The sequence below is a fragment of the Oncorhynchus masou genome, chromosome 12, assembly GCF_036934945.1.
Source record: "Oncorhynchus masou masou isolate Uvic2021 chromosome 12, UVic_Omas_1.1, whole genome shotgun sequence".
Classification (NCBI taxonomy): Eukaryota; Metazoa; Chordata; class Actinopteri; order Salmoniformes; family Salmonidae; genus Oncorhynchus; species Oncorhynchus masou.
The window spans coordinates 92,183,791-92,255,879 of NC_088223.1; the positions used below are offsets into that span (position 1 = coordinate 92,183,791).

The 72,089-nt window shown below is 44.4% G+C and overlaps 1 protein-coding gene across 2 annotated transcripts; it reads left to right on the top strand.

Moving 5' to 3' along the window:
* Positions 1-27,754: 27,754 nt before the first annotated feature.
* Positions 27,755-41,980, top strand: LOC135551069 (uncharacterized). 2 transcript variants are annotated; one of them, XM_064982458.1, is made up of 4 exons: positions 27,755-27,965; positions 36,070-36,166; positions 36,340-36,444; positions 38,103-41,980. In XM_064982458.1, exons 3-4 carry the CDS (start codon positions 36,351-36,353, stop codon positions 41,822-41,824), a joined length of 3,816 nt encoding a protein of 1,271 aa, XP_064838530.1. In that variant the 5' UTR covers positions 27,755-27,965; positions 36,070-36,166; positions 36,340-36,350; the 3' UTR covers positions 41,825-41,980. The 2 variants fall into 2 exon arrangements, 1 of the variants encoding a protein (XP_064838530.1); XR_010457179.1 differs by lacking the exons at positions 36,070-36,166; positions 36,340-36,444; positions 38,103-41,980 and adding an exon at positions 30,886-31,625.
* The last annotated feature ends 30,109 nt before the right edge of the window (positions 41,981-72,089 follow it).

The following is a 72,089-nucleotide window of genomic DNA, read 5'->3' on the forward strand; positions in this document are numbered from 1 at the left end:
CCCAACTACCTCATCCTCATATTGTTACTTATCCTCTTGCTCTTTTGCACCCCAGTATCTCTACTTGCACATCTATCATTCCAGTGTTAATGCTAAATTGTAATTATTTTGCCTCTATGGCCTATTTATTGCCTTACCTCCCTGCTCTTCTATATTTACACACACTGTACATTGCTTTTTCTATTGTGTTATTGACTGTACGTTTGTTTATTCCATGTATAACTCTGTGTTGTTGCTTTTGTCACACTGCTTTGCTTTATCTTGGCCAGGTCGCAGTTGTAAATGAGAGTGTTCCCAACTGGCCTACCTGGTTAAATGTGAAATGTGAAATAAAATAAAAAATAACTGCCCATTATTAAATTGAAATAATTATTTTCATTAATTTAGCTACTTACTTTTTCTATTGTTGCATTGCAGAGAGGTGAAGTAAGCATTTCATTGCACTGTGCTCCATGTTTATGACAAATAAACAAACTTGAATTTAGACCAGGGGGAGGGAAGCCAGATAGAGGGGAAAAGATGGCCAGCCTTGTGGTTATATTGTACACTGAACAAAACTATGAAAATACATAGGCCTTTGAATTGTGTCCTCAAATGTTTTGTAATCTAAAAATCTCACATTAGCTGATAGAACTGACGAGGTCTTACAACTCATTCCGTTCTATAAGTACATTTGGCTTATATTCATAAAGCCTAGGGGACTATGCAGCTTATCTGTCGTGTTTGGAGTTGTGTTGCACTTGTGAACACTTGCATTTTTCTTTAGTTCAGTTAACCTGGTTGTGTCAGTATAGTAGGATAGGGCTGTAACGGTACAGGTATACCTACCAAACCGTTCGACATGGGGAACACTATTCGGTCCGCACTGTGAACCTGAATGAATACTAAAAACATTATAAAAAATAATAAAAACGCCATGCCTACGCTGCGTTGAATGCCACTGCCTCGTGAGTTAAGCTGAAAAAAACATTGTAGGTTATTCTGTTAAAACAACTACAATTTATGCGCACATTGTAATCAAAATGTGAATGTTAACTGACGGATTTAAAACGCTCCTTTTGTGAGCAGCCGGGAACTCTGTAGATGGTGAGTGGTGGGATTGATCAACCAGAATTGGAGGATCCTCCATCGTATAAATCTCCCGTTTGGGAACATTTTGGTTTCACTCTCGATTACAACAGCGATGGACAGAGTTGTGGATAATATGTTAATATGTTCTCTACTGCTCAACAAGAATCGCCCAGAGTGGCGCGTGTAGCTTGTCGGCCAATCACAAGTCATCAAAGTGCCACTACAGTCATAGAGCCTCCGTGTGGTACTAAATAATCATATCGGATGATAAATCTTCCAGCTATGACAAGCTACAAATTTGTATTCTTGCGCAAATCGGCTTGTTATGGTTGGTTTCTATTTCTCCCTGCCTCCATCTTCTGCGCGTTTTATGGCAGACAACACCCCAAAAGGTGTACTGCCGCCACCAACTGGACAGTTTGTAAACCAAAACATTTAAATAAAATAATGACGTAAATAAATCCATATGTAAAAGTGAAACTAACTTAATCCATCCTAATAAAAATAGTACATTGCCAAAACAAACAAAACTCCCACTTCCTTCCTTCCTTCCTTCTTTTAATTCTCCAGATCTCCCTTCTCAGGCTCTAGAACCTGAGAGGATGGTACGTCTTGTGACAATATTGCATGTAACTCCTTCGCTGAGAAATCTTTCAGCCCTGGGAACCGCTCCTCGTCAATCACTATGATTTCTATCTTCCTGGACCTCTTCTCCACCCTTGGCAGTGCCATTAATTACCACAGCTATAAAGGCCACAAAGTCCACCTCCTTAACCTTTAAAATGTCCGGATCCTGCTGGTGAAAGGCAACCCCTGCAGCCTGCAGTGCAGGCCAATCCACCACCATGGACTCTTCTGATGCACCATTCAAACCCTCAACCAGCTGCTGCTTATGAAATGTTCTGTACAAACCTGGCTTTGGCCACCTCATTCTCTGTCACCCTTGTAAAGTATTCAGAAGATGTGGCTTCATGGTTCCCATCGCAATTGCAACACGTCACATATTCATCATTTTTATAACATGTAATAGGATCTTTTCCACAACTAGGACATCTCGGTTTCTCCCTTCTGAAAACACTTGCTACATGACCAAAAGCTTTGCAACGATCCCACTGCATTGGTCTTTGGATAAAAGCTCTGACTCTGTAGTTAATACATTAACTGCACTTGAGTAGGGAGAGACTCCCTATCTAAAACCGGGCATCCGACGGGCATCAATCACTGTCTTCAACATCTACTTCCCACGATACCCCAGATATTACCCCCTTGATAGGTGCCCTGCTCATAAGAGACACAAACAGACAACGCACGGTATCTCTGTGCATTCAAATTGCCATTGATAAAATGCAATTGTGTTGGTTGTCCGTAGCTTATGCCTGCCCATACCATAAACCCACCACCATGGGGTGCTGTGTTTACGATGTTGACATCAGCAAACCGCTCGCCCACGTGACGCCGTACTTGCTGTTTTCCATCTGCCCGGTACAATTGAAACTGAGATTAATCTGTGAAGTGCATACCTCTGTAGCGTGCCAGTGGCCATTGAAGGTGAACATTTTCCCATTGATAATGTCTCGATAAATAAATAAGTACCATCAAATATAAGAATTACACAAAGTATGGATCTTTATTTTCAGAGGGGAAGGATGTGATTCTGTTCAATGAGAGATGAAGGAACATAATGTTGCTTTATATAATGTTAATGAACAAAGAATGAGAATGTTTAGGGTTAATATTATAGATTCCAATAGCACGAGATGATAAACTAATAAGAAATTAATAAATTCGTGTATAAAACAACAATATAGCACCAACTGACCTTTGAACTCTCACTCCGTCATATACACTGAGTACTGACAGTTATGAACCCCTGCTCTTTCCATGACCTTTGCAATAAGATGATGTCCATTTCCTTGGAACTATCTTTAAAAATGAGGTTGCATGAACACAAAAAAAAAACGAAATTCATTTGATTTTGAGAGGAAATGTCTGTGTCTTCGGTCCTCTGAAAGTCAGTCTTCACTACCAGCCCTACCACCCCTGGGCCTGGTGCTGGGGGATGTTGTCATAGGCAAGACACACTTCTCCGCCATGCAGCACCAGCCCTACCACCCCTGGGCCTGGTGCTGGGGGATGTTGTCATAGGCAAGACACACTTCTCCGCCATGCAGCACCAGCCCTACCACCCCTGGGCCTGGTGCTGGGGGATGTTGTCATAGGCAAGACACACTTCTCCGCCATGCAGCACCAGCCCTACCACCCCTGGGCCTGGTGCTGGGGGATGTTGTCATAGGCAAGACACACTTCTTCGCCATGCAGCACCAGCCCTACCACCCTGGGCACCTTAAATAAATCAAGGGTGGGTTCAGGAAGGCTGGGATTTTCCCCCTGAACCGGACGGTCTATGACCACATCCAGGTGGTGAGGATCACAGCAGCGGCCCCCCCATCGCTGCCCAAACAGCAGTGACCACCGCAGCCCCCAGGGTGGGTTCCCCATGAGGAATGGTGGTGTCACATCTGCGCCCACTACGCCCTCTGGTGTTCATCCGGTGTCGTCCTAACCTTCTGTTCTCCCCCTGTAAACTCATTCCGGCCACCTCCACTCTGCCAGATCGTAATCTCTGCTCAGTCAGTTATCACTCGAGCCTTTTGTCTATTCTCAAGATCCTGCTGCTCTGCTTTGCTCGTTTTCCTGCCTTACACAATTTTTGTCCTCTCCTTGCAGATACAGCTCTGTCTCTGGCTCCTGTCTCCTGTTCCACATCTCACCACCAACCACCTTCCTCTGGATATCACCACAATTACCTTGGATTCCCTTCAGGACCTGTTCCCCTGTTCTACTCAGTCAACTCCAACCTCACTCTACACTCCTGGTTTTTGCAACTCATCTGACCTATCCCGGTTCTGCACTGCCCATTTATCTGTGATCGATAAACCTTTTTGTGCATTCATCCCGGCTTCCTCTCCTGGGCCCCCGCCCTCCCCCCCTTCGCTCATCGTAACAGGTAGAAGCAGAGATAAAGGCTCAGGGTGGGTTCCCCTTGAGGATTGGTGGAAGCAGAGAGAAATGCTCAGGGTGGGTTCCCCATGAGGAATGGTGGAAGCAGAGATAAAGGGCGCAGGGTGGGTTCCCCTTGAGGAATGGTGGAAGCAGAGATAAAGGCTCAGGGTGGGTTCCCCATGAGGAATGGTGGAAGAATAAAGGCTCAGGGTGGGTTCCCCATGAGGAATGGTGGAAGCAGAGATAAAGGGCGCAGGGTGGGTTCCCCTTGAGGAATGGTGGAAGCAGAGATAAAGGCTCAGGGTGGGTTCCCCATGAGGAATGGTGGAAGAATAAAGGCTCAGGGTGGGTTCCCCTTGAGGAATGGTGGAAGCAGAGATAAAGGCTCAGGGTGGGTTCCCCATGAGGAATGGTGGAAGCAGAGATAAAGGCTCAGGGTGGGTTCCCCTTGAGGAATGGTGGAAGCAGAGATAAAGGGCGCAGGGTGGGTTCCCCTTGAGGAATGGTGGAAGCAGAGATAAAGGCTCAGGGTGGGTTCCCCATGAGGAATGGTGGAAGAATAAAGGCTCAGGGTGGGTTCCCCATGGGGAATGGTGGAAGCAGAGATAAAGGCTCAAGGTGGGTTCCCCATGAGGAATGGTGGAAGCAGAGATAAAGGCTCAAGGTGGGTTCCCCTTGAGGAATGGTGGAAGCAGAGATAAAGGCTCAGGGTGGGTTCCCCATGAGGAATGGTGGAAGCAGAGATAAAGGCTCAGGGTGGGTTCCCCATGAGGAATGGTGGAAGAATAAAGGCTCAGGGTGGGTTCCCCATGGGGAATGGTGGAAGCAGAGAGATAATGAGGAATGGTGGAAGCAGGTTCCCCTTGAGGAATGGTGGAAGCAGAGATAAAGGCTCAGGGTGGGTTCCCCATGAGGAATGGTGGAAGCAGAGATAAAGGCTCAGGGTGGGTTCCCCATGAGGAATGGTGGAAGAATAAAAGGGTGGGTTCCCCATGAGGAATGGTGGAAGCAGAGATAAAGGCTCAGGGTGGGTTCCCTTGAGGAATGGTGGAAGCAGAGATAAAGGAATGGTGAGGAATGGTGGAAGCAGAGATAAAGGCTCAGGGTGGGTTCCCCATGAGGAATGGTGGAAGCAGAGAGAAATGCTCAGGGTGGGTTCCCCATGAGGAATAGTGGAACAAAAATGAGATTTTAGGATCATAGGAAAATTAAATAGAAGCAGAGAAAATAGTAGGAGAAAAAGGCAGGCTGGCAATACTCCATAATGACACAGAAAAAACAGGGTTTTAGACATGGTTGCTAATTTATATAAACAAACTGAAAAAAAACATTTACATAAGTATTCAGACCCTTTACTCAGTACTTTGTTGAAGCAACTTTTGCAGCGATTACAGCCTTGGGTTTTCTTGGGTGTGATGCCTCAAGCTTGGCACAACTGTATTTGGGGTGTTTCTCCCATTCTTCTCTGCAGATCACTCTCAAGCTCTATCAAGTTCGATGGGGAGTGTCGCTGTACAGCTGTTTTTAGGTCTCTCCAGAGACGTTCAATCGGGTTCAAGTCCGGGCTCTGGCTGGACCACTCCAGGACATTCAGAGACTTGCCCCGAAGCCAGTCCTGCGTTGTCTTGGCTGTGTGCTAAGGGGTGTTGTCTTGTTGGGAGGTGAACCTTCGCCCCAGTCTGAGGTCCTAAGCACTCTGGAGCAGGTTTTCATCAAGGATCTCTCTGTACTTTGCTCAGTTCATCTTTCCCTCAATCTTGACTAGAGGACGTCGAACATGGGAGGGGAGGAGCGGGAGTCGACATGACAGATGCACTGGAGTCAGTAGTTACTATGGCAATTAAAATGGGTTGGCAGGGTAGCCTAGTGGTTAGAGTGTTGGGCTAGTAACCGGAAGGTTGCAAGTTCAAATCCCCGAGCTGAAAAGGCACAAATCTGCCGTTTTGCCCCTGAACAGGCAGTTAACCCACTGTTCCTAGGCCGTCATTGTAAATAAGAATTTGTTCTTAACTGACTTGCCGAGTTAGGTAAAAAATAAATAATCAGAGCTGACCAAAGCTCAAATAAACCAAGTTGATGATCAAAATACTAAATATAGAGATGTTTTTATGTTAAATACATGTTTAAGATTAATGGATTGACGGAAGACATTTCACTCTCATTAACTTCTCATGCTCCAAACCCCTGCATGTCCCTTTTAGTCTATTTCACAAGTGTTCCTGGAAATCTTGCGATGTTGCGCCTCTTGGTTTAGAAACTCTGTGATTTGGTCTATAAAAAAGGGTGTCAGACGCCAGTCTACATCTTGGTAGAGATTCATCTCATACTTGCTGGTGTATGTTGCATCATTAGCTTGTATTTTGAACATCTACTTGTGATTTTATTCTGTTTGACATCTCTCTCTCTGTCTCTCTCTCTCTCCCTGTGTCTCTCTCTCTGTCTCTCTCTCTCTCTTTCTGTCTCTCTCTGTCTCTCTCTGTGTCTCTCTCTGTCTCTCTCTCTCTCCCTCTCTCTGTGTCTCTCTCTCTCTGTCTCTCTCTCTCTCTTTCTCTCTCCCTCTGTCTCTCTCTCTGTCTCTCTCTCTCTCTGTCTCTCTCTGTGCCTGTGTCTCTCTCTGTCTCTGTCTCTCTCTCTGTCTGTCTCTGTCTCTCTCTGTGTCTGTGTCTCTCTCTCTCTCTCTGTCTCTCTCTCTCTGTGTCTGTGTCTCTCTCTGTGTCTCGGTCGCTCTCTCTGTGTCTGTGTCTCTCTCTGTCTCTCTGTCTGTCTCTCTCTCAATTCAATTCAATTTTTTAATTCAAGGGCTTTATTGGCATGGGAAACATGTGTTAACATTGCCAAAGCAAGTAAGGTAGATAATATATAAAGTGAAATAAACAATAAAAATTAAGAGTAGACATCACACATACAGAAGTTTCAAAACAAAGACATTACAAATGTCATATTATATATATATATACAGTGTTTTTGCAATGTACAAATGGTAAAGGACACAAGATAAGATAAATAAGCATAGATATGGGTTGTATTTACAATGGTGCGTGTTCTTCACTGGTTGCCCTTTTCTCGTGGCAACAGGTCACAAATCTTGCAGCTCTGATGGCACACTGTGGAATTTCACCCAGTAGATATGGGAGTTTTTCAAAATTGGATTTGTTTTCAAATTCTTTGTGGATCTGTGTAATCTGAGGGAAATATGTCTCTCTAATATGGTCATACATTGGGCAGGAGGTTAGGAAGTGCAGCTCAGTTTCCACCTCATTTAGTGGGCAGTGAGCACATAGCCTGTCTTCTCTTGAGAGCCATGTCTGCCTACGGCGGCCTTTCTCAAAAGCAAGGCTATGCTCGCTGAGTCTGTACATAGTCAAAGCTTTCCTTAATTTTGGGTCAGTCACAGTGGTCAGGTATTCTGCCGCGGTGTACTCTCAGTGTAGGGCCAAATAGCATTCTAGTTTGCTCTGTTTTTTTGTTAATTCTTTCCAATGTGTCAAGTAATTATCTTTTTGTTTTCTCATGATTTGGTTGGGTCTAATAGTGCTGCTGTCCTGGGGCTCTGTAGGGTGTGTTTGTGAACAGAGCCCCAGGACCAGCTTGCTTAGGGGACTCTTCTCCAGGGTCATCTCTCTGTAGGTGATGGCTTCGTTGTGGAAGGTTTGGGAATCGCTTCCTTTTAGGTGGTTATAGAATTTAACAGCTCTTTTCTGGATTTTGATAATTAGTGGGTATCGGCCTAATTCTGCTCTGCATGCATTATTTGGTGTTCTACGTTGTACACGGAGGATATTTTTGCAGAATTCTGCGTGCAGAGTCTCAATTTGGTGTTTGTCCCATTTTGTGAAGTCTTGGTTGGTGAGCGGACCCCAGACCTCACAACCATAAAGGGCAATGGGCTCTATGACTGATTCAAGTATTTTTAGCCAAATCCTAATTGGTATGTTGAAATTTATGTTCCTTTTGATGGCATAGAATGCCCTTCTTGCCTTGTCTCTCAGGTCGTTCACAGCTTTGTGGAAGTTACCTGTGGCGCTGATGTTTAGGCCAAGGTATGTATAGTTCTTTGTGTGCTCTAGGGCAACAGTGTCTAGATGGAATTTGTATTTGTGGTCCTGGTGACTGGACCTTTTTTGGAACACCATTATTTTGGTCTTACTGAGATTTACTGTCTGGGCCCAGGTCTGACAGAATCTGTGCATAAGATCTAGGTGCTGCTGTAGGCCCTCCTTGGTTGGTGACAGAAGTACGAGATCATCAGCAAACAGCAGACATTTGACTTCGGATTCTAGTAGGGTGAGGCCGGGTGCTGCAGACTTTTCTAGTACCCGCACCAGTTCGTTGATATATACAGTGCCTTGCGAAAGTATTCGGCCCCCTTGAACTTTGCGACCTTTTGCCACATTTCAGGATTCAAACATAAAGATATAAAACTGTATTTTTTGTGAAGAATCAACAACAAGTGGGACACAATCATGAAGTGGAACGACATTTATTGGATATTTCAAACTTTTTTAACAAATCAAAAACTGAAAAGTTGGGCGTGCAAAATTATTCAGCCCCCTTAAGTTAATACTTTGTAGCGCCACCTTTTGCTGTGATTACAACTGTAAGTCGCTTGGGGTATGTCTCTATCAGTTTTGCACATCGAGAGACTGACATTTTTTCCCATTCCTCCTTGCAAAACAGCTCGAGCTCAGTGGGGTTGGATGGAGAGCATTTGTGAACAGCAGTTTTCAGTTTTCAGATTGGATTCAGGTCTGGACTTTGACTTGGCCATTCTAACACCTGGATATGTTTATTTTTGAACCATTCCATTGTAGATTTTGCTTTATGTTTTGGATCATTGTCTTGTTGGAAGACAAATCTCCGTCCCAGTCTCAGGTCTTTTGCAGACTCCATCAGGTTTTCTTCCAGAATGGTCCTGTATTTGGCTCCATCCATCTTCCCATCAATTTTAACCATCTTCCCTGTCCCTGCTGAAGAAGAGCAGGCCCAAACCATGATGCTTCCACCACCAGTGGACAGTGGGGATGGTGTGGTCAGGGTGATGAGCTGTGTTGCTTGTACGCCAAACATAACGTTTTGCATTGTTGCCAAAAAGTTCAATTTTGGTGTCTTCTGACCAGAGCACCTTCTTCCACATGTTTGGTGTGTCTCCCAGGTGGCTTGTGGCAAACTTTAAACAACACTTTTTATGGATATCTTTCAGAAATGGCTTTCTTCTTGCCACTCTTCCATAAAGGCCAGATTTGTGCAATATACGACTGATTGTTGTCCTATGGTCAGAGTCTCCCACCTCAGCTGTAGATCTTTGCAGTTCATCCAGAGTGATCATGGGCCTCTTGGCTGCATCTCTGATCAGTCTTCTCCTTGTATGAGCTGAAAGTTTAGAGGGACGGCCAGGTCTTGGTAGATTTGCAGTGGTCTGATACTCCTTCCATTTCAATATTATCGCTTGCACAGTCCTCCTTGGGATGTTTAAAGCTTGGAAAATCTTTTTGTATCCAAATCCAGCTTTAAACTTCTTCACAACAGTATCTCGGACCTGCCTGGTGTGTTCCTTGTTCTTCATGATGCTCTCTGCGCTTTTAACGGGACCTCAGACTATCACAGTGCAGGTGCATTTATACGGAGACTTGATTACACACAGGTGGATTGTATTTATCATCATTAGTCATTTAGGTCAACATTGGATCATTCAGAGATCCTCACTGAACTTCTGGAGAGAGTTTGCTGCACTGAAAGTAAAGGGGCTGAATAATTTTGCACGCCCAATTTTTCAGTTTTTTTTTCTTCACAAAAAAATACAGTTTTATATCTTTATGTTTGAAGCCTGAAATGTGGCAAAAGGTCGCAAAGTTCAAGGGGGCCGAATACTTTCGCAAGGCACTGTATATGTTAAGACCTGATTCATTTTGTCAGTTCTACGACAACAGCTCATTTTAAAGTGTTAAATATGTTGAAGTTCAGGTTCATCCCACAGGGGGGCGCTGTGTCACTGTCTACAGAAATGAAACCCATCAAATTCACTCGCCGAAAATAAACGCTTTCCCTAATATCAACATCCTTAGTTTGCCCATTCACTAAATATACTGTTAAATAACAGACTCACACCCAATACCTTTAGGATACTGAAACTTAACACTAGCTTATTAGCATTAGCCTACCCTTATGCTGATGGAGACTAGTTATCTACCAACAACCCTGCAGCAAACTCTGCTGCTGCACTGACTTTTCTGACTGTTCTATCCTCTCCACCTCATTCACTACTCAACCTGATCGCTTTTTGACTCTCTTTCAGAAGAAATTCTGAACAGCCACATTTTCTGTGTTATGTTGAGACATTTTACTGAGTGATGGGATTAACTAACCGGTGATGTAGGGGTGGGGACAAGGGATGGGAGCGGTCCACTGTTGTTAAATCTCTACCAATCACAGCAGACTGAGTCACATCAGGGGCTTCTTGCTACTACCTAGCAGATATAGTGATTGTTTATTTTAGTCATTAAAATGTGCATAGCACAACTGATGTGTGGTTATGGAAACTTATACCAGACTGGAATGTAAAAAATACTATCAAAAGGGTCGGGGACTAACATCCAGGGCTGAAGCCCCAGAAGCCCAGACCTAATGACGCCACTGGCCAACATACTGGGTATGGATACTGTTTATAGAACACATGCCTTGCATTGAATGCCAGCCTATAAGGGAGTTGAATGTAAATGCTGATTGTAAATACATTTACATTTACATTTAAGTCATTTAGCAGACGCTCTTATCCAGAGCGACTTACAAATTGGTGAATTCACCTTCTGACATCCAGTGGAACAGCCACTTTACAATAGTGCATCTAAATAAATCCTGAATAAACTGTTTGAAAAAGCATTTGGTGACAGCAGCCAGGTAAACATAACCAAAGATTACTAACAGGGTTATTAAACCACTATGTCATTTGTGTGAACTATCCCTTTAAGCACATCATTTGGGGAAAATAAAACAGGCAGCGCAATTGTGGATATTAAAAGTTTACAATGATTTTGTGCTTTGTCCAATAATTCATTTTGTGTATAAATTAAAAATTTTATGCCTGTCTCTTAATATTTGCATACATTTTTCTGATCTCCTTTGCATTTTCTTTTTCCAGCTGAATCCTTGTCTTTTCATATTGCATTTTTCTGATCTCCTTTATACATTTGCTTTTCCCCTCTTCACTCATCCTTTCATCTTTCTCTCACTGTCTATTGGGGTCCATTAATTTCAGTATTTTTTTTTTTCACCCATTCTCTTGTTGATCTTGTAGGTCTGACTTGCTTAGAGATTAGATATGAAAATACCCCAAAACAGACAGTGAATGCTACAGTAATATTGTACCGTTTCCTGAAATAAATGTGTGCCTGCTTCACAATTTGTTTTTTCACAAATGTGTGTTCTTAGGCTCAGTAGAAGCTATTGAGGCATTAGTGATCAAAAACACATCTGAACTCTGACCCATCAGCATGACTTAACAGGATGGTCAAACAAGGCTAACTTTTTCATGTTACTTTAATAACTTAATACAATATAACTGCCACCAGCCTCAGTTTCTAATCTAGAAACCCTGAATAAAAATGTGTAAATAATTTGTTCATAATTGACTTGCCTAGTTAGTGTCAATAGAAATAGAAATAGAAAATGTTGGTTTGTGACAATCTATTTTCTCATCTGTCTGTTCAAGTGAAATGGTGCTGGGAGTGTAAAGTAGTAATGTTGTCTTCCTCTGAATCTCTTTCCAAGTTGTGGAAGGTGTAAATACCACATGATAGAGTTCACGTGCTTTAGAGGTCCCAATAATTATTCAGTACATCAAGCTACTTAGGCTTCAGTAAATTACCGCATAAAGCTTACTTCATTATTTTATGTTTAATTATTTTTACTGCATCAGGGATAGTGTACAGATGTTCCGGCGTTACAGCCTTCTTCAGTGTGTAGATACAAGTTTATTTTAATTCAAAACATTTGTAAAGTAACAGCAGCGGGTGCTTCTAGTCAGCGTTGCTGCTCATCTGCCCTTCCGGGATGTGGCTTTTCTGGTCTACCTGTATACAAATATAGAATTATAGGTTTTGCGGAGCGGGCACCTCACATCAATTCATGAAATAGCCCACCACAAAGGACGTCAGTCAAAGCCATGCATACTGTACATGTGTTAGGCCAACTCAAACTAACTCAAAATGCAAAGTCTGAAATGAACAGCGTTCTTGTATAACAGGGAGGACTTGCTTTGCGTCGGGATCGAACAAGTTCATCCACCACGTAGAGGTGACTCACAACAATTTACTCCGAAGAGAAGCCATGTGGCTAGATAAAGGTTTTACTAAACAAGAATTTCGGTCTATCGTTGAAATAAGGGATAGTAGCCTACCTTAAGTCATCGAAGTTTGCCGATGGATGTCAACCAAACAATAATCACCATTAGATGTTCAAAATAGAAGCCAAGTACAGCACATACTTCATAATGTATGGGATGTTTCTCTACCCAGATGTAGACTGGTGTCTGACAACCTGTTTAATAGACCAAATCACAGAGTTTCTAAACCCAGAGGCGCAGCATCGCAAGATTTCTAGGAACGGTTGTGAAACAGACGAAACAGAACATGCCGGGGTTTGGGGCTTGAGAAGTCAATGAGAGAAGTGAAAATATCTACCTCAGTTGTTAATTTTCTCGAAATCAAAAGGCAAAACCTAGATTCGAGCTAGTTTCTTAAGTAGTTGAACATGTTATTTCGCCAACCTCGTGAAAGTGATAAACTGACACGTTTTAATTTTCGTCAAAAACAAGTATATATCGAAAGACTGACATTGATTTGAATGCCTGCACATGCGCAATTCGGCGCAAGATGACCAGTAGACCGGATGACTTGCTTCTACGCCTGAGTTTTGCTAATCGGGGATTTGCATTGGAGAATTATTTTTAGCTTATCTTCATACTGTACTGTCTTTGACCAAATCTCTCTTTCTTGTAATACATGTGACCACCCCACCCCGACACTCTTCTTGGAAATCACATGACTGAATGTAAGCCTCTGGCTGCAGTCCGAATTCAAAGGATGCATTCCAAACACGTAAAAAACACCCTCTCCCCTCAAATTAAGTGGACAAATCAAATCTATTTGTCACATACACGTGTTTAGCATGTGCTATTGCGGGTGTAGAGAAGTGGGTTGTTTTTACACGGTCAGCCATAGTAGTACAGCGCCCCTGGAGCAAATGAAGGTTAAGTGCCTTGCTCAAGGGCACATCGACTGATTTTCACCTTGTCGGCTCGGGTATTTAAACCAGCAACTGTTCGGTTACTGGCCCAACGGTCTTACCGCTAGGCTACCTGCCGCCCTGATGACATATCAGGACATATGATGAGTTGACACTTGCAGGGCAAAGGGCGAGGGAAGAAGGAATACATTTTAAATGGACCCCGCCCTTGCTCAGAAATGTGTCACTAGTTCGTCCCACGATTGTGTTTTCAGTCATCATGGAACCAGCGGTAGCTGTTGTGTGTGATTTATATGCGACACAGTGAATTTTGATTGCATTTCATATCTTGGCTGAAGACAACACATCTGCAGACATAGAATGCTAGACATCGGAGGATATCAGGTAAATCAAAAACTACAATGTATAACAGTGATGCCAGGTCAAGTTGTAACCTCGAGCAAACGTTTCCAAAGCTAACCAATCAAAAACATTACTTTTACGATATGCCCTTGTGCTGTCATGTGCATTAGTAGCACAATTTATAACTTATTTACATACATTTTTACTTATGTTGACCTCTCCATATTGATGTTGGTTTTCCGCTTTGGCAGACTTTTCTTAGCGGATGTATAATCATCACAAATGTAATTATGGGGCGTTTCAGGCCCCGGAGTGAACAGAATTGTACGCTCGCAAACTCGATCACAAACGAGGGTTGAGGGGCTAACGTTGCCAACTTCCCTTGTTTGACTAATTGTTTGGACCGACAGCAAACATGGCTGCAGGGTTTCCCCCAAGGACATAAGGTGAGGGTAAGTAAGGGTATAAGGACATACGGTGAGGGTAAGTCAGGGTATAAGGACATAAGGTGAGGGTAAGTAAGGGTATAAGGACATACGGTGAGGGTAAGTAAGGGTATAAGGACATACGGTGAGGGTATAAGGGTAAGTAAGGGTATAAGGGTAAGTAAGGGTATAAGGACATAAGGTCAGGGTAAGTAAGGGTATAAGGACATAAGGTGAGGGTAAGTAAGGGTATAAGGACATAAGGTGAGGGTAAGTAAGGGTATATAAGGACATAAGGTGAGGGTAAGTAAGGGTATAGGTGAGGGTAAGTAAGGGTATAAGGACATACGGTGAGGGTAAGTAAGGGTATAAGGGTAAGTAAGGGTATAAGGACATAAGGACGGTGAGGGTATAAGGACATAAGGTGAGGGTAAGGGTAAGGGTATAAGGACATAAGGTGAGGGTAAGGTAAGGGTATAAGGACATAAGGTGAGGGTAAGTAAGGGTATAAGGACATAAGGTGAGGGTAAGTAAGGGTATAAGGACATAAGGTGAGGGTAAGTAAGGGTATAAGGGTAAGTAAGGGTATAAGGACATACGGTGAGGGTAAGTAAGGGTATAAGGGTAAGTAAGGGTATAAGGACATACGGTGAGGGTAAGTAAGGGTATAAGGGTAAGTAAGGGTATAAGGACATACGGTGAGGGTAAGTGAGGGTATAAGGACATAAGGTGAGGGTAAGTAAGGGTATAAGGGTATGTAAGGGTACAAGGGTATGTAAGGGTACAAGGGTAAGTAAGGGTATAAGGGTAAGTAAGGGTATAAGGGTAAGTAAGGGTATAAGGGTAAGTAAGGGTATAAGGGTAAGTGGAGGAGGGTGTGTCTTTTATGTGCTTCCCCAAACCCTCAGCTCTTGAATGACACATCGATGGCTCTGAAAGAACCTAATTTGACTCTGTGTAAACTGGAAACCACATATCCCGAGGCTGCATTCATTGTAGCTGGGGATTTTAACAAGGCTAATCTGAAAACAAGACTCCCTAAATTCCATCAGCATATCGATTGTGCAACCAGGGCTGGTAAAACCCTCGATCATTGCTATTCTAACTTCCACGACGCATATAATGCCCTCCCCCGCCCTCCTTTCGGAAAAGCTGACCACGACTCCATTTTGTTGCTCCCCGACTATAGACAGAAACTAAAACAGGAAGCTCCCGCGCTCCCATCAGTTCAATGCTGATCCACCCAATCGGATTCCACCCTTCAAGATTGCTTCGATCACGTGAACTGGGACATGTTCCGCATTGCTGTGAACAACAACATTGACGAATACGCTGATTCGGTGAGCAGGTTTATTAGCAAGTGCATTGGCGATGTTGTACCCACAACGTATATTAAATCATTCCCAAACCAGAAACCGTGGATTGATGGCAGCATTCGCGCGAAACTGAAAGCACGAACCACTGCTTTTAATCAAGGCAAGGTGACCGGAAACATGACCGAATACAAACAGTAGCTATTCCCTCCAAGGCAATCAAACAAGCTAAGCGTCAGTATAGAGACAAAGTAGAGTCGCAATTCAACGGCTCAGACATGAGAGGAATGTGGCAGGGTCTACATTCAATCACGGATTACAAAACCAGTCCCGTCGCGGACCAGGATGTCTTGCTCCCAGACAGACTAAACAACTTCTTTGCTCGCTTTGAGGACAGTACAGTGCCACTGACATGGCCCACTACCAAAACCTGTGGGCTCTACTTCACTGCAGCCGGCATGAGTAAAACATTTAAAGGTGTTAACCCTCGCAGTGCTGCTGGCCCAGACGACATCCCCAGCCGCGTCCTCAGAGCATGCGCAGACCAGCTGGCTGGTGTGTTTACGGACATATTCAAACAATCCCTATCCCAGTCTGTTGTTCCCACATGCTACAAGAGGGCCACCATTGTCACTGTTCCCAAGAAAGCTAAGGTAACTGAGCTAAACGAGTACCGTCCAGTAGCACTCACTTCTGTCATCATGAAGTGCTTTGAGAGACTAGTCAAGGATCATCTCACCCCCACCCTACCTGACACCCTAGACCCACTCCAATTAGCTTACTGCCCCAATAGGTCCACAGACGACGCAATCGCAACCACACTCCGCACTACACACTGCCCAAACCAATCTGGACAAGAGGAATACCTATGTTAGAATGCTGTTCATTGACTACAGCTCAGCATTTAACACCATAGTACCCTCCAAACTCGTCATCAAGCTCGAGACCCTGGGTCTCGACCCCGCCCTGTGCAACTGTGTCCTGGACCTCCTGACGGGCCGCCCCCAGGTGGTGAGGGTAGGTAAAAAACATCTCCACCCCGCTGATCCTCAACACTGGGGCCCCACAAGGGTGCATTCTGAGCCCTCTCCTGTACTCCCTGTTCACCCACGACTGCATGGCCATGCACGCCTCCAACTCAATCATCAAGTTTGCAGACGACACTACAGTGGTAGGCTTGATTACCAACAACGACAAGACGGCCTACAGGAAGGAGGTGAGGGCCCTCGGAGTGTGGTGTCAGGAAAATGACCTCACACTCAACGTCAACAAACAACAGAGGGAGCACCCCCCTATCCACATCGACGGGACAGTAGTGGAGAGGGTAGACAGTTTTAAGTTCCTCGGCGTACACATCACAGACAAACTGAACTGGTCCACCCACACAGACAGTGTGGTGAAGAAGGCGCAGCAGCGCCTCTTCAACCTCAGGAGGCTGAAGAAATTTGGCTTGTCACCAAAAGCACTCACAAACTTTTACAGATGCACAATCGAGAGCATCCTGTCGGGCTGTATCACCGCCTGGTACGGCAACTGCCCCATCCACAACCGTAAGGCTCTCCAGAGGGTAGTGAGGTCTTCACAACGCATCACCGGGGGCAAACTACCTGCCCTTCAGGACACCTACACCACCGAATATCACAGGAAGGTCATAAAGATCATCAAGGACAGCAACCACTGAGCCACTGCCTGTTCACCCCTCTATCATCCAGAAGGCGAGGTCAGTACAGGTGCATCAAAGCGGGGACCGAGAGACTGAAAAACATCTTCTATCTCAAGGCCATCAGACTGTTAAACAGCCATCACTAACATTGAGTGGCTGCTGCCAACATACTGACTCAACTCCAGCCACTTCAATAATGTAAAAATTGATGTAAAAATGTATCACTAGCCACTTTAAACAATGCCACTTCATAGAATGTTTACATACCCTACATTACTCATCTCATATGTATATACTGTACTCTATACCATTTACTCCATCTTGCCATCTTGATGTAATAAATGTATCACTAGCCACCTTAAACTATGCCACTTTATATAATGTTTACATACCCTACATTACTCATCTCATATGTATATACTGTACTCGATACCATCTACTGCATCTTGCCTGTGCCGTTCTGTACCATCACTCATTCATATATTTTTATGTACATATTCTTCATCCCTTTTCACTTGTGTGTATAGGTAGTTGTTGTGAAATTGTTAGGTTAGATCACTCGTTGGATATTACTGCATTGTTGGAAGTAGAAGCACAAGCATTTCACTACACATTAACATCTGCTAACCATGTGTATGTGACAAATACAATTTGATTTGATTTGAATTTTTTACATCGTCACATCCGACCTTAAATGTTCCTTGTCCAAGGAGAGTGAATTAGAGGGTGATGCCTTTGGAATATATACACTGATTGAGTAGGTGAAGTTATGGAGATTGTACTCCTATTAGAGAGACGATGACAAAGAGACAGTTCCTCAGTTTAGAGTGCTTTAATGTTGATTGGAGATTAACAATGTTTGCAATTCTGTGCCATGTCACTCAGTTGTGATTATCTAATTAATTTTCCATTTATCCATACAAGAAATTATATTTTTTGGTATTCACGCACAGTGATGAATAAATTGGTCAGAAAAGAAATCAAGTCCAAAACTGAGATTTGTGTTCAAAGCAATAGGTGGCGAGCTGCACTTGGTAATGAACTAAACACTCTGCCAGCTTGTGATAGCTGTGATGTCATCACTGAGTTCTTAAAGGCTTACAGGCTTTCTTACACAGCCGCCCTGAATGTCTGGTACGACATTCTAACCAGATGGAAAGAGTGTTCAAGATGACAGGTTCTTCTGCATTGTTATCAAGGATGGCTGGCAACTGCACCAGCCGTGTCATTGGTCGTGGGTAAGTTCGACCCTTGACCTAGACATCAGCAGTCCTAATACATCCATCAGCTCCAGGGTCACCTTCCCAACAGGCCAAAAAGCTTGAGGGAGCTGAGGGTCCACAATGAGAACCACTTTATCCACAGTATGTTCCCTTCTATCCTTCCTCCATGTTTGTCTTTCCTGTAGACTTGGCAGGTAACAGTAAACGAAGTAGGACCAAAAGTGATCGGAAACGACTTGGCTATGCTACTGGAGTCATACAAAACCTGAGGAAGAGACGCATCGTAGCGTCCCATGAGTAGGCTCGGTGTGATGTGATCTGGGTCCGCATCAGAGGAGATGTACCCGAGGGGTTTTGCAATCCCTCCACTTCGGTAAGCACAGTGCGAAGCACGGTTTCAGTGACGGTCAATCACTTGAGTATGACTTTGAGAGCAGTCTTCACTGATTTCACCTCGCTTTCCCATGTTCGAGCAAAGTGATGAGCGCTTGGCGGGTTGAACCAGAATGTTATTTTTTGTTCGACCAACTGTTCCTTCAGGTTGGGGGCCATCGCTTTGAAGGCCTCTCGCAGTTCTTGGTCTCCTCCAACGAAGTTCGTACTATTTTCCGAAAGAAGCTCAAAAGGCTTGCCTCGACGTGCAATGAAGCGTCTTAGAGATATCAGGAAGGCATCGGCATCCTGGCAGTGGCTGGTCATGCATCTGTAGACGATGCCCCATCTCTTTTCGTTTAAACATCCAATTTTTAAGGCGAATGGTCCAAAACAATCCACTTTGGTAGAACAGAAGGGTGGCTTCTGTCGCAGACGAGCAGGTCTGGCATCTTTGGAACTTCAGCATCCATCTCCATCTCTTCTATTCGCGGTCTACCGACAACTCTAAGGAGTCCTGAATCCTAATCATACTCAGGTGACGAGGGACCCAGACGACTGTTAGTAGGTATAGACTGGTTTGACATGACGGCCTCGACCTCTTCAGGAAACGATTCCATCTGAGCTTGCTTAAGGAGGAGGTTCTCTGCGGCTGTGTAGTCTGCTGCTGTGCTGGGTGAACTGGAGAGTGGATCGGCCTCCCCCGTGTAGGGATCTAGTTGTTGCCTTCATGAGGTCTTTCCATGTATCAAACATTTTGATATCTGGGAGCTGTGGACTGGAACTGACAGACACGTCCACAGAAGGCTGATTTCTTCCGTTTGCTGTCATCAGGCTCTGGGTCAGCAGAAGGCATTGAAGGCCATTGATCTTCTTAGTGTTGGAGGAACTCAGGGCCTTGATGCCATCAATGTGGTTGGGCTAGCTCTTTAAAGGTCCCCTAGTGATGACATCTGCCGGGTTGTTTGCGGGATCCACATACCTTCAGTTGGCTAAATCCGTAAGGTTCTGAATCTCTGAAACATGAGTTCCCTTCTTTCCACAGGTCTTGGATGAGTACCTTGGCTCAGGTTGTCCCTGCAAGGCCCTACAAGCTTTAATCCACACTGCACCAGCTGAACAACCGTGCCTGATCACCACTACCTTCTTCGCCTTTCCTCCAAGCTCTTCAAACACGTGGAGTGACATTGTTAGATCAATACCCTTCCTCATGTAACTACAGTTTGCATTGAATTGTGGGTTATATCAACCCCACAAGTGATCTTTTTCTTCACTCACTCCCTCGAGTTAAATCGAGAGCCGATGGGGCAACATTAGTGAATTGGACCTCCACTTAAGATGGCAATCAAACTGCATCTGGTTCCAACTGGGATTCCCCCCAAGGAAAAGTGACTAGCGCGAGGGCTGATAGGGTTAAACTGCAGCCTCTGTTGTACTGTAACATTGGAGACAGAGCTCATCCTCTAGTGGATACAGTCTGCCACAGTAGCCTATTGGTGGTCATGGAGTTGATCCGATTAATTGTATTTCTGCTTTGTATGCTACTTTGACCTACATTAAGGCTGGACGATATGGCAAATAAATTATCGATATCTATATATTTTTTCAGACGATTAATGCTAATTATCACGATATTAATCAAATAATGTTTAAAAGGTGCATATTTGCTTCAGACTCAATAATGCATTTACAAACCACTAGGCAGGTAGCCTAGTGGTTAGAGCGTTGGGCCAGTAACCGAAAGGTTGCTAGATTGAATCCCCTAACTGACAAGGTAAAAATCTGTCATACTACCTCTGAACAAGGCACTGTTCCCCAATAGGCAGTCATTGTAAATAAGAAGTTGTTCTTAACTGACTTGCCTCGTTAAATAAAAAGGTTACATTTTCTTAAATTATGTGAGCGACACATACGTGTATACTTTAAGGAAAACTGTTCCATGTTTGCGGCCAAGGAGCACATACCTGGGGTAAATTAAATTGATAAGCCTATTGAAACCTTCCTTTTCGACTGTGCTTAATGGTAGCATGTCCTTAGCAATGCATAATAGCATTTGTGATGTCTGTCTTTTCGATTTTTGCTTGCAGGGCATAAACGCTGTCAGTGTTGACTGCTTCGGGTAAACATCCCTAGATTGGCTGGTGCTTGAGGGGCGTTTATCAATACTGTGGCGCAAACTCAAACTGCCTGCATGTTCCAAAGAGTGATTTATGCTTCAGATGTTGAAAAGGTTTGTCGTATTACCAGACTTCGTAGCCACCGTCAACCCGCTCAGGAAGGATACGCATTCTGCATCCTAGAAATGAACGTACTTTGGTGCAAAAAGTGCGAATCAATCCCAAAACAACAGCAAAGAACATTGTGAAGATGCTGGAGGAAACAGGTACAAAAGTATCCATATCCACAGTAAAACGAGTCCTATATCGACGAGTCCTAAACCTAACATAACCTGAAAGGCCAATCAGCGAGGAAGAAGCCACTGCTCCAAAACCCCCGTAAAAAAATGCCAGACAACAGTTTACAACTGCACATGGGGACAAAATGTTTACTTTTTGGAGAAATGTCCTCTGGTCTGATGAAACAAAAATAGAACTGTTTGGCCATTATGACCATCGTTATGTTTGCAGGAAAAAGGGGAAGGCTTGCAAGCCTAAGAAAACCATCCTAACCGTGAAGCACAGGGGTGGCAGCATCATGCTGTGGGGGTGCTTTGCTGCAGGAGGGACTGGTGCACTTCACAAAATCGATGGCATCATGAGAGTGGAAAATTATGTGGATATATTGAAGCAACATCAAGACATCAGTCAGGAAGTTAAAGCTTGGTCGCAAATGGGTCTTCCAAATGAACAAGCATACTTACAAAGTTGTGAAAATGGCTTAAAGCCTCTCTTGTATCTTGGGATGTTAGCATCCCACCTCGCCAACAGCCAGTGAAATTGCCAAATTCAAAACAACAGAAATCTCATAATTCAAATTCCTCAAACATACAAGTATTATACATCATTTTAAAGATAAACCTCTTCTTAATCCATCCGCTGTGTCAGAATTTAAAAAGGCTTTACGGCGAAAGCATACCATGCGATTATGTTAGGTCAGCGCCTAGCCAAGAAAAAACATAGCCATTTTCCAGCCAAGGAGAAGGCTCACAAAAGTCAGAAATAGCGATTAAATTAATCATTTACCTTTGATGATCTTCAGCTGGTGGCACTCCAAGGACTCCATGTTAGACAATAAATGTTTGTTTTGTTCAATAAAGTCCCTCTTTATGAAATTGGCGCGTTATGTTCAGTAATCCAAAAGCACAACACGAGCTCTCAACATCCAGACGAAAAGTCAAAAAAGTTCCATTACAGTTCGGAGAAACATGTCAAATAATGTACATAATCAATCCTTAGTATCTTTTTATCAACAATCTTCAATAATATTCCAACCGGACAATACCGTTTTCATTACAAAGGAAAAAGAACGACCGGCGCGCTTCACGGCCATGCGCGATACCCAACTATCTCCTTTCAGCCAGCCACTTGCTTAGAGAACTCTTATTCGACCCCCTTTCACAATAGAAGCCCGAAACAGCTTTCTAAAGACTTTTGACATCTACTGGAAGCCTTGGGAAGTGCAATCTGACCCCATAGATATTGGATATTGGAAAGGCAATCACTTGAAAAACCACAAGCCTCAAAATTCTCACTTCCTGGTTGGAAATTTTCTCAGGTTTTTGCCTGCCATATTAGTTCTGTCATACTCACATACATTATTTTAACAGTTTTGGAAACTTTAGAGTGTTTTCTATCCAAATATACTTACATGCATATCCTAGCTTCTGGGCCTGAGTAACAGGCAGTTTACTCTGGGCACCTTATTCATCCAAGCTACTCAGTGCTGCCCCTTTTTCCCAAAGAAGTTAATTAAGGACAGCAAAGTCAAGGTATTGGAGTGGCCATCACAAAGCCCTGACCTCAAATCCTATGGGAAATTTTTGGGAAGAACTGAAAAAGCGTGTGCGAGCAAGGAGGCCTACAAACCTGACTCAGTTACACCAGCTCTGTCAGGAGGAATGGGCCAAAATTCACCCAACTTATTGTGGGATGCTTGTTGGAAGGCTACACAAAATGTTTGACTCAAGTTAAACATTTTAAAGGTAATACTACCAAATACTAATTGAGTGTATGTTGTTATTGTCTCCGACCGTGGTCACCAATTCACATCACGAGTACAGAGGGCCTTTATGGAGAAGCTCGGGGTCACGGTCAGCCTCACCTCCGGGTACCGGCCTCAGTCAAACGGGCAGGTGGAGAGGATGAACCAGGAGCTGGGTAGGTTCCTGAGGAGTCACTGTCAGGATTGGCAGCGTGAGCACAATTCCTTCACTGGGCAGAGTACGCCCAGAACTCGCTACGTCACTTCTCCACTGGGTTGACCCCCTTCCAGTGTTTTTTTGGGGGATTTCAGCCGGCCCGGGCTCCGTGGATCCCGGGCCAGGCCGAAGCTCCTGCGAGAGATGAGTGGTTTCGGCGCACAGAAGATGTGTGGAGCAATGCTCATGTAAGACTCCATCGTATCGTCGACAATCAAAAGGAACAGGCAGACCGCCACCGCAGTGAGACCCCTGTGTTCCATCCTGGGGATTGCGTAGTGCTACTTTGGTTAGACCAGGGAAAACAGTCTCAGACACAGCCTGCAGCCAGAAAGGGTCATGATCAGTTAGTTGCAAGTGCTCTCTTAGTGCAACATTTGCTTGCAGATCAATCAGTTCCATCTGTAGAGATCCAGCATGTGCCCACTTGAAGGTCTGTGTCATCTTCTTTGAAAATCCCCTGACATCTATGATGAGGAATCGATTGTCAATTAGAAGAAGGAGCTGCTGTACAAGGCTGAAGCTGAAGATCTCTCACCCTAAATCTGATCCTGCACTTTTGTGAAGTGTGCACAGTCTCCTTGAAGATCTTCCTTGAACACTTCCAGTTTCCTCTGGAAGGAGCGGACAGATGTCATCAAATCACAAACTGAGCCGTCGTACGTTGTTGTGCAGCAGTAGCTCATTTGCCTCAACTTCTTTCAGGAATTTTCTCGGCAGGCGATGTTGATGAGATGAGGATGCCCTGAGGAAGTTGATGAGTTTCATCATTGTATTCATTAGAGATTTGCTGGGAGGTCATTAGAGATTTGCTGGGAGGTCATTAGAGATTTGCTGGGAGGTCATTAGAGATGTGCTGGGAGGTCATTAGAGATTTGCTGGGAGGTCATTAGAGATTTGCTGGGAGGTCATTAGAGATTTGCTGGGAGGTCATTAGAGATTTGCTGGGAGGTCATTAGAGATTTGCTGGGAGGTCATTAGAGATTTGCTGGGAGGTCATTAGAGATTTGCTGGGAGGTCATTAGAGATTTGCTGGGAGGTCATTAGAGATTTGCTGGGAGGTCATTAGAGATTTGCTGGGAGGTCATTGCAGAGATTTTGCTAGAGAGATTTTGCTAGAGATTTTGCTGGGCTGAGAGTTGGTATGTTTTGTGAGTTTGTTGCTCAGATAGAGCTTATTTGATGTCCTTTGTTTCTTAGTTTGTTTGTAAAATTGTTTAATATTCTGTTTCATTTGTTCCCAGGGGGGAAGGGGAAGGCACCTAGGGAGTGCTTAGGCAAGAGGCCCGCGGGCATACATATACCCGTAGCATATTCGCTGTTTAGGCACACTAGGTAAGACCTGGGCGGACCACCCCCTTGTATTTTGGTTAGGGCACCAGGTGGTGCTAAATTAGGTAAGTAGTGGGTAGGCAGGTAAGATAGGAGAGGGGGGGGGCTTTGAGATTTACTTTCTTTGCTTTGGTTCCGTCCAGCCCCTTTTCCCCATATTACCGTGTGAAGGAATAAAGTCCTGGTAAAAGGTACCACATTCTGCCTGTTGTCATTCTTTCTTGCACCTACAGTCCATACCCTTTTCACTTCACGGAGAGTTTAGTTGTAGCAGGGTGTTGCGTTCCCTCTTCATAGAGGCATGCGTAACAGGTTATATCCTTCCTGTTTGGCCCTGTCCGGGGGTGTCCTCGGATGGGGCCACAGTGTCTCCTGACCCCTCCTGTCTCAGCCTCCAGTATTTATGCTGCAGTAGTTTATGTGTCGGGGGCTGGGGTCAGTTTGTTATATCTGGAGTACTTCTCCTGTCCTATTCGGTGTCCTGTGTGAATTTAAGTGTCCTCTCTCTAATTCTCTCTTTCTCTCTTTCTTTCTCTCTCTCGGAGGACCTGAGCCCTAGGACCATGCCCTAGGACTACCTGACATGATGACTCCTTGTTGTCCCCAGTCCATCTGGCCGTGCTGCTGCTCCAGTTTCAACTGTATTGCCTTGTTATTATTTGTTATTTTTTGACCATGCTGGTCATTTATGAACATTTGATCATCTTGGCCATGTTCTGTTATAATCTCCACCCGGCACAGCCAGAAGAGGACTGGCCACCCCACATAGCCTGGTTCCTCTCTAGGTTTCTTTCTAGGTTTTGGCCTTTCTAGGGAGTTTTTCCTAGCCACCGTGCTTCTACACCTGTTTTGCTTGCTGTTTGGGGTTTTAGGCTGGGTTTCGGTACAGCACTTTGAGATATCAGTTGATGTACGAAGGGCTATATGAATACATTTTATTTGATTTTGATTTGATTCATCACTTCAACATACTCTTCTGACAGATTGGCGAACAGGACAGACTGATGAATGATGTAAGCTGTGAGATCAGGGTTGTCCTCTTCCAGCCGTGCCACAGCTCCTCTCTCGCCCCGTCTGAGGTGATAGAGACCACTTGTTTTTAGATCTATCCCCTTCTCAGCATCAGCAGAGAGATTGGGAAAAACAAATTGGTCTACACGGACAAGTTCTGGCCTGGTTTAGATCCTATCTATCGGAAAGATATCAGTTTGTCTCCGTGCATGGTTTGTCCTCTGACAAATCAACTGTAAATTTCAGTGTTCTTCAAGGTTCCGTTTTAGGACCTCTATTGTTTTCACTATATATTTTACCTCTTGGTGATGTCATCCGGAAACACAATGTTAACTTTCACTGCTATGCGGACGATACACAGTTGTACATTTCAATGAAACCTGGTGAAGCCCCAAAATTACCCTCCCTGGAAGCCTGTGTTTCAGACATAATGAAGTGTATGGCGGCAATTTTTTTCTCTTTGATGAACATATCAAGACTTGTTTCAGCTTTTTTCCATCTACGTAACACTGCAAAAATCAGAAACTTTCTGTCCAGAAATTATGCAGAAAGATGTATCCATGCTTTTGTCACTTCTAGATTAGACTACTGCAATGCTCTACTTTCCGGCTACCCGGACAAAGCACTTAATAAACTTCAGTTAGTGCTAAATACGGCTACTAGAATCTTGACTAGAACCAAAAAATGTGATCATATTACTCCAGTGCTAGCCTCCCTACACTGGCTTCCTGTTAAGGCTAGGGCTGATTTCAAGGTTTTACTGCTAACCTACAAAGCATTACATGGGCTTGATCCTACCTATCTCTCTGATTTGGTTCTGCCGTACATACCTACACGTACGCTACGGTCCCTAATTGTCCCTAGAATTTATAAGCAAACAGCTGGAGGAAGGGCTTTCTCCTATAGAGCTCCATTTTTATGGAATGGTCTGCCCTGGAGCGACAAACCACCCTTGCTGTCTCTGCCTGGCCGGTTCCCCTCTCTCTGCCTCTAACCCTATTACGGGGGCTGAGTCACTGGCTTACTGGTGCTCTTCCATGCCGTCCCTAGGAGGGGTGCGTCACTTGAGTGGGTTGAGTCACTGACGTGGTCTTCCTGTCTGGGTTGGCACCCCTCTTGGGTTCGTGCCGTGGGGGAGATCTTTGTGGGCTATACTCGGCCTTGTCTCAGGGTAGTAAGTTGGTGGTTTGAAGATATCCCTCTAGTGGTGTGGGGGCTGTGCTTTAGCAAAGTGGTTGGGGTTATATCCTGCCTGGTTGGCCCTGTCCTGCCTGGTTGGCCCAGTATCTCCAAAAAACTCCTGTCTCAGCCTCCAGTAATTATGTTGCAATAGTTTGTGTCGGGGGGCTAGGGTCAGTCTGTAACAGTGGGGCAAAAAAAGTATTTAGTCAGCCACCAATTGTGCAAGTTCTCTCACTTAAAAAAGATGAGAGAGGCCTGTCATTTTCATCATGGGTACACTTCAACTATGACAGACAAAATGAGAAAAAAAATCCAGAAAATCACATTGTAGGATTTTTAATGAATTGTACACTGTTACATTGTAGTTTTCGATTTACCTGATATCCTCCGATGTCTGGCATTCTAAGTCTGCAGATGTGTTGTCTCTAGCCAAGATATGAAATGCAGTCAAAATTCACTGTGTCGCATATAAAGCACACACAACAGCTACCGCTGGTTCCATGATGACTGAAAACACAACCGTGGGACAAACTAGTGACACATTTCTGAGCAAGGGCAGGGTCCATTTAAAATGTATTCCTTCTTCCCTCGCCCATTGCCCTGCAAGTGTCAACTCATCATATGTCATGATATGTCATCAGGGCAGCAGGGAGCCTAGCGGCAAGACCATTGGGGCAGTAACCGAACAGTTGCTTGTTTGATTACCCGAGACGACAAGGTGAAAATCAGTCGTGTGCCCTTGAGCAAGGCACTTAACCTTCATTTGCTCCAGGGGCGCTGTACTACTATGGCTGACCGTGTAAAAACAACCCACTTCTCTACACCCGCAATAGCATATGCTAAACACGTGTATGTGACAAATAGATTTGATTTGTCCACATAATTTGAGGGGAGAGGGTGTTTTTTACGTGTTTGGAATGCATCCTTTGAATTCGGACTGCAGCCAGAGGCTTACATTCAGTCATGTGATTTCTAAGAAGAGTGTCGGGGTGGGGTGGTCACATGTATTACAAGAAAGAGATATTTCGTCAAAAACAGTACAGTATGAAGATAAGCTAAAGATGATTCTCCAATTCAAATCCCCGATTACACATGTTGACGATGTCATGGCGACGTTGGCAAGCAAAACTCATGCGTAGAAGCAAGTCATCGGGTCTAATGGTCATCTTGCGCCGAACTGCGCATGTGCAGGCAGTGCTCTGTTTCGTCTGTTTCACAACCGTTCCTGGAAATCTTGCGATGCTGCGCCTCTGGGTTTAGAAACTCTGTGATTTGGTCTATAAAACAGGTTGTCAGACACCAGTCTACATCTGGGTAGAGAAACATCCCATACATTCTGAAGTATGTGCTGTACTTGGCTTCTATTTTGAACATCTAATGGTGATTTTTGTTTGGTTGACATCCATCGGCAAACTTCGATGACTTATTAAGGTAGGCTACTATCCCTTATTTCAACGATAGACCGAAACCTGTACTGTCCAATCATTAAAGCTACAATCCGCATTTGGTGAAACTGGCACGTCCGTTTGGGATATTTCAACAAAGAAGACGTTACTTCAAAGGAAGAACACATTTCTTCCATCTGACACAATTGCATAAAATATTCCCACTGCTGGTCGCTCCTCTCTTCCGTTTCATCACTTAAACAATATCAAAGGCGCTGTTTCACCAAATGTAGATTCTAACTTGAATTGATCTTTGAGAAATAACATTGTCAGTGCCTCCAGTTATTGTGGTCCTCAGCTCAGGGATGGGGCTAGGGAAATGTAACCCCTCTCAAATTCTAAAGTGCTCCAGAAGCACGGACTGACAGTCCATGAAATCTGCATTATAGTTTTAACCATATTTTGAATCTATACATTGCTTTACTACATTTACATTTTTTTTTTACCTTTACAAACAATGGAGTAAAAATACGTGTCTTTTTCCCATTAGAACCCAAAATAAACAATCGTACTAAAGCTCATGACGTGTTCACAAGTTATATCCTTCACATTGCGGCTTCTACTGTGTCATTAATTTAAATGTGTATATATGAACCAAACCCCGACTCTATAGCTGTAATAATGTGGATGCTTCATTGAACACAAGAGAACCATCGGGCTCTCCCAGAGGCTCGGCTGGTGCGTAAAACCCGCTGGTGTAATGGGTTCTCACTCGTTGTCGCATAAAGCCTTCTTCATTATTCGGTGTTTTTAATCATTTTCACTGCATCGGAGATAGCATAGCGCACACAGATGCATCATAACACATGAGATGGCCCACCACAAAGGACATCAGGCAAAGCCGTTCATAAATATGTGGGGCCAACTCATAAACGATATGAAACATTTGATATGGACAGTGTTCTTGTTTAACCGTCTAAATGTGGCTTATGGGAAGGAGGTGAAGTCTAATTCTTCGTTTAAACCGTGTGGAGATACAACATTTAATTTCTATAGCCACATGGCTTCTCTTTTTGAGTAATTTGTTTTCAGTCACCTCTACATCTATCTATTAATTAATTGCGTTGCGTCGGAATCGAAAAAGTTCATCGACCCCGACGCAAAGCAATTCATTCGTAGATAGATTTTGTTTTATAAAGTGTCTCACAACTGGCGAGGTGGTATCTCGAGGTCTAATCGTGGATTTATGTTATCCAGGATGTTCAAGGCGCGGGACACCTACTCATTCCAGGCTTTTTAGTTTTTTTTTTTACTATTTTCTATATTGTAGAATAATAGTGACGACATCAACACTATGAAATAACACATATGGAATCATGTAGTAACCAAAAGTGTTAAATCAAAATATATTTGATTCTTAGTTACAGTTTGTTCTGTTTTTGTTGAGGTGTATTAACTGGCTTCTGACAATCCTCTGTTGCATTGCAATAAATAGATTTGTCCGATCTCTTCTGACACAGAAAAATCCACACTTTTTTTTCATTCATCACTTGCGCATTCCACAGATTCTAAACAGCTGTTGAACTGAAAACCAACTCCTATTGATCGTTACTTCTTGTCCTCTCATCCTCTGCGTTGTGTATTCATCTTCCAAATATTCTTATAACAATCAAACTCTCTCCTTGAGCGTTTCTTCTGGAGAGGATACCTGGCTTGATGAAGCTCCACAACACATTAAAACCTTGACCAGAAGGCAGTTACTTAACTCCACACGGTTTAAACAAATAATTAGATTTCACCTTACTATACGCCACATTTCAGACTGTTATACAAGAACACTGTCCATATCCAACTTTGCATATCGTTTATGAGTTTTCCCAACATATTTATGAATGGCTTTGCCTGATGTCCTTGGTGGTAGGCCATCTCATGAATTGATATGATGTATTTAGGTGAGCGGACAACTGGGTCGGTTGATTTGTGAGTTGCCCTTCGTGCCCGCCCCCATGCCCTATAATTCTGTATTTCTTTGTGACTAACTTGTATACAGGTAGACCAGAAAAGCCACATCCCTAATTGGCAGATGAGCGGCAACCCTGATTAGAAGCACCTGCTGCTCAATGCTGTTTTGAATTAAAATAAAATTGTACCTAAAAACTGAAGGCTGTAAAGAAACACAGAGGATGGTGGCAGTTATATTGTCTTGAGGTATTAAAGAAACACAGAGGATGGTGGCAGTTATATTGTCTTGAGGTATTAAAGAAACACAGAGGATGGTGGCAGTTATATTGTCTTGAGGTATTAAAGAAACACAGAGGATGGTGGCAGTTATATTGTCTTGAGGTATTAAAGAAACACAGAGGATGGTGGCAGTTATATTGTCTTGAGGTATTAAAGAAACACAGAGGATGGTGGCAGTTATATTGTCTTGAGGTATTAAAGAAACACAGAGGATGGTGGCAGTTATATTGTCTTGAGGTATTAAAGAAACACAGAGGAAAGTTATATTGTCACAGAGGATGGTGGCAGTTATATTGTCTTGAGGTATTAAAGAAACACAGAGGATGGTGGCAGTTATATTGTCTTGAGGTATTAAAGAAACACAGAGGATGGTGGCAGTTATATTGTCTTGAGGTATTAAAGAAACACAGAGGATGGTGGCAGTTATATTGTCTTGAGGTATTAAAGAAACACAGAGGATGGTGGCAGTTATATTGTCTTGAGGTATTAAAGAAACATTAAAGTTAGCCTTGTTTGACCATCCTGTTTAGTCATGCTGGTGGATCACAAATCCATTAATAGCTTCTACTGAGTCTAAGAACCCACGTGTCTCAAAACAAAATGTAGTTGAAGCTGGAACACATTCTTCAGGAAACAGTACCAAAAAGACAGTACAAAAAATACTGTTTCGAGAGCAAAAGCATTCACTGTCTGTTTTTTGGTTATTTTCACATCTCATCTCTAAGAAAGTCGGAGACCTACAAGATCAACAAGAGAATGGGTGGAGATTGGTCAAAAGATCGAGCGGATCAGGCAGAGAGAGACCGCGATCAAGCCAAAACTGATAAACAGAAAGCGGAGGAGGACAAACAGAAAGCGGAGGAGGACAGACAGAAAGCGGAGGAGGACAGACAGAAAGCGGAGGAGGACAGACAGAAAGCGGAGGAGGACAGACAGAAAGCGGAGGAGGACAAACAGAACATGGAGAAGGACAAGAAAAAGACAGAAGAAGATTACAGGGAGCTCCTAGCTGAGAAAGTGAGAATGGAAACAGAACAAAAGATAGAAGAAAAACAAAGACAGAGGCTTGAGAAGGAAAGACTCAAATTAATAGAACACAATAGACAGCGAGAGAAAAATGAAAAGACAAGAATTCAGCTGGAAAATGCAAAAGGCGATCAGAAAACTGTATGAAATGTATCCACATATTAAGAGACAAAGGCATAAACGGTTAAATGATCCACATAATGAATTATTGGACAAGGCACACAATCATTGTCTACCTTTAATATCCACAATTGCGCTGCCTGTTTTATTTTCCCCAAATGATGTGCTTAAAGGGATAGTTCACACAAATGACATAGTGATTTAATAACCCTGTTAGCCGTTTTTGTTTATCTGGCTGCTGCCACCAAATGCTTTTCAAACCAATGCCTGTCAATATCTGAGAATCCTCTGTAGCTTTGCAATAAATAGATTCTATTGATGCCTTGTTGTCTGATCTCTTCTCTGACACGTCACACCTGACACAACAAAAATCCAAACAGTTTATTCAGGATGTATTTACATTCAACTCTGATAGGCCAGCATTCAATGCAAGGCATGCTTTATATAAAATGTACATGTTTCTTGACCAGACAAAGTATGTTAGCCAGTGGCGCTTCCGGGGCTTCAGCCCTGGATGTTAATGGTCCAGCCCTGACCCTTTTGATGGTATTATTATTATCAATATTATAAAAAAAAAATATACATTTCACTCTGAGTTTCCATAACCACACATCAGTTGCGCTATGCACATTTTAATGACTAAAATAAACTATCCAATATACTTTGCTAGGCAGTAGCAGGAACTGCAAGAAACCCCTGGTGTGATTCAGTGTCTGCTGTGATTGGTCGAGATATAACAACACAGTGGACCGCTCCCGTCCCTTGACCCCACCCCTACAGCACCGGTTAGATGTCAATCCCATCACTCAGTAAAATGCCTCAACATAACACAACAAATATGGATATTCAGATTTTTCTCCGAAAGGCAAAAAAAGCGATCAGGTTGAGTAGTGAATGAGGTGGAGAGGATAGAACAGTCAGAAAAGTCAGTGCAGCAGCAGAGTTAGCTGCAGGTTTGTTGGCAGCTAACTAGTCTCCATCAGCATAAGGGTAGGCTAATGCTAATAAGCTAGTGTTAAGTTTCAGTATCCTAAAGGTGTTGGATGTCAGTCTGAGTTATCTAACAGTATATTTAGTGAATGGGAAAGCTAAGGATGTTGATAGAAGTCATGATACTAGGAAAAGTAGTTATTTCCAGCAAGTGTATTTGATGGGTTTCGTTTCTGTAGCTAGCTAGCTAGCTTCTGTAGCTAGCTGAGACCGAAGAGATGAGCAACTGGTTCTGACTGAAGCGCATATCTTCTGACAGTGACACAGTGCCCCCCTGTGGACGGAAGCTGAACTTTACTACAACATATTTAATCCTTTTCAAAATGAGCAATGTTGAGAACTGATTAAATGAATCATAGGTCTTATAACCCATATCATTCTACATGTAAACATGCTTGGCTCATGTCTGTTATTTCCATATAGGCTATGTAACTATTTCTAAAGATCTGGTCATTATTAAATTGGTGAAATTATTTCATTGTGCTTTTATTTTTGACTCTTTATTCATTTAGCTACTTACTTGTTCTATTGCTGTTGCATTGCAGAGAGGTGAACCGGCAAGAAGGGGCAGGGCAGCCAGAAAGAGTGGGGGAAAGATGGCCAGCTTTGTGGTTAATGTTTTAAATACATAGGCCTTTAAATTGTGTCCTCAAATGTTATGTAATGGTAGAACTGACGAGGTCTGTTAACTCATTCAATTCTAAAAGTCAAATTTTCTTTGGCTCAAGTCTCTTTATATTCATAAAGCCTAGGGGGCTATGTAGCTTCTTATCTATCGTGTTTGGAGTTGTGTTGCGCTGTTATGTGAACATTTTAAATGTTTCTTTACAGTCGAGTTGCCCTGGTTGTGTCAGTATACTAGGATACTAGGAGAGGGCTGTAAATGTATACCTGCCAAACCGTTCGGCTTGGGGACCTTGGTTTGGTCCGCACTTTGAACCCGAATGAATACAAAAAAATAATGTTTTAATGTAAACACTAGGCCTATAGGCTATGCTTACACTGTGTTGGATGCCATTGTCCCGTAAGTAAAACTGTAAAAACATTGTAGGTTATTCTGCTTTCATTTTGGAATCGCAGTCACTTTACAACAGCGATGGACAGAGTTGTGGATAAAACGTTAATAGTATGTTCTCCACTGCTCAACGAGAATCGCCGAAAGATGGAATTCAAATTATGGAATTAAAAATGTATGGTACAATGACCAAGAGCCAAAAGGTAGGCTGCTATTTAATCATCTGAACAGTGTTATTTGTAACTGTAGGACAGGAAGAAAGCACATGCAGTGTAGCTAGCTATCCACAGCTGGCAGCACATAAGTAATCATCAATTCGTAGTGCAGCTGCATGCGGCCAAGATCGTAATGTCTGTGGTAAATTTGGGCAGACTTTGGATATCCCTATGGGGCTAGTTAGGGACCATAGGTAAATTATACAGTACATGGTGAAATATGTTAAAATTCCAATAGCTCCAAATGTCAATGACTTAACCTCAAACCAACTGTAAATTGTATAAATGCCTTTGCAAATATTGAAAGCATTAATGAGAACTAAAAGGTGTGCAACATGAAAATATTGTCTCCTTTACATTGTGTAATTTATTGACGATCCCTAACTAACCCTGGAGATGGGCTATTCAAAGTCAGGTTGCACACCAGCCAGCTGAAGCTAATTGGTGAACTAATTTGGCTAACTAATCCCACAGGAGACACCCACATGGAACCACACTCTGAAACTAACTCATGGATGAGTTCAGTCATGGCTGCTAGCAGTTCTTAATGAACCAAACCTGAAATGAGGCTAAATCAGGGAGGGCAGTCAACCTTTACATCTATCTGATGACATGTTGCACCTCTTCCTTGCTAGCTTTCAGAGCCGAGGAGGACGGATGAGAATAGCAGGCCAGTGGAGCACTTAGAACAGCAGCAGCCAGAGTCAAATGGTAGAGAAAGGAGGATTTAGGTGACCTAGACACAGGCCCGAAACAAGCTACCTCAGTATCCCCCTGGCCATTCTGGATTGCAAAACTAAAGAGACCCAGCAGACAAGACACAGAGATAGATGGCAACAGAGGAGTAGATGAGGCACAAAACACAGAGACAGCAACACAACAATAGGATATGATGCAGAGACACCAGAAGAACATAACAGAAGATGATAGACAAAGAGACTGTAACAAACAAGAACCTGAGACCGCAACAGACGAGGAAACAGAGAAAGTGACAGAGTAGATGGAGAGTGAACAGAGATGGGTTTAGCACACAATCACTTCAAACTGCTCTATAGATTCTAATTAGTGAAAAAGTTCAACATGGTTTACAAAGGATTTGCAGGTAAAAAAGCCTGTGAAATGACTATTAAAACAATTGTTTACGTTTACAGTTTTTACAATCAGGACAGGATTAGAGAGGAGGGTAGACAAGAGACTAGAGAAAATGATGGTGTCTGCTGTGTGCTCATGTCAGCGATTGGGTGCAGAGATGTAGCGGACTCAGGCGCAAGACGCAGGTTTGAGCAACACAACTGAGTTTACTCACAAAAATCAAGCAATATTCCAAGTAGGAAAATACATACAAACTAACACCTACAACAACCACTAAGTGTCGCGGTTCCTCCTGCAGGTAGAGGAGGGTCGTTAGTGAGGAGGGTCTCTCTCTCTCTCTCTCTCTCTCTCTCTCTCTCTCTCTCTCTCTCTCTCTCTCTCTCTCTCTCTCTCTCTCTCTGCTCCTCCAGGTATGATCCTGTTTTGTTTGTAGTTTTCACTCAGTCATTCACACACACAGATTCACCCATCCCTGCACTTTACATACACCTTACATTATGATACTTTCACACCTCATTCCCTTTTCTTTGTTTAAAGTTAATAGTTTGGTTTATAATAAAGAACCTTTTTGATTGGCCTATACCTGTTGTTCGTGTCCCCTCATTTTTGCCGCTTTAATCAGTTTGGCCTGTTGGGCAAGTCTGTCTGTTTGAAGTTGTTGAGGGGTTTTTGGCAATACACTGTAGATCAAAAATCGAATCATATCAAACTGTATTTGCCATATGCGCTGAATACAACAGGTGTAGATCTTACCGTGAAATGCTTACTTACGAGCCCTTAACCAACAATGCAGAGTTTAAAAAAGTAAGACATTTGCTAAATAAACTAAAGTAAAAATAGTTTTCCAGGCTAGAGACCTACAGTAGCTACTATAATTGAGTTCTGGCAGTGTCTGCTGTGGCTGGTGGGAAAGGTACAAGTTAACTCGAATATCTCATCTCTCAATGTTCATCTCAAAGTGCACCAAATTCCCGCGTTTAGCTGTTGAAGTTCCATTTTTTGGGGGGAGCTGAGCACCCAATGTCTTCAAATTCTAGAAACTCCCAATGATGTTAGCATGGCTTATAGTTGCATAAATGATGACAATGATGTACGGTTTTATTTCTCCATTGTTTACAAACAAGAAAGTAAACCATATATAGCTTCAAAATACATTTTAAAAACTATCCTGTGAATATCATCTAGAGCACTGACTGACAGCCCTTCGAGAGGGTTACCAGCCTCATCCAAAAGCTAAGCTGAATGCCAAAACAAGAGGTGTGGCTGCCGTTTTGCTGAAGAATGATTCCAGAGTGAAAACGTTTCTAATCACAATTGTAACATGTCTCCTATTTTATTTATTTTTACCCTTGGTGCATTACTTCAGTCAAATCTTTAGGTGGATTGTTTTAATTAAGACTGTATTATGTCTGCCAGTCATCAACATGTACAGTGTCTTTGTGTTTCTGCAGTTCAAGGGTTTTATCCAAAGAAATAAGAGCACCAACCGTCAGGGCTCCAGAGACCTCTTTCTGTTCAGAAAGAACATCAAGACTGGTGGACAAAGATGTGAGTGACTCAAATGTTTACATAACATACCGTATCAGTGATATTTTACACACGCTGCATTGCCTGGGCAATGAGCAAAACAAATATGATTTTATGTTTGACGGCCAAATGATCTGTTGAAATTTTCTAACACTGGGGCTGCTGAAGTAACCCCAGGTCTGATATGTTTTCAGAACACTGAGTCATGTCTGACTTGGAGACCATCGAGCTAGCCGCTCTGGGCCGACCCTTCCAGCTGGGGATGCTGTATGACTGTCGTAGAGATGTCCTCATTCCAGGTACAGGAAACTATTCCTCTTTGGTTTGGAGGTAATCAGTATGCATCATCTTAAATTCATTGACAGTTGTTTCCACCATTGAGTTGGATAGAGGGCACACTGTTCCCACGGGAACACCAGCACACTGTTCCAGCACGGGGAACACCATTGAGTTGGATAGAGGGCACACTGTTAAAGCACGGGGAACACCATTGAGTTGGATAGAGGGCACACTGTTCCAGCACGGGGAACACCAGGGCACACTGTTCCAGCACGGGGAACACCATTGAGTTGGATAGAGGGCACACTGTTCCAGCACAGAGAACACCATTGAGTTGGATGGACTGTTCCAGCACAGAGAACACCATTGAGTTGGATAGAGGGCACACTGTTTCCAGGCACACTGTTCCAGCACAGGAACACCATTGAGTTGGATAGAGGGCACACTGTTCCAGCACGGGGAACACCATTGAGTTGGATAGAGGGCACACTGTTCCAGAACACCATTGAGTTGGATAGAGGGCACACTGTTCCAGCACGGGGAACACCATTGAGTTGGATAGAGGGCTGTTCCAGCACGGGGAACACCATGAGGGCTTTAAAGTAGTTACTATGGATTAAGGAAGAATCAGCAGGAGGGTTCAGCCAATGAATTGCACTCCTGAACAGACATTCCATAACTGCAGATGTCAGTAAATCACCAACCTTGGCTTTATACTTGTTCAGACTATATACTGTAACACTCCACACAGTAGGTGGTGGTCTGCACCTTCACAGTTTATTCACTAACTGATAATACATTCATAGAAGTTGAAGAAGACATTGGGGCCATAATTGTGAACATACAGTTTCTCCAGCTCAAAATGTGTCTCAGCTAAATTAAAATAGTTGATTTACTTGCACGTGACAGAATGCTAAATTGTAGCTGGTCCCATCAGATAGCATGGCATAAGTTAGCGCTATGCTAACATCACCAGGTGGCAGGGATTTATATTCTGACCGATCCATCTTGAAGACCCAGATTGAATTATGTAATCCTTCCTTAGCCCAAAGGAAGAATCTCCCAGTTGACTACTTCAAATGGCTAAAGTCCTGAATGGAGCTGCCCATGCTAAAACAGGCTTTTGGGCACTAAAGTCCTATATGATATTGTCACAGAAGCGGTCATTGCAGAGAGAGATGATCTTTCTGGTGCAGCTCTATGGTTACCACAGAGTAAGAAAAGCTAGAGGATGCACTTGGGACAAAAGGGTGATGGCATGCAAGTTGGTTTTGAAGTGTTCATATAGTAGTAATGCTGTCAATGGCAAAGATGGCACTTTCTTAATGATTGTATGTGGCACCATTTGTCCCTGTAGGGGAATGTTCTAGAAAGAACTCTTTCTGATTCCAAATAGCACCTTTTATTTGGAACAAAGGTTCTATTTGACCTGAAAGAAGCTCCAGATAGAACCCCTTTCCAGACTGGTTCACATGGTGCTACAGAGCATTCTTTACTTCTGAGGGTAGGAGGTGTAGGTTTTCTAACTATGGGTTGACACCTAGAATATTTACTTTGAGTTAAATATTTACCCTAAATTAGTTATTTGAATGAAACCATGTTTACATATAGAAATATTTACACGTTGGAGTATAATTTTCAAAATAAATGTTCTTTGGTCATTATCTGTAAACTGCAGGTATCACTCTCTGGGATTCTGAGATGCTTCAGAAACACATCAATGTCCGTCCACAACCGAACACCGACTTCAAAATCATTGCTTCAGACTCAAGTGAAGCCAAGTCAGAAGCTTTGAATGTGTCTGCATCTCTTGAGGCCAGTTTTCTTGGTGGCTTAGTCAGCGTGAAGGGTTCTGCTGAATTCCTACATGACAAAAAGACCTCAAAGCGTCAGTCTAGGGTTTCTCTGCAGTACCGTACCACCACTCGCTTCGAGCAGTTGACCATGGACCACCTGGGGGCAGGAAATGTGAAATACTCTAATGTCTTACAAGAGGGCTCTTCAACCCATGTGGTGACTGGCTTGCTCTACGGAGCGCAGGCCTTCTTCGTTTTTGACCAAGAGGTTTCCTCAGGAGAAAACCACCAGGACATCAAGGGAAACCTGCAGGCCACAATAAAAAAGATCCCTCTCATGTCAATAGAAGGGCAGGGAAATTTGAAGATGAGTGACGAAGAGAAGAGAGAGGCCAATAAATTCAACTGCACATTCCATGGTGATTTTGCACTAGAAAACAACCCTGTCACCTTTGAAGATGCCATCAAGGTGTATGCTGGCCTGCCACGTCTGCTAGGGGAGAACGGAGAACATGCTGTGCCCATGACCGCCTGGCTCTATCCTCTCAAGAACCTGGACTCTGCAGCTGCCCAGCTAGTCAGGCAGATCAGTGTTAGCCTGGTGCGTCGTGCACAGCGACTCTTGGACGGACTGGACAATACTGATGTACAATGCCAGGACATGATGAAGGAAGACATGGCTTTCAAGTTCCCTGAACTCAAAGCCAAGCTCAACAAGTTCAGGGACTTGTGCTCAGAGTACAAGCTGGTGTTCCAGAAAGGTCTCTGCAAGGTTCTTCCCAACATAAGAGGAGGAGGAATGGAGGAGGAAGAGCTGATAAAAATGCTCAACAGCAAAGAACGTTCTCCATTCCAGAATGACCTCATGATCACGTACCTGGACGACAGAGAGAGAGAGATGAATGTTGTCAGTTCTTACCTTGACATAATGAAAGAGGTACAAGTTGTGTACTCAAGCAGTGAATTGGATGGATTAGTGCTTGATAAAGCTAATGATTATGTAGTGTGTTTTGCATTATCCTATTTGAAGGAGAAAGAAGAGTATGTGGTAGTCCTGGAGAACTACTTGCTGGAACAATCTAAGAGTGATTTTTCACAGACACCTTACAACCCCAACGCAGTCGGGAAGACTGCAGCAGAAAAGTGGTTTCGCTCAGGGGAGGTAACGACCCTAACCAGACAAACCATAAATCTGTTCCTAGACTTCAAAGAGTCAAATGAAAGCAGAGAAAATATTGCATTCTGCATTGCATCAATTCCAAACAAATTCCTCACTGCATCCTCCATCCATGTCTATGAGAGAGGGACACTTTTGAGTCCACAGTATGAGCTGCCATCAAAGCCAGGTATTCCCACCATCAAGAGTCTGGGGCATGACTGTGTCCACTTGCAAGTCAACCCTCCCAACCTTGGTGTTACCTCTGTGGAGTCATACCAGGTTTTGTACCAGGCTGAGCAGGCTGACTCTGAGTGGATCGAGGTCAAATTGGGTGCTACAACTAACCAGATCACCATCAGTCGTTTGGACCCTTACAAAAAGTACCGCTTTAGCTGCAAGGCGGTATGTAAACCTGGTGTGAGCCTCTCCAGTGAATGGACAGAATACGTCAGGACCCGCCCATGTAGCCCCCCTGGACCCCCCGTAGAGAAGAGGATAGAATCAGGAAGTATCCGAGTGAACTGGGACATTCCTACCATGGTGGGAGATGATGTTGAAGTCATTGGTTATGTGGTTGAATACAGAAAGAGTGTAAAGACTATAAACAATCAGATGTGGCACACCATCAAAACCACCACTAGAGAGAGTACACTGGAAGGACTAGAGGCTGACACTGCATACAGCATCAGAGTCTCTGCTAACTGTGGCGAAACAGGGAATAGTCTTCCCAGTCCTGAGACTGTGCTGACAACCCTTAGGGTCTCTGATCCCCAACCGAAGACTAACAAATCAACCGGAGCAAAAAGTGAGGAATTCCTCAAAAAATCTCAGAAGGTGGAAAATGGAAAACCCTCAATCCACTGGCTGAATCTGGAACAGAAGTTCGGTGTAAAGGAAAGTTTTGACCAGTACACATTTGGGAGGAAAGTTGAGCAAGGGAATAACAAGGTGATATTGCTTTTGGGGGCCACAGGTGCAGGAAAAACAACTCTGGTCAATGTCATGATAAACTACATCCTCGGGGTAAAGTGGGAAGACTATTATCGCTTTAAGCTCATCCATGAGGTGACCAACAAGTCACAGGCTGAGAGTCAGACTGTGGTTGTGACATCATATGAGCTCTACAACCAGCCAGGCTTTCAGATTCCTTATTCTCTGACCATCATTGACACACCAGGGTTCGGAGACACCAGAGGAATTGCTGAAGATAAAATGCTCACCCAGATGATGAAGAATTTCTTGTGTCATCCTTTAGGGATTGATCACATTGATGCAGTCTGCTTTGTAGTGCAGGCATCACTTGTTCGTCTCAGTCCTTCCCAGAGATACATCTTTGATTCCATCCTGTCCATCTTTGGAAAGGATGTTGCTGAAAACATCCTGATGCTTGTGACATTTGTTGATGGGAAGCAAATACCGGTGCTAGAGGCCATCAAAGCTGCAAATCTGCCCTGTAAGAAAGACAAGAAGGGGCTACCAACCCATTTCAAATTCAACAGTTCATTTCTGTTCTCAAAGGAGACGGAGAGCAGCTCTGAAGAGGATGATTCTGATGATGATCATAAGGCCCAGTGTCCAGAGCAATGGAGGTCAACTTTCAAGGAGATGAAGAAATTTTTCCAAGAACTTGAAAGCATTGAGAGCAAAGATCTGACCCTGACAAAGAACGTTCTGAAAGAACGTGAGCTTCTGGAGAAGACCATGACACGCCTGACCCCTCAGATCACAGCAGGTCTGTCAAAGCTAAGTGAGATCAAAAGCTTCAAACAGTGTCTGGAGAACGAGGACGAGAACATGAAACAGAACAAAAACTTTGAGACTGAGGTAAATGTGCTGCAGGTGAAGAGAAGCAAATTAGCCCAGGACTTTGCAACAAACTGCCAGATATGCAATTTTACATGTCACACCTGCTGCTTCCTCCCAAATGAGGATGACATTAAAAGTTGTGCTGTGATGGATGATGATGGCAACTGTACCATATGTCCAGCAAAATGCTCTTCCACTGACCACGACAGGGAACAAGTCTTGTTGACATATGAAACAAAGACTGAGAAAAAGACTATCCAAGAACTGAAGGACAACTTCATGAAGGCGTGGGGCAAGTCTATGGAAACCAAGGAGATGCTGGATAAGCTTGAGGATGAGTTTCAGATGATCCAGGACGCACTGATGAATTTGATCAAGCAGTCTTCTGACTGTCTCAAGAGACTTAATGATGTTGCCCTGAAACAAAGCTCTCTCTCCACTGTGGAGTACATTGACATACTCATTCGCACAGAGGAGGACGAACGCAAGCCAGGCTTCGAGGATCGGATCGTAGGGTTGAAGAAAATGAAGGCAGAGTCTGAGATTCTGGATAAGATTGCAAAAGGAGAAGCTTTACTCCCAAATGAGAGATCATTCTTAAAGGATAAAGAGGATAGAGGGCAGGAGGTTCCAACATAAGCCGGGGATGATGTCCTGATAACATTATCTGGAAACCAAATTGAGTCTCCATTTTGAACATTAAGCTGCCCAATGTTGCAGGAACGTTTGTGTTTGCTGGGAAGATCCAACTGAGATCTGGGGTTCATTGGATTTGTATTAAAACTCTTAGCCTCGTGTAAAGCCATATGTTAATTTGTCCACCCCAAGGTCACTGAACAAAAATTACGGCCTACTTTAGATCTAGATTAAATCAGAGCTACATAGCAAATCATTGTTTTTGATTAGGCAATGTCAGAGGTGCAGGGACGGCCTTCCATTTAGGCAAGATTGTGTTGGCAATTGTCTGCCGCCCTCCAGCACCCCTGATCGGCTACAACACTGCCAGCAGCACCCCAGCCACCAGCTCATAGCTTTGCTGCAGTTCCCGCCTCCACCCCATTCCCGCTTCTCCCGAAGTGCAGTCCCACTATCCTTGGTAGCTATGTTGATGTGTGTGTTTTTATTTGGGATAATCCAATTGTAAAACATTAATAAAAAGGAATCTGCCAATTAAATTATTGTTTTGTATTTTGTGTGTGATGAATACGATTAGTGATTAAGGCAGTAGCCTAACCTAGCCTGTTAACGTTAGCTAGCTACTACTAGTGGAAATAATTTTAGCTAAAAGTAAGCTATAAAGATTTTAAACAATTTGTTACCATGTCTAAGAGACATAAACTATCAGGGAGCCGGTGTGGAGAATGATAGGCCATTAATTTGCAAAGAACGACGAGACCCGTTTGCTGATTCTAGCAATGAAGAGGGCAAACCGGAGGATTCCGAGCCATGTATTTCCACTGATGATTACAGCTCTCTGGCTGGTCAAGAACACGTGGTCACAGGCCTAGCCACACCTCCAAACAATGCCGGAGAAGACCCTACTATCTTCAACTCAGTTTAATCCTTTCTCATGGTTGGTGTCTTGACAAATTTGTCCAAAATCGTGTGACATAAAGCACTACATTTCTTACCTTGCATTCATGGCCGTGTTTGTTGTTCTATCATTTTTTAACCATTTATCAGTTAAATGAGACATTGAATTTGATCCCGGTAAGAATCCTGGATGTTGCTCTGACAGTTCTTTGTTTGGTGATTTTTGGAAATGCTCGGTAACTAGGCTTATGTAACATTTAGTGTTTCCTTATGTTACTGTGTGAATATAGTTTTCATGGGCACACAAATCCAAATGTATGTGATTACAAAATCGAATGCTTCTAACTGATATATTCTTCTTTTTTTTGGAGGGTGATCAGCTTAATATTGCGGAAAAAATGTTGCTTCCAATGTAATTATCTGCATCATTTCCAATCCCCCATATTTTTGTTGGTAAATATATATATCCATACACGCATGCATATATATACACATATATACATACACATACCTATATAGACATACATACTTTTTTAAAGAATATACCTTTATTATTATTCCCCACAAACCCTTCCGCCGATCCCCCAATTGGAGTAAACTAATAAACACTTCTGCTTCTACCTTCAATCCATACATCTTATACACACTCTACAGACACAGTCTACTTTACAATAGTTCTCTCTTGTTTGTTCTTAGTCCTTCCTCTATTTCTGATGTCCATCCAGTTTGATTTCTATTTGTAACTGTGCTATTTCACAAAAGCTCCGAACCTATATACATTCTACAGATCCCTTATGCCCTACATTGTTTATCTTGTTATTAGTCCCACCCTTCAGCTCCACTCAACCCCTCCCATCTGTCTCTCAACATCATCCATTTCGGATTTTTACTTGCCATATATTTTTCAACTGTGCTGTGATGCTTCACAAAATAATTCAACCTTCCTATTCTCATAGCTTCTACAGATTGTAAATTAAAAATAAACATTTTTGCTAAAATAATTATTGTATTATTGATTGATTTACTATGGCTTTTCAAATGACCCAGTATTGCTATCTGCAGTGTTAGTTCTAGGCAAATGTTGCAATTCTTCCGCCATTCCTGGACCTGTGACCAAAAATGAGCTACATATGGACAATACCAAAATAAATGATCTAATGACTCTGCCTCCTCACAGCAGAATCTGCAGAGCTGGGATACTGATATATTCTTAACTTGAATATTTAAAACCAAAATCATCAGTCATTAACTTGGTTCTTCAATAATTCAGCATAATTCTTGGTGGATGCGCATTTCGTCCTGCTGTTTTTATTACGTTGTGATATTTTCACACATCAAATGTATTTTCTGAATGACAGTCAAGTGACCAACAGCCGTTGTGATACAGCACTCGATGCAAAAGCCAAAGTGCGGGGCAAATATTGTTCGCGAGAAATGTCCAGAATGTTTTGTTGTCTCATTCGTTAACACAGTGAAGACAATTGTGCCGTGGTCCATATTAGATCTAACATCCTTAGCAGATGATTGATGTTGATCATCTGTCTGCTTGATTTACAGCAGGGTCACGTTAGATTGAACAGAGAACGAGTCAAGGTAATGAGTTAAAGTTTTATTGGATACAGAGTCTACTGTGCGCAATTGTGTAGCATAGACTATTGGGTATGGAAGTGTAACGTACCTCTCCTCGCCCCAACCTGGGCTCGAACCAGGGACCCTCTGCACACATTAACCAGTCACTCACGAAGCATCATTACCCATCACTTCACAAAAGCTGCGGCCCTTGCAGAGCAAGGGGAACAACTATTTCTAGGTCTCAGAGCTAGTGACGTCACCTACTGAAACACTATTAGCACGCACCCCCGCTAACTAGCTAGCCATTTCACATCGGCCACAGAAACATGGCCTTAACTACATATGAGGACACAGAGGTCTGTGGATTTTTTGGCCAATTAATATTTTTTATTGCATGACAAGATAAAAAAAAATAGTAAAGGGTCGCTCCTCGTTTATTTGATTTTAATCTGAAATCAACAATTCATAAACTTTTTTTTATTTTCAAAAGGAAATTTTAAATAATGATTTGATTATTGTGTTTTTATAATTATTGGTTCTAGTTCAACCCGTGAAAACAGGGCCATATTAAGAAATTATAGGCCTAGGGGCTTTGTTTAAAAAAATAATGCACACTGACTCACATAATGATGGAGATGAAGACATAGGCTACCCACAGTGATGGCCATTGTGCTTGCTGTGGCAATAGTCATCTCAAGATGAGCAACTTTGAAAAACAGTGCTGCTGATAGCTAGAAATTGGGAGTTGAGATTTTTTAAAATATTGTTTCTACATACAGATTAGTCATCTCTTTTCAGCAGTAGGAATTTGCTTTCCAAGCTATACATTTTTCCCAGCATTGTATTTTGAAATCTGCAAAAGGCAAACAGACAGTTGCAACCAGCCATAGAAATATACTGAACAAAAATATAAACGCAACATGCAATAATTTCAGACTTTATTGAGTTACAGTTCATATAAGGAAATCAGTCAACTGAAATAAATAAAATAGGCTCTAATCTATGGATTTCACATGACTTGGAATACAGATATGCACCTTTGCAGCGCGACACATCTCCTTCCCATAGAGTGGATCAGGCTGTTGACTGTGGCCTGTGGACTGTGGATTGTTGTTCCACCCCTTTTCAAAGGCTGTGCGAAGTTGCTGGATTTTTGGCGGGATATCAGATATGAAGGTAAGACACAGATGCAGACCATGTCGAATTAACTATGGCTTAATAATCCAACAGGGGCAGGCAATAGACAGGTCAAGGCAGGCAGGTGTCAGTAAACCAGAGGTGGGGCAACGGTACAGGACGGCAGGCAGGCTGGTCAGGCAGTCAGGGTCAGAGTCAGGACAGGCAAGGGTCAAAACCAGGAGGGCGAGAAAAGGAGAAACTGGGAAAAGCCGGAGCCGAGACAAAAAAACGCTGGTTGACTTGACAAACAATATGACCTGGCAACAGACAAACAGAGAACACAGGTATAAATACACAGGGGATAATGGTGAAGATGGGCGACACCTGGAGGGGGATGGAGACAGTCACAAAGACATGTGAAACAGATCAGGGTGTGACACGGGAACTGGAACACGAGCATCCCAAACATGCTCAATGGCTGATGCAGGCTATGGAAGAACTGGAACATCTTCATCTTCCAGGAATTGTGTCCAGATCCTTGAGACATGGGGCTGTGCATTATCATGCTGAAACATGAGGTAATGGCATTTTTTTTATGAATGGCATGACAATGGGCCTCACGATTTAGTCACGGTATCTCTGTGCATTCAAATTGCCATCGATAAAATGCAATTGTGTTCATTGTCCGTAGCTTATGCCTGCCCATACCATAAACCCACCAGCACCATGGGGCGCTCTGTTCACAATGTTGACATCAGCAAACCGCTCATGACCCACATGACGCTATACACTCGCCCACACTACGCCATCCTCGCCGTTTGCCATCAGTACAATTGAAACCGGGATTAATCTGTGAAGAGCATACTTCTCTAGCGTGCCAGTGGCCGTTGAATGTGAGCATTTTCCCACTGAAGTCGGTTACAACGCCAAACTGCAGTCAGGCTAAGACCCTGATGAGGATGACGAGTGCGGTGATGAGCTTACATTTACATTTACATTTAAGTCATTTAGCAGACGCTCTTATCCAGAGCGACTTACAAATTGGTGAATTCACCTTCTGACATCCAGTGGAACAGCCACTTTACAATAGTGCATCTAAGTCATTAAGGGGGGGGGGGAGAAGGATTACTTATCCTATCCTAGGTATTCCTTGAAGAGGTGGGGTTTCAGGTGTCTCCGGAAGGTGGTGATTGACTCCGCTGTCCTGGCGTCGTGAGGGAGTTTGTTCCACCATTGGGGGGCCAGAGCAGCGAACAGTTTTGACTGGGCTGAGCGGGAACTGTACTTCCTCAATGGTAGGGAGGCGAGCAGGCCAGAGGTGGATGAACGCAGTGCCCTTGCTTGGGTGTAGGGCCTGATCAGAGCCTGGAGGTACTGCGGTGCCGTTCCCCTCACAGCTCCGTAGGCAAGCACCATGGTCTTGTAGCGGATGCAGCTTCAACTGGAAGCCAGTGGAGAGAGCGGAGGAGCGGGGTGACGTGAGAGAACTTGGGAAGGTTGAACACCAGACGGGCTGCGGCGTTCTGGATGAGTTGTAGGGTTTAATGGCACAGGCAGGGAGCCCAGCCAACAGCGAGTTGCAGTAATCCAGACGGGAGATGACAAGTGCCTGGATTAGGACCTGCGCCGCTTCCTGTGTGAGGCAGGGTCGTACTCTGCGGATGTTGTAGAGCATGAACCTACAGGAACGGGCCACCGCCATGATGTTGGTTGAGAACGACAGGGTGTTGTCCAGGATCAGGCCAAGGTTCTTAGCGCTCTGGGAGGAGGACACAATGGAGTTGTCAACCGTGATGGCGAGATCATGGAACGGGCAGTCCTTCCCCGGGAGGAAGAGCAGCTCCGTCTTGCCGAGGTTCAGCTTGAGGTGGTGATCCGTCATCCACACTGATATGTCTGCCAGACATGCAGAGATGCTTCGCCACCTGGTCATCAGAAGGGGAAAGGAGAAGATTAATTGTGTGTCGTCTGCATAGCAATGATAGGAGAGACCATGTGAGTTATGACAGAGCCAAGTGACTTGGTGTATAGCGAGAATAGGAGAGGGCCTAGAACAGAGCCCTGGGGGACACCAGTGGTGAGAGCGCGTGGCGAGGAGACAGATTCTCGCCACGCCACCTGGTAGGAGCGACCTGTCAGGTAGGACGCAATCCAAGCGTGGGCCGCGCCGGAGATACCCAACTCGGAGAGGGTGGAGAGGAGGATCTGATGGTTCACAGTATCGAAGGCAGCCGATAGGTCTAGAAGGATGAGAGCAGAGGAGAGAGAGTTAGCTTTAGCAGTGCGGAGCGCCTCCGTGATGCAGAGAAGAGCAGTCTCAGTTGAATGACTAGTCTTGAAACCTGACTGATTTGGATCAAGAAGGTCATTCTGAGAGAGATAGAGGGAGAGCTGGCCAAGGACGGCACGTTCAAGAGTTTTGGAGAGAAAAGAAAGAAGGGATACTGGTCTGTAGTTGTTGACATCGGAGGGATCGAGTGTAGGTTTCTTCAGAAGGGGTGCAACTCTCGCTCTCTTGAAGACGGAAGGGACGTAGCCAGCGGTCAGGGATGAGTTGATGAGCGAGGTGAGGTAAGGGAGAAGGTCCCCGGAAATGGTCTGGAGGAGAGAGGAGGGGATAGGGTCGAGCGGGCAGGTTGTTGGGCGGCCGGCCGTCACAAGAAGCGAGATTTCATCTGGAGAGAGAGGGGGAGAAAGAGGTCAGAGCACAGGGTAGGGCAGTGTGAGCAGAACCAGCGGTGTCGTTTGACTTAGCAAACGAGGATCGGATGTCGTCGACCTTCTTTTCAAAATGGTTGACGAAGTCATCTGCAGAGAGGGAGGAGGGGGGGAGGGGGAGGAGGATTCAGAAGGGAGGAGAAGGTGGCAAAGAGCTTCCTAGGGTTAGAGGCAGATGCTTGGAATTTAGAGTGGTAGAAAGTGGCTTTAGCAGCAGAGACAGAGGAGGAAAATGTAGAGAGGAGGGAGTGAAAGGATGCCAGGTCCGCAGGGGAGGGGCGGGTTTTCCTCCATTTCCGCTCGGCTGCCCGGAGCTCTGTTCTGTGAGCTCGCAATGAGTCATCGAGCCACGGAGCGGGAGGGAGGACCGAGCCGGCCTGGAGGATAGGGGACATAGAGAGTCAAAGGATGCAGAAAGGGAAGAGAGGAGGGTTGAGGAGGCAGAGTCAGGAGAAAGGTTGGAGAAGGTATGAGCAGAGGGAAGAGATGAAAGGATGGAAGAGGAAAGAGTAGCGGGGGAGAGAGAGCGAAGGTTGGGACGGCGCGATACCATCCGAGTAGGGGCAGTGTGGGAAGTGTTGGATGAGAGCGAGAGGGAAAAGGATACAAGGTAGTGGTCGGAGACTTGGAGGGGAGTTGCAGTGAGGTTAGTGGAAGAACAGCATCTAGTAAAGATGAGGTCGAGCGTATTGCCTGCCTTGTGAGTAGGGGGAAGGTGAGAGGGTGAGGTCAAAGAGGAGAGGAGTGGAAAGAAGGAGGCAGAGAGGAATGAGTCAAAGGTAGACGGGGGGGAGGTTAAAGTCGCCCAGGACTGTGAGAGGTGAGCCGTCCTCAGGAAAGGAGCTTATCAAGGCATCAAGCTCATTGATGAACTCTCCGAGGGAACCTGGAGGGCGATAAATGATAAGAATGTTAAGCTTGAAAGGGCTGGTAACTGTGACAGCATGGAATTCAAAGGAGGCGATAGATAGATGGGTAAGGGGAGAGAGAGAGAATGACCACTTGGGAGAGATGAGGATCCCGGTGCCACCACCCCGCTGACCAGAAGCTCTCGGGGTGTGCGAGAACACGTGGGTGGACGAAGAGAGAGCAGTAGGAGTAGCAGTGTTATCTGTGGTGATCCATGTTTCCGTCAGTGCCAGGAAGTCGAGGACTGGAGGAGGCATAGGCTGAGATGAACTCTGCCTTGTTGGCCGCAGATCGGCAGTTCCAGAGGCTACCGGAGACCAGGAACTCCACGTGGGTCGTGCGCTGGGACCACCAGATTAGGGTGGCCGCGGCCACGCGGTGTGGAGCGTTTGTATGGTCTGTGCAGAGAGGAGAGAACAGGGATAGCTTCCCTGAGACGGTTTCTGAACGTGAAAGTGCAGAAATTCTTCAGTTGTGCACAGCCTCAGTTTCATCAGCTACATGCTCCTTCCACTGGAGACATATGTGGTTTGTGTTGTGTTGTGTCCCCAGCACAAAGTTCACCTGTGTAATCATCTTCTTGACATGCCACACCTATGAGGTGGATGGATTATCTTGGCAAATGAGAAATGCTCACTAACAGGGATGTAAAGAAATTAGCTTTTTGTGCGTATGGAAAATGTATGGGATATATTACTAAACATGGGACCAAGACCGTATATTTTTATTCAGTGTACAATCCATAAATGGCCATTCCCATTCAAGTCAGAACTGGCATCCATTGCTAGTGTACCCATGAGTTTAACAGTCTAATTTCCAGCGTAAGAGATTCCAAATCCCTTCTATGGATTATAAACTCAGCAAAAAAAAGCGTCCTCTCACTGTCAAATGCGTTTATTTTCAGCAAACTTAACATATGTAAATATTTGTATGAACATAAGATTCAACAACTGAGATTTTCACGGAACGAGTTCCACAGATATGTGACTAACAGAAATGGAATAATGTGTCCCTGAGGGGGGGGTCAAAATCAAAAGTAACAGTCAGTTTCTGGGGTGGCCACCAGCTCCATTAAGTACTGCAGTGCATCTCCTCCTCATGGACTGCACCAGATTTGCCAGTTCTTGCTGTGAGATATTACCCCACTCTTCCACCAAGTCACCTGCAAGTTCCCGGACATTTCTGGGGGGAATGGCCCTAGCCCACACCCTCTGATCCAAAAGGTCCCAGACGTGCTCAATGGGATTGAGATCCGGGCTCTTCACTAGCCATGGCAGGACAGTGACATTCCTGTCTTGCAGGAAATCATGCACAGAATGGGCTGTATGGCTAGTGGCATTGTCATGCTGGAGGGTCATGTCAGGATGAGTGAAAGTTGTGCACAGCCTCAGTTTCATCACCTTCAACTGGAGACATATGTGGTTTGTGTTGTGACAAAATTGCACATTTTAGATAGGCCTTTTTATTGTCCCCAGCACAAGGTGCACCTACGTAATCGCCATACTGTTTAATCAGCCTCTTGATATGCCACACCTGTCAGGTTTATTTTTATTTTTTATTTTTCACCTTTATTTAACCAGGTAGGCAAATTGAGAACAAGTTCTCATTTACAACTGCTACCTGGCCAAGATAAAGCAACGCAGTTCGACACATATAACAACATAGAGTTACACACAGAGTAAAACAAACAAAGTCAACAATACAGTAGAAAAACAAGTCTGTATACAATGTGATCAAATGAGGTCAGATAAGTGAGGTAAAGGCAATAAATAGGCCATGGTGGCAAAGTAAATACAATATAGCAATTAAACACTGGAATGGTAGATTTGACAGTAGATGAATGTGCAAAGTAGACATACTGGGGTGCAAAGGAGCAAAATAAATAAATACAGTAGGGGAAGAGGTAGTTATTTGGGCTATTTATAGATGGGCTATGTACAGGTGCAGTGATCTTTGAGCTCCTCTGACAGCTGGTGCTTAAAGCTAGTGAGGGAGATAAGTGTTTCCAGTTTCAGAGATTTTTGTAGTTCGTTCCAGTCATTGGCAGCAGAGAACTGGAAGGAGAGGCGGCCAAAGGAGGAATTGGCTTTGGGGGTGACAAGTGATAGATATAGGTCTGTAGCAGTTTGGGTCTAGAGTGTCTCTCCCTTTGAAGAGGTTGGAATTACATTGGAATTTATTTTCCAAGTTAGAAATAGTAGGACATGCATCAAATTACTATTTCATCAGAAAAAGCAACCCTCAAACGCACTGCTGCATTTTGTAAGTTGTCTGTAGGTGGCTTGTTGTGTATTCACTCAAATCAAGTCAATGAGGAAGCGAGGTAGCCAATTGTCATTAGCAGGTTATGTAAACTGAGTGCTAAGACTCACAGTAGAAGGATTTGTCTTAATGCATATGAAATAATTGGTGTAAAGTACTTAAGTAGTACTTAAGTAGTACTTTAAAGTATTTTTACTAAAGTAGTTGTTTTGGTCATCTGTACATTACTATTCATATTTTTGACAAATTTTTCTTCACTACATTCCTAAAGAAAATGATGTACTTTTACTGCTTACATTTTCCCTGACACCCAAAAGTACTTGTTACATTTTATATGCTTAGCAGAACAGAAAATTGTCCAATTCACATACTTATCAATAGATCATCCCTGGTCATCCCTACTGCCTCTGATCTGGCGGACTCACTAAACACACATGCTTTGTTTTTAAATGCTGTCAGAGTGTTGGAGTGTGACCCTGGCTATCTGTAAAAAAAAATTTTTTTTTTTTTTTTTTTTACAAATTGTGCCGTCTGGTTTGCTTAATATAAGGAATATAAAATTATTCATAATTATACTTTCACTTTGATACTTAAGTATATTTAAATCCAAATACTTTTAGACTTTTACTCAAGTAGTATTTTACTGGGTGACTCACTTTCACTTGAGTCATTTTCTATTAAGGTATCTTTACTTTTACTCAAGTATGGAAATGGAATACTTTTTCCACCACTGTTTGAAAGTGATGCTAAGAAAATGATTATTTCACATTATCAAGCTCACTCTGACTGACAAATCCTTGTCTATTACTGTCAATAAAAAGAGCATATGAACATTCTCTAGAACAGGATGCTTGTTCAGGAAACATTGTTTTTCATGAGGCCTACGCCTTCCTTTTAACACCTCTGTTCGAACACCTCTCCCTTCCTTGATCCATACCAGATACAGCCATTTGCCGATCTTTTCAGTGTCCATGTGAAAGATAGTTATTGCGAGGTTGGACCATTTGTTAACTTCCACTTCTTTTGAACACACATGTGTAATGATTCTCGTCCTCCTCTTCTGAGGAGGAGTAGTAAGAAGGATCAGAGGACCAATGTACAGCATGGTAAGTGTTCATTATATTTATTTATAGCTCAGAACACTAAATAATAAAACAACAAAGAGAACGAAATGAAACTGAAACAGTCCTGTACATTCTGTACATACATAAAACACAGAACAGAAAATAAACACCCACGAAACACAGGTGGAAAAAGCTACCTAAGTATGATTCTCAATCAGAGACACCTAACTACACCTGCCTCTGATTGAGAACCATACCAGTCCAAACGCAAAATACAACATAGAAAAACAAACATAGACTGCCCACCCCAACTCACGCCCTGACCATACTAAAACAAAGACAAAACAAAGGAACTAAGGTCAGAACGTGACACCATGGCACCAAGGGCTGCAAAACTACATCTCTCCCTCCACCTTTACTCCACAGATCTGATTCTGAGCTTCTGTGGCCTTTTTTAATACGTCCCATGTTTTTCGATTGGCGAAACCTAACTAATGAGACATATTTTATTTTGTATAAAGATGTTTTTTGTAGTGACAGTAGAGTCCTCACTATTTTCTGGACTTGTTTTTTGAAGAGGGTCACAGCACTGGAGAATATCCTGGTTCTGGTCCAGACGTACCTACATAAGGAATGCAAACGGCATTTGCTGTATGAGAAACTCCATATTGCAATGTACAGTCCCTTACTAGACGTCCGTGAATGTTTATTTAAATTCACTGATGTCCTCAGGCTGTGCCCAAGGGCCAGATCTTCCGAGAAGTCATCAAATAAAGTCTCTCAGACCTTTCGTTTCCTTTGAATAAAATGTTCAAATTTTGGTCATTTTTCCACAGTTCATGTAAATTCCACCAGATGGTGAATGGCTTCTTATTGCAAATGTACAAAACATCACCAATATGACAGCCTACCCCAATGAGGATATGTGTTTACTTTAAGCTTCCTGTGCCAACCGGATGTGCCTTATAATGGGTTCATAGGGGCTGTTTCGAGGGGTTAAAAAGTCACATCTTTCCAAAACTTCCTACATGTGATTAGATCATGAATGTAAATCAGTCATTTCTCCCATCAGAATTCCAAGACTAACTCTCTTACACACACAGCAAGAACAGAGTGACAGTGTGGGGCTTAAAGACACACAAAGCCTGTAATAGTTACCTTCAATCGAACTATCAACGAACCGTCAGACCTAGAGCTCTGAATCTTCAGAAACCTGTTCTAGAGCTCAAGTCGATAGTGCGTGGAGAGTTATGTGGATCTAGAAGTTTCCCAGACAGAGGAACAGCCTCATACATTTGCAATAACTTCAATTCATTTTGACCATCACAAAAATGATGACATTTAGAAAAGTCCCAGAGTCGAAACCGCCTCGGCCCATAGAGACAGACCCTAACGTTTCTGTCCGATAGCTTACTCAAGGACCCCGTAGCAACGCCTGGAAAAAGTGGATTTTCAGCACCAATTAATGTCGCTGCTTGGGCACGAATGGCCTATTCAGCCAAAACTCAAGATTCGAGGTTGCCTCACATAGGCCTACACATAATGTCAGAACTGGACCCACAGCTAGAACCTACACTCTAACCACTAGGCTACCCTGCCGCCTCTACACTCTAACCACTAGGCTACCCTGCCGCCTCTACACTCTAACCACTAGGCTACCCTGCCGCCTCTACACTCTAACCACTAGGCTACCCTGCCGCCTCTACACTCTAACCACTAGGCTACCCTGCCTCCTCTACACTCTAACCACTAGGCTACCTACCACCCCTACACTCTAACCATTAGGCTACCCTACCGCCTCTACACTCTAACCACTAGGCTACCCTGCCGCCCCTACACTCTAACCACTAGGCTACCCTGCCGCCCCTACACTCTAACCACTAGGCTACCCTACCGCCTCTACACTCTAACCACTAGGCTACCCTGCCGGCCCTACACTCTAACCACTAGGCTACCCTGCCGCCTCTACACTCTAACCACTAGGCTACCCTGCCGCCCCTACACTCTAACCACTAGGCTACCCTGCCACCTCTACACTCTAACCACTAGGCTACCCTGCCGCCTCTACACTCTAACCACTAGGCTACCCTGCCGCCTCTACACTCTAACCACTAGGCTACCCTGCCTCCTCTACACTCTAACCACTAGGCTACCTACCACCCCTACACTCTAACCACTAGGCTACCTACCACCCCTACACTCTAACCACTAGGCTACCTACCGCCCCTACACTCTAACCACTAGGCTACCCTGCCGCCCTACACTCTAACCACTAGGCTACCCTACCGCCTCTACACTCTAACCACTAGGCTACCCTGCCGACCCTACACTCTAAACACTAGACTACCCTGCCGCCTCTACACTCTAACCACTAGGCTACCTACCACCCCTACACTCTAACCACTAGGCTACCTACCGCCCCTACACTCTAACCACTAGGCTACCCTGCCGCCCCTACACTCTAACCACTAGACTACCCTGCCGCCTCTACACTCTAACCACTAGGCTACTCTGCCACCTCTACACTCTAACCACTAGGCTCCCTGCCCCCTACACTCTAACCACTAGGCTACCCTGCCGCCTCTACACTCTAACCTCTAGGCTACCCTGCCGCCTCTACACTCTAACCACTAGGCTACCCTGCCGCCCCTACACTCTAACCACTAGGCTACCCTGCCTCCTCTACTCTCTAACCACTAGGCTACCCTGCCACCTCTACACTCTAACCACTAGGCTACCCTGCCGCCTCTAACCACTAGGCTACCTACCACCCCTACACTCTAACCATTAGGCTACCCTACCGCCTCTACACTCTAACCACTAGGCTACCTGCAGCCCCTACACTCTAACCACTAGGCTACCCTGCCGCCTCTACACTCTAACCACTAGGCTACCTGCCCCCCTACACTCTAACAACTAGGCTACCTGCCGCCCCATATGAAGCAACACCAGCGGGCGCACACTGGAGACAAACCTTACCACTGCTCCGACTGCGGGAAAAGTTTCAATCATGCCAACCACATGAAAACCCATCAGTTAACTCACAGTGAACAGAAACCCCATGTTTGCTCTGTGTGTGAGAGAGAGCAGATGGTTTAATAGAACACTGACTTATACACAGCTCAGTGAAGCGTCACTGTTGTTCCCAACGTAGGAAGGCCTTCTTTATAGATAAATGTTTAGCAAGGCATCAGAGATTCGAGGTTGCCTCACATAGGCCTACACATAATGTCAGAACTGGACCCACAGCTAGAACCTACACTCTAACCACTAGGCTACCCTGCCGCCTCTACACTCTAACCACTAGGCTACCCTGCCGCCTCTACACTCTAACCACTAGGCTACCCTGCCGCCTCTACACTCTAACCACTAGGCTACCCTGCCGCCTCTACACTCTAACCACTAGGCTACCCTGCCTCCTCTACACTCTAACCACTAGGCTACCTACCACCCCTACACTCTAACCACTAGGCTACCCTGCCGCCCCTACACTCTAACCACTAGGCTACCCTGCCGCCTCTACACTCTAACCACTAGGCTACCCTGCCGCCTCTACACTCTAACCATTAGGCTACCCTACCGCCTCTACACTCTAACCACTAGGCTACCCTGCTGCCCCTACACTCTAACCATTAGGCTACCCTACCGCCTCTACACTCTAACCACTAGGCTACCTGCAGCCCCTACACTCTAACCACTAGGCTACCCTGCCGCCTCTACACTCTAACCACTAGGCTACCTGCCCCCCTACACTCTAACAACTAGGCTACCTGCCGCCCCATATGAAGCAACACCAGCGGGCGCACACTGGAGACAAACCTTACCACTGCTCCGACTGCGGGAAAAGTTTCAATCATGCCAACCACATGAAAACCCATCAGTTAACTCACAGTGAACAGAAACCCCATGTTTGCTCTGTGTGTGAGAGAGAGCAGATGGTTTAATAGAACACTGACTTATACACAGCTCAGTGAAGCGTCACTGTTGTTCCCAACGTAGGAAGGCCTTCTTTATAGATAAATGTTTAGCAAGGCATCAGAGACTGAGTCACTTTGGAGAGAAAAATTACGAATGCCCTCAGTGTGGGAAGAGATGTGCCACTTCATCGGATATGAAAAAACACATACGGGTTCACACTGGAGAGAAGCCTTACCACTGCGCCAAGTGTGGGAGGGGTTTTGCACAGTCAAGCACCCTAAAGCAACATCAGCGCAGCATGCACACTGGCTAAGAGAGAACACACCAGAAAGATGAGTGTGAAACCTTTTAAAAACTTTGACGACCGTTTCCTACTATAACACACTGACGAGAGTAGTAGGTTAAGGCCCAGTTCTGTGCCATTTTAGAGACACGTGTTTAAACGCTCGCACACACACACTCATGAAGAAGTTTCACTTTCACACGGAGCACAAAGAGTAATGAACATTGAGGGGGGGATTGATTTAAATAAAAATAAATCATTATTTTAATAATCTCCTATTCATTTTAAGGATAAATACAGTACCAGTCAAAAGTTAACATACCTACTCATTCAAGGGTTTTTCTTTATTTGTACTATTTTCTACATTGTAGAATAATAGTGACAACATCAAAATAACATGGAATCATGTAGTAACCAAAAAAGTGTTAAATATATTTAATATTCTTCAAAGTAGCCACCCTTTGCCGTGATGACAGTTTTGCGCACTCTTGGCGTTCTCTCAACCAGCTTCACCTGGAATGCATTTCAATTCACAGGTGTGCCTTCTTACAAGTTAATTTGTGTAATTTCTTTCATAGTTTTTGATGTCTCACTGTTATTCTGCAATATAAAAAATAAAGAAACCTGCAATGAGTAGGTGTGTCCAAACTTTTGACTGGTACTGTATGTTGAATGTTAAAGGTTGTTAACGGGGAAATATACAGTGGAAGATATTATTGATTTAGAGTCATGCAGTAAAAGGGTTAACAATGTTTTGTTTGCTTTAAGGTACAATGAATAAAGTTTTTGGTTAAGCTTAATGGAACAAGGCTTTCGTAGGTTCATAATGAAACTTTGTAATGATGAAATGGTTAAGTTTGTAGATGTTTTAAGATGTAATATGTTGAGTTGGAGTAAGATAACTTTTAAAACGTTAAAGTTTAATAAAGTACATTAATTATACTAGCTTGGGGGGAAGCGGATGGACATCTTGCTTAGGTGAGGGGGAAAAAGTAGGAGCTAAGGGGGCTGAAAAATCACCTTTTTGAACAAGGGTTGTTAACGTTAGGTGTTAACCACTGGATGCGTCATTGGGGTAGGCGTTAACCACAATGATTTAGCAGAAAGGAAGAATTGAGGGTATGAGAGAGCCATGATTTTTTGGGGGAAGCTCACAATACCATTACATTTGGAAGAAACTGAACAATGTTCATTAGCACCTCCTTCGCGGGGCTGTAATTTAAACTTAGTCATTGCGAACTATTTCAGTCAAAAATGCATCGACGATTGCTAGTAAGTAGTAAGCTAATGATAAAAACAATAGCAGAACTCGCTCCGGAAGTCATCAACCCGGTCAGAAGTAAATTAGAACGTTAGAGGCTATATAATGCATAGAGCCTATTGAGGATATAAAAGAGCCATGATTTTTGGGAAACTTTTTTGAGAAGGTGGGGGTCCACTTGAACATTCACATGCAAACAGAATAGGAGACAAAAATACAGTGAAATCAATAAGAGCCAGTCTGAACCAGAAGCCCAATGCGGCTTTCACCAGTTCCCTTCCCCTTAAAAGCTTCCCAATCAGTTGTATATCACTGGTCCCTTTAGACCTGAGTGGACTAGACCAGGCATAGGTAACCTGCATAGGTAACCTTGGGGCCTTGGGGCGGCAGGGTAGCCCAGTGGTTAGAGAGTTTGACCAGAAGGTTGTAAGTTCCAACCCCCGAGCTGACAAGGTACAAATCTGTCGTTCTGCCCCTGAACAGGCAGTTGACCCACTGTTTCTAGGCTGTCATTGAAAATAAGAATTTGTTCTTAACTCACTTGCCTAGTAAAATAAAGGTAAAATTTACATTTACATTACATTTAAGTCATTTGGCAGACGCTCTTATCCAGAGCAACTTACAAATTGGTGAATTCACCTTATGACATCCAGTGGAACAGCCACTTTACAATAGTGCATCTAAATTATTTAAGGGGGGGTGAGAAGGATTACTTTATCCTATCCTAGGTATTCCTTAAAGAGGTGGGGTTTCAGGTGTCTCCGGAAGGTGTTGGTGATTGACTCCGCTGTCCTGGCGTCGTGAGGGAGTTTGTTCCACCATTGGGGGCCAGAGCAGCGAACAGTTTTGACTGGGCTGAGCGGGAAATGTACTTCCTCAGTGGTAGGGAGGCGAGCAGGCCAGAGGTGGATGAACGCAGTGCCCTTGTTTGGGTGTAGGGCCTGATCAGAGCCTGGAGGTACTGCGGTGCCGTTCCCCTCACAGCTCCGTAGGCAAGCACCATGGTCTTGTAGCGGATGCGAGCTTCAACTGGAAGCCAGTGGAGAGAGCGGAGGAGCGGGGTGACGTGAGAGAACTTGGGAAGGTTGAACACCAGACGGGCTGCGGCGTTCTGGATGAGTTGTAGGGGTTTAATGGCACAGGCAGGGAGCCCAGCCAACAGCGAGTTGCAGTAATCCAGACGGGAGATGACAAGTGCCTGGATTAGGACCTTCGCCGCTTCCTGTGTGAGGCAGGGTCGTACTCTGCGGATGTTGTAGAGCATGAACCTACAGGAACGGGCCACCGCCTTGATGTTAGTTGAGAACGACAGGGTGTTGTCCAGGATCACGCCAAGGTTCTTAGCGCTCTGGGAGGAGGACACAATGGAGTTGTCAACCGTGATGGCGAGATCATGGAACGGGCAGTCCTTCCCCGGGAGGAAGAGCAGCTCCGTCTTGCTGAGGTTCAGCTTGAGGTGGTGATCCGTCATCCACACTGATATGTCTGCCAGACATGCAGAGATGCGATTCGCCACCTGGTCATCAGAAGGGGAAAGGAGAAGATTAATTGTGTGTCGTCTGCATAGCAATGATAGGAGAGACCATGTGAGGTTATGACAGAGCCAAGTGACTTGGTGTATAGCGAGAATAGGAGAGGGCCTAGAACAGAGCCCTGGGGGACACCAGTGGTGAGAGCGCGTGGTGAGGAGACAGATTCTCGCCACGCCACCTGGTATGAGCGACCTGTCAGGTAGGACGCAATCCAAGCGTGGGCCGCGCCGGAGATGCCCAACTCGGAGAGGGTGGAGAGGAGGATCTGATGGTTCACAGTATCGAAGGCAGCCGATAGGTCTAGAAGGATGAGAGCAGAGGAGAGAGAGTTAGCTTTAGCAGTGCGGAGCGCCTCCGTGACACAGAGAAGAGCAGTCTCAGTTGAATGACTAGTCTTGAAACCTGACTGATTTGGATCAAGAAGGTCATTCTGAGAGAGATAGCGGGAGAGCTGGCCAAGGACGGCACGTTCAAGAGTTTTGGAGAGAAAAGAAAGAAGGGATACTGGTCTGTAGTTGTTGACATCGGAGGGATCGAGTGTAGGTTTTTTCAGAAGGGGTGCAACTCTCGCTCTCTTGAAGACGGAAGGAACGTAGCCAGCGGTTCCGGTTCCGGGTTGGAGTGAGCGGTCGCATCTACACTTCGGTCCGCAGGTAGTATAACTTTTCATTACATTTCATTATAGTACAACGGTTTGATTTGTCTAATCTTAGCAATTTCTTCTTAGCTAGCTACATAGCCGTCTTTGTATCAAAGATAATTGCGTAATTATCGTATTTCGTCGTCCTAACGTAGTCTACACTGCTATCTGACCAGCAGCTAGCTAACGTCCACCGTCTACCGATTACCAGCACTGTAGAAACTATTACACTCAACTGAACGACTTGATTAGTGTAGTGTTAGCTAGCCACATAGTTGTCTTTGCTGTCTTCGTATCCAAGATAATTGTGTAGTTTAGAGTGTGTAGACTTAGAGTGATTATCTTAATTTACCGAGGTTAGCTAGCCAGCTATTTGTCGTCCTTAACGTAGGAGATACTGCTAGCTAGCTAGCCAACAGCTAGCCAACGTCTACCGAATAGAACTTCAACAACCCGGTCAACATTCCGCTTCGCTCCACAGGTAGTATCACATTTTCATTTCACTTCATTACAGTACAACGGTTTGATTTGTTTGATCGTAGCTAGCTAGCTACATAGCCGTCTTTGTATCTAAGACAATTGTGTAGTCTAGAGCGATTTTCTAGGTTAGCTAGCCAGCTATTGTCGTTCTTTTAACGTAACGCAATGTAATCAACACTGCTAGCTAGCCAGCTAGCCCCCGAATAGCAGCACTGTAGAAACTATTACACTCGACGGAACGACTTGATTAGTGTAGTGTCAACAACGCAGCCACTGCCAGCTAGCCTACTCCAGCAGTACTGTATCATTTCAATCATTTTAGTCAATAAGATTCTTGCTACGTAAGCTTAACTTTCTGAACATTCGAGACGTGTAGTCCACTTGTCATTCCAATCTCCTTTGCATTAGCGTAGCCTCTTCTGTAGCCTGTCAACTATGTGTCTATCTATCCCTGTTCTCTCCTCTCTGCACAGACCATACAAACGCTCCACACCGCGTGGCCGCGGCCACCCTAATCTGGTGGTCCCAGCGCGCACGACCCACGTGGAGTTCCAGGTCTCCGGTAGCCTCTGGAACTGCCGATCTGCGGCCAACAAGGCAGAGTTCATCTCCGCCTATGCCTCCCTCCAGTCCCTCGACTTCTTGGCACTGACGGAAACATGGATCACCACAGATAACACTGATACTCCTACTGCTCTCTCTTCGTCCGCCCACGTGTTCTCGCACACCCCGAGAGCTTCTGGTCAGCGGGGTGGTGGCACCGGGATCGTCATCTCTCCCAAGTGGTCATTCTCTCTTTCTCCCCTTACCCATCTGTCTATCGCCTCCTTTGAATTCCATGCTGTCACAGTTACCAGCCCATTCAAGCTTAACATCCTTATCATTTATCGCCCTCGTCTGGGTTACGGGAGGGTTTAGCCGGCCCGGGATTTCCTTGTCTCATCGTACTCTAGTGACTCCTTGTGGCAGGCCGGGCGTCTACAAGCTGACTTTGGTCGTCAGTTCGACTGTGTTTCTTCTGACACATTGGTGCGGCTGGCTTCAGTGTTAAGCGAGCAATGTGTCAAGAAGCTCGGCTCTCGACCTTCGCAGAGTCTGTAAGGGAGTTGCCGCAATGAAACAAGATCGTAATATCTGGCCCGTGGTGTTGCATGTGTCGTGTCTTTACTATGGATTAAATTAAAATGTTATTTTATCAAATCAATTCTCTGTAATTAATTTTACCTGATTAAACTGATAATGTAAATTAACTAGGAAGTCAGGGCACCACGGAAGAATGTTTATAGAGCTGTTGTCTTCCGAATAAACTCTTAAAGACCTGGTAATCTTTTATATCAAGAGTAGTCAATTATTAATCATCACCTTATTCAGTCTCATCTGAACATCGTAAAAATATTGGTTATCTTCACAAACCCTGGCTAACAAGGTGAATCAACAATACAAAATGTGGTTTAATTATTTATTTACTAAATACCTAAATAATCACACAGAATTACATATACACAGGATGGATCATACATTGATTGCTAATTATGTCATAAAAGAAAACGTCCCTAGTGGACAAAAAACCGATATGACGGCTGGTTACACAAAGAATGGTGGTTGGGTTTGAATGAAAGAGCGGGAAGACTGAGGAACAACAATATTGTGTCTCTATCGGACCTTATGACGCTATGCTATTGTAAATACAGAATCTTAGGCATTCTAAATAACCGCCCATTCGGAAAAGGAAAAGGCAAGAAATATATTTACTCTGAGCTGCGCTTCGATAGATGGTCGTAGATGGACGGCTAGGTTACCCAGCAGAGATCTCCCATGTCCTTTTGAAGAATATTTCTGAGCGGATACGTTGTAGTATCCTGTCGTCGTGTGGTAGAACGGATACGTTGTAGAATCCTGTCGTCGTGTGGTAGAACGGATACGTTGTAGTACCCTGTCGTCGTGTGGTAGAACGGATACGTTGTAGTACCCTGTCGTCGTGTGGTAGAACGGATACGTTGTAGTACCCTGTCGTCGTGTGGTAGAACGGATACGTTGTAGTCTGTCATCGTGTGGTAGAATGGATACGTTGTAGTACCCTGTCGTCGTGTGGTAGAACGGATACGTTGTATTACCGTGCCGTTGTGTGGTAGAACGGATACGTTGTAGTATCCTGTCCTTGTGTGGTAGAACGGCTACGTTGTAGTACCCTGTCGTCGTGTGGTAGAACGGATACGTTGTAGTACCCTGTCGTCGTGTGGTAGAACGGATACGTTGTAGTATCCTGTTGTCGTGTGGTAGAACGGATACGTTGTAGTACCCTGTCGTCGTGTGGTAGAACGTATACGTTGTAGTACCCTGTCGTCGTGTGGTAGAACGGCTACGTTGTAGTATCCTGTCGTCGTGTGGTAGAACGGATACGTTGTTGTCTGTCATCGTGTGGTAGAACGGATACGTTGTAGTATCCTGTCCTTGTGTGGTAGAACGGATACGTTGTAGTCTGTCATCGTGTGGTAGAACGGATACGTTGTAGAATCCTGTCGTCGTGTGGTAGAACGGATACGTTGTAGTACCCTGTCGTCGTGTGGTAGAACGGATACGTTGTAGTCTGTCATCGTGTGGTAGAATGGATACGTTGTAGTACCCTGTCGTCGTGTGGTAGAACGGATACGTTGTAGTACCGTGCCGTTGTGTGGTAGAACGGATACGTTGTAGTATCCTGTCCTTGTGTGGTAGAACGGCTACGTTGTAGTACCCTGTCGTCGTGTGGTAGAACGGATACGTTGTAGTACCCTGTCGTCGTGTGGTAGAACGGATACGTTGTAGTACCCTGTCGTCGTGTGGTAGAATGGATACGTTGTAGTACCGTTCCGTTGTGTGGTAGAACGGATACGTTGTAGTCTGTCATCGTGTGGTAGAACGCATACGTTGTAGTACCCTGTCGTCGTGTGGTAGAACGGATACGTTGTAGTACCCTGTCGTCGTGTGGTAGAACGGATACGTTGTAGTACCCTGTCGTCGTGTGATAGAACGGATACGTTGTAGTACCCTGTCGTTGTGTGGTAGAACGGATACGTTGTAGTACCCTGTCGTCGTGTGGTAGAACGGATACGTTGTAGTACCCTGTCGTCGTGTGGTAGAACGGATACGTTGTAGTATCCTGTCCTTGTGTGGTAGAACGGATACGTTGTAGTACTCTGTCGTCGTGTGGTAGAACGGATACGTTGTAGTACCCTGTCGTCGTGTGGTAGAACGGATACGTTGTAGTACTCTGTCGTCGTGTGGTAGAACGGATCGTTGTAGTCTGTCATCGTGTGGTGGAATGGATCGTTGTAGTACCCTGTCGTCGTGTGGTAGAATGGATCGTTGTAGTCTGTCATCGTGTGGTAGAACGCATACGTTGTAGTGTAGTCCCGTGTGGTGTCGTAGTCCGTGTGGTGGAACGGATACGTTGTAGTCTGTCATCGTGTGGTAGAACGCATACGTTGTAGTACCCTGTCGTCGTGTGGTAGAACGGATACGTTGTAGTACCCTGTCGTCAAGTGGTAGAATGGATACGTTGTAGTACTCTGTCGTCGTGTGGTAGAACGGATACGTTGTAGTACCCTGTCGTCAAGTGGTAGAACGAATACGTTGTTGTCGTCTGTCTCAGACTGATCTGACATCATATTCTTTAAGTACTAATGGAGGCTTTCAACTGGTTGGATTACAGAAATATTGTACCTTTCCCCAACCTTTTGATGTTACCATACTCTCTATGTTAACAAAGGGCTTTCCAGGAGTATCTATCTATCTATCTATCTATCTATCTATCTATCTATCTATCTATCTATCTATCTATCTATCTATCTATCTATCTATCTATCTATCTATCTATCTATCTATCTATCTATCTATCTATCTATCTATCTATCAAATTGATTTATAAAGCCCTTTTTACATCAGCTAATGTCTCAAAGTGCTATACAGAAACCCAGCCTAAAACCCCAAACAGCAAGCAATGCAGGTGTAGAAGCACGGTGGCTAGAAAACTCCCTAGAAAGGCAGGAACCTAGGAAGAAATCTAGAGAGGAACCAGGCTCTGAGGGGTGGCCAGTCCTCTTCTGGCTGTGCGGGGTTGAGATTGAACATCTTGGCCATGTACTGTTATAATTGTTCATAGATGACCAGCAGGGTCAAATAATAATAATCACAGTGGTTGTAGAAGGTGCAACAGGTCAGCACCTCAGGAGTAAATGTCAGTTGGCTTTTAGAAAGAGAGAGAGAGAGAGAGAGAGAGAGAGAGAGAGAGAGAGAGAGAGTGAGACGAAAACAGCAGGTCCGGGACAAGGTAGCACGTCCGATGAACAGGTCAGGGTTCCATAACCGCAGGCAGAACAGTTGAAACTGGAGCAGCAGCACGACCAGGTGGACTGGGGACAGCAAGGAGTCATCAGGCCAGGTTGTCCTGAGGCTTGGTCCCAGGGCTCAGGTCCAGGTCCTCCGGGAGGGGATGGAGAGCGAGAGAATTAGAGAGAGCATACTTCAATTCACACAGGACACCGGATAAGACAGGAGAAATACTACAGATATAACAGACTGACCATAGCCCCCCGACACATAAACTACTGCAGCATAAATACTGGCGGCTAAGACAGGAGGGGTCTAGAGCACACAAGAAGGACCGGTGTAGTCAGCTGTTAGTAGCCCATGTACCCCTCCCTAATAATTTGGTCCCCCCCTCTTAACTTAGCCTACTGTTCTGACTTGTTGGTGCACATGAAATGTAATCATCAAATATTGAAAGAGCTTTCATTGTGTGCTTATATACCACCTTTATTTATCTTATGGTTCTGACTTGGTGTACAGTAGAGAATACTGGAAGAACGGCCCATGTTCTGAATTCTGTCGCTGTACATTTCAAAAGTGCTGAACAATTAGGTATATTGACTACGTCCGTCCTGGTTCGGATTGCCTCTGCTCGTCGTTACCTTATTCCATAGTTTGTACTTTTCAATTGTCAGTAGAAACCACTTTTATCTTTAAGCAAGTCAGCCGTATCAGCTTTTTAAAAATAACTAATGCAGTAAACTGAACTGTTTTGCTGCCAGACAAGGCTCCGCTGAGAGCCAGGTGTAGTGGTGGTAACGATCCACACCATGGTGCTGAAAATAAATCTCTGCTATTGGGACAGCTTGATGTAGGCCCTAACAGTTTATAGGCACCGTCCGTCGCTGTTAAAGTGCAACCAATGTGTAGCAGCTTTGCTGGCATGCATAAAAAAAAACTCCACAGTAAAAGGCACATGACAGCCGGCTTGGAGTTTGCAAAAAGGCACCTAAAGGACTCTTAGACCATTAGAAACAAGATTCTCTGGTCTGATGAAACCAAGATTGAACTCTTTAACCTGAATACCAAGTGTTGCGTCTGGAGGAATACTGGCACTATCCCTACGGTGAAGCATGGTGGTGGCAGCAGCATCATGCTGTGGGGATGTTTTTCAGCAGCAGTGACTGGGAGACTAGTTAGGATCGAGGGAAAGATGAACGGAGCAAGAGATATCCTTGATGAAAACCTTCTCAGGACCTCAGACTGGGGCAAAGGTTCACCTTCCAACAGGACAACGTCACTAACCTCACAGCCAAGACAATGCTGGAATGGCTTTGGGACAAGTCTCTGAATGTCCATGAGTGGCCCAGCCAGAGCCCAGACTTGAACCCGATCGAACATCTCTGGAGAGACCTGAAAATACCTGTACAGCGACGCTCCCCATCCAACCCCAAATAAAGGTGTGCTAAGCTTGTAGCGTCATATTCAAGGCCGTAATCGCTGCTAAAGGTGCTTCAACAAAGTACTGAATAAAGTGTCTGAAATCTTATGTAAATTTGATATTTCAGTTTTATTTATTTTGTATTTGCAAAAATGTCTAAATCCGTTTTTGCTTTGTCATTATGGGGTATTGTGTGTAGTTGGAGGGGGGCACAATTTAATCCTGAAACTACATGAAATAATTCATACAGGAGAGAAACCTTATAACTTCTCTGACTGTGGTAAGAGTTTCTCACAGTTAGGCAGCATGAAACAAAACCAGCGCATACACACTGGAGAGAAACCTTACCACTGCTCTGACTGTGGCAAAGACTTTACATCATCTGGAAAATTGGAAACGCACCAAAGAATACCAAAGAATACTGTACATACAGGAAATAAATCCTATCCTTGCACACAATGTGGAAAGAGCTTATCTCAATCTGGAAACCTAAAACTACATGTAAAAATACATACAGGAGAGAGGCCTAATAACTGTTCTGACTGTGGGAAGAATTTCTCACATTTAAGTCGCATAAAGAAACACTAGTGGGTAGACACAGGGGAGAAACCACACTACTGCTCAGACTGAGGGAAAAACTTCTCTTCGTCAAGAGACTTCATGATTCACTAGAGAATTCACACTGGAGAGAAACCATACAAATGCCTTTAACTTTGGAAGAGATGCATCACTTCATTGGATAAGATAAAACGCATATGTGGATTCACACTGGAGAGAAGCCTTACCACTGCACCAAGTTTGAATAAGTTTCGCACAGTCAAGCAACCTGAAGCAACATCAGCGCAATACACTGGATGTCATCTTACATTTGATGATGATTATATGACAACAACAATGAAGATGATGATGATGACTAGAACCCAAAAATTTGATCATATTACTCCAGTGCTAGCCTCCCTACACTGGCTTCCTGTCAAAGCAAGGGCTGATTTCAAGGTTTTACTGCTAACCTACAAAGCATTACATGGGCTTGCTCATACCTATCTCTCTGATTTGGTCCTGCCGTACATACCTACACGTACGGTACGGTCACAAGACGCAGGCCTTCTAATTGTCCCTATAATTTCTAAGCAAACAGCTGGAGGCAGGGCTTTCTCCTATAGAGCTCCATTTTTAAGGAACGGTCTGCCTAACCATGTCAGAGACGCAAACTCGGTCTCAACCTTTAAGTCTTTACTGAAGACTCATCTCTTCAGTGGGTCATATGATTGAGTGTAGTCTGGCCCAGGAGTGGGAGGGTGAACGGAAAGGCTCTAGAGCAACGAACCGCCCTTGCTGTCTCTGCCTGGCCGGTTCCCCTCTTTCCACTGGGATTCTCTGCCTCTAACCCTATTACAGGGGCTGAGTCACTGGCTTACTGGGGCTCTCTCATGCCGTCCCTGGAAGGGGTGCGTCACCTGAGTGGGTTGAGTCACTGATGTGGTAATCCTGTCTGGGTTGGCGCCCCCCCTTGGGTTGTGCCATGGCGGAGATCTTTGTGGGCTCTACTCAGCCTTGTCTCAGGATGGTAAATTGGTGGTTGAAGATATCCCTCTAGTGGTGTGGGGGCTGTGCTTTGGCAAAGTGGGTGGGGTTATATCCTTCCTGTTTGGCCCTGTCCGGGGGTGTCCTCGGATGGGGCCACAGTGTCTCCTGACCCCTCCTGTCTCAGCCTCCAGTATTTATGCTGCAGTAGTTTATGTGTCGGGGGGCTAGGGGCAGTTTGTTATATCTGGAGTACTTCTCCTGTCCTATTCGGTGTCCTGTGTGAATCTAAGTGTGCGTTCTCTAATTCTCTCTTTCTCTCTTTCTTTCTCTCTCTCTCGGAGGACCTGAGCCCTAGGACCATGCCCCAGGACTCCCTGGCATGATGACACCTGACATGATGACTCCTTGCTGTCCCCAGTCCACCTGGCCGTGCTACTGCTCCAGTTTCAACTGTTCTGCCTTATTATTATTCGACCATGCTGGTCATTTATGAACATTTGAACATCTTGGCCATGTTCTGTTATAATCTCCACCCGGCACAGCCAGAAGAGGACTGGCCACCCCACATAGCCTGGTTCCTCTCTAGGTTTCTTCCAAGGTTTTGGCCTTTCTAGGGAGTTTTTCCTAGCCACCTTGCTTCTACACCTGCATTGCTTGCTGTTTGGGGTTTTAGGCTGGGTTTCTGTACAGCACTTTGAGATATCAGCTGATGTACGAAGGGCTATATAAATACATTTGATTTGATTTGATGATGATGATGATGATGAATAGTTGCTCTCACTCAGTTTTCCCTGTAATTTAGATGTTACCTTATAGATAACAGGTTATGTTTGAGGACCAGCAAATGTTGAAACATTCGTATAATGAAGGTTAAATAAATGTAAGATGACATCCTTCATTTTATGTTATTTTAGCTAAATAATGGTGTTAAATAAACCTGAATCTGATTTGAACAGAAATTGCCAACCTGCCAATGAGCATCAACCATATTGTATTTAAATTGTTTTGCAGGATGAAATCTCTTGAGATGCACCATCTTGTTTTCAAGGGGTCTATACAGTCTACTAACCGCTATCCTTCAGACAATCAGAGAATGGAGGGCCCCTGCTGTCTGGACAGACAATGGAGGGCCCCTGCTTTCTGGAAGGGTCCCCCTTTCTGGACAGACAATTTGTCTGGACAGACAATGGAATTTTTGGACAGAGAATGGGGCCCCTGCTGTCTGGACAGACAATGGAGGGCCCCTGCTTTCTGGGCAGAGAATGTAGGTCCCCTGCTTTCTGGACAGACAATGGAGGGCCCCTGCTGTCTGGACAGACAATGGAGGGCCCCTGCTGTCTGGACAGAGAATGGAGGGGCCAGAGAATGGAGGGCCCCTGATTTCTGGACAGAGAATCTGCTTTCTGGACAGACAATGGGAGGGCTGTCTGGACAGAGAATGCCCTACTTTCTGGGCAGACAACGGAGGGCCTGTGCTTTTTGGAATCACGAGTCAGGGTGACATACACTTGTGCTGTGACAGCATTATATCAGGCATACCGATCAAGCGCCTGCCCCTGAGAGGTATTTGTGCGATGGTGACATCACTTCACCTTCTAATAATGGCATGCATCTTACTAAGCTGGAAAACATCCACACAATAGGCCTTTGTCTTGCATGAGGGAGGATCAAACCGAGGAGGGAGATTCTGAGAAAAACACATGAGCTGCATTTGTATATGAGGTAGCTAGTGTTACTTTGGCATTTAAAGGTTGACCAATCCGATCTGTTTCACATCCAGCCGGGATTGGGAGTCCCATAGGGTCAGGGTCAGGGTTAGGGTTAGGGTCAGGGTCAGGGTCAGGGTCAGGGTCAGGGTCAGGGTCATGGTCAGGGTCAGGGTTAGGGTCATGGTCAGGGTTAGGGTCAGGGTCAGGGTTAGGGTCAGGGTCAGGGTCAGGGTCAGGGTCAGGGTTAGGGTTAGGGTCAGGGTTGGGGTCAGGGTCAGGGTCAGGGTTAGGGTCACGGTTAGTGTCAGGATTAGGGTCAGGGTCAGGGTTAGGGTCAGGGTCAGGGTTAGGGTCAGGGTCATGGTCAGGGTCAGAGTTAGGGTCATGGTCAGGGTTAGGGTCAGGGTCAGGGTTAGGGTCAGGGTCAGGGTCAGGGTCAGGGTTAGGGTCAGGGTTGGGGTCAGGGTCACGATTAGGGTCAGGGTTAGGGTTAGGGTTAGGGTTGGGGTCAGGGTCAGGGTTAGGGTCAGGGTTAGGGTCAGGGTCAGGGTCAGTTAATCCACTGTTCTTCGGAAGGACTTCATTGTCCATAAGAATTTGTTTTTAACTGACTCGCCTTGTTTAATAAAGGTTCAATTAAATTGTAAAACAATTATATCAAAGACAATGGCCTCTTCATGATAATATTTCAATTAAAATATCTTCCTAGCCAACATGTTCCAGAAGTGTACAGTGTACCCACACATGTACGGTACTACAGCATGGAACCCCAACCATATGGACTCTATACAGTACAGCAACAGACAATGGAGGGCCCCTGCTTTCTGGACAGACAAATGGAGGGCCCCTGCTTTCTGGACAGACAATGGAGGGCCCCTGCTTTCCGGAATCACTCGTCAGGGTACCTATGCTGGCAGCATTATATCAATCGACTGTTTGGTGTGATCTCTGACAAAAAGACACACCAACATACCTACTTCAGAGTGACAATTCCATTCTAACTTGACTTTCTGGTCACCATCACACATTCGCCACTACCATTGCCACTATACAATAGAATTTTTTTTTACCTCTCGCCGTGGTGGAGGTGTTGCATTGTACATCAGAGACTGTGTCCATACCCCTTAACCTGCATTAGTGTTCCCGATCATCTGGAATGCATTGAGAACCCTGAGACATATCTATTGTTGCTGTGTGCGTGTGGTGTACTCAACGCCTCAATCACCATATCAAGATGAACTCAATGAACATCTAATATCCTTATCTGACCTGCTCTGTACTAAATACACAGATTTTGGACTGGTAATTCTTGGCGATTTCAACCGCCTCAATGTCCATGAAATCTGCCTTGACAACAGACTGTCAGGTGGTTCAGAAGAACACCAGAGGTGAAGCCATCCGGGATGTTCCATTTCAGCCATGACACCCATATCTGATTGTTCTGAATGTTTTCTGTAGTCAGAAACAGATAAGATAAGCATTCCTGCCGCATTAAGTTGAAAGACCATTTGAACTCAGAGAAACTAAACTAATTGATTGCACCCAAACTGGCCATTTCAATTTATAGGATTCATTCTATATTTTTTTATTTTTTATTTTTTTATTTCACCTTTATTTAACCAGGTAAGCCAGTTGAGAACAAGTTCTCATTTACAAATGCGACCTGGCCAAGATAAAGCAAAGCAGTGCGACAAAAACAACAACACAGAGTTATACATGGAATAAACAAACGTACAGTCAATAACACAATAGACAAAGTCTATATACAGTGTGTGCAAATGGTGTGAGGAGGTAAGGCAATAAATAGGCCATAGTAGCGAAGTAATTTCAATTTATCAAATTAACACTGGAGTGATGGATGTGCAGATGATGATGTGCAAGTAGAGATACTGGTGTGCAAAAAAGCATGCAAAAAAGGTTCAAAAACGTAAATAAAAACTATATGGAGATGAGGTAGTTAGATTGGATGGGTCATTTACAGATGGGCTATGTACCGCTGCAGCAATCGGTAAGCTGCTCAGATAGCTGATGCTTAAAGTTAGTGAGGGAGATATAAGTCTCCAACTTCAGCAATTTTTGCAATTCGTTCCAGTCATTGCAGCAGAGAACTGGAAGGAAAGGCAGCCAAAGCAGGTTTGGCTTTGGGGATAACCAGTGAGATATACCTGCTGGAGCACGTGCTACGGGTGGGTGTTGTTATGGTGACCAGTGAGATAAGGCGGAGCTTTACCTAGCGAAGACTTATAGATGACCTGGAGCCAGTGGGTCTGGCAATGAACATGTAGCGAGGGCCAGCCGACAATAGCATACAGGTCACAGTGGTGGCTTTCACTTCAGCAGTAATAAATTCATCAACTTCTTTGAGAAAAAGATCATCATCATTAGAAAGCAAATTACGGACTCCTCTTTAAATCTGCGTATTCCTCCAAAGCCCAGTTGTCCTGAGTCTGCACAACTCTGCCAGGACCTAGGATCAAGGGAGACACTCAAGTGTTTTAGTACTATATCTCTTGACACAATGATGAAAATAATAATGGCCTCTAAACCTTCAAGCTGCATACTGGACCAACTAAACTACTGAAAGAGCTGCATCCTGTGCTTGGCCCTCCTATGTTGAACATAATAAACGGCTCTCTATCCACCGGATGT

What these genes read in the sequence shown, in the direction of transcription:
- LOC135551069 (XM_064982458.1), top strand. Translation starts at nt 36,351, where the DNA reads ATGTCTGACTTGGAGACCATCGAGCTAGCCGCTCTGGGCCGACCCTTC. An exon ending in TAGAGATGTCCTCATTCCAG is followed by an intron (nt 36,445 to 38,102) that starts GTACAGGAAACT and finishes TGTAAACTGCAG; the next exon opens with GTATCACTCTCTGGGATTCT.